Source organism: Balearica regulorum, chromosome 3 (genome assembly GCF_011004875.1).
Source record: "Balearica regulorum gibbericeps isolate bBalReg1 chromosome 3, bBalReg1.pri, whole genome shotgun sequence".
Classification (NCBI taxonomy): domain Eukaryota; kingdom Metazoa; phylum Chordata; class Aves; order Gruiformes; family Gruidae; genus Balearica; species Balearica regulorum.
The window spans coordinates 109,571,035-109,643,123 of record NC_046186.1 but is presented as its reverse complement, the minus strand read 5'-3'; the positions used below and the strand labels follow the sequence as shown (position 1 = coordinate 109,643,123).

Below are 72,089 nucleotides of genomic sequence, written 5' to 3'. Positions count from 1 at the left end.
AATTCTCTAAGCACACACAGACACACTCGAATAAACAGGAAACAAATCTTATTATGCTAGCAGGAAATCTAGGGGTTTCTGATTTTTAGAGCTCTAAGATGCTATTTAGGGACTGAAGCGATATGTGAAGAGAATTGCAAGTTGGAGTAGTAGTAAAAACTCCCAAAGGCATTTGAAGTCCCTTTTACGAGACAGGCTCTTTGAGCAAGGGCGGTGTATTGTTTCCCTTTTCGAGATTTGCTTGTTTGTTTTACTGTAAGGTATGCTGCACGTCTCGGTGGAGCAGGGTGCGACCTGAGCTCTTCCCCAGAGCTGCTCAGAGCCGTCGTTGTCTCCCTTCAGCGGGGCTGCCAGTAGCATTACCAGGATCACAGGCTACGAGAAAGTCCTTGGCCTCCCTGCCTGGTTCACACAATATCCTTCCAGCTTTCTGCCTTTTTCAGGGGTGAGTGGAAGGAACAGGAGACCAGAGGCCGTGTCACGGTTCAAGCTCTGGGGCAGAAATCACGGCATGAGTCAAGTTCTCCCACCACTCCCAGAATTACATCCCTGCTTGGAAAGACACAGCCAATAATATGCTTCCACATCTCCCACATACCAGAAAAATAAAACTCGAGGAATCCAAAGCTAAATAGAAATAAAATGCAGGCTTTGTGCACGCAATGAATTATTTATTAAAAACTCATTCTTTGAGGGTTGCTGCTGCATTCAGCTTGAAATTCAGATAACCCAAGAATTTTTAAGCACGCTTATTTATATTCTTAACAGCTATTCATTGCAGCCATGTTGATTTCCCACGATGTTTAATATTGGCTGCAACAAAGTTTTGTCTGCTCAGATTTGTGCAAAAGGCTTGTTCTTCATGCAAGCATCCATTTATCCCCACAAGAAAAATATTGAGCCTGCAAACCAGAGTATATGCGATTAATTATTTAGCAAATGCTATCTCCTAATCTCCCACTTAAGAATTTTAAATTACACAAGCAGAAGCCGTTTCAGGTAGCTGTTCTGTTACACAAAGGTAACAGGAAACAGTCAGGCTGAACTGTTTGACATCAACACAGAAAACTACAGTTAACTCGGACTGGTAAATATTTAGAATTGAAGAATAGTTTCAGTGAAACCCCCTCTCATTTCAGCAGTGTCATGGCTGCAAAAATCCAGGGATGCTAATGCCATGTCATTTCTTCCAACGATATGGGCACAACACACTTTTCAGCAAGTCTTGATGACAGAACAGGGTTGTCACCCAGACATTTCTCCACCATCTCTATCAAAGGCACCCTGTCTCGTGTTTTCATATGCATATCCCCTGGCACTGACTGTAGCTTGAAATGCATATGGAGACATTTGACAAGCCCATTTGGAGCAGAAGACACTTATTTACCCACCTCACAGGTGGGCTGGAACAACAGGAGAACCACCACATCTCTGGTCTCATCTCCATGAGCAACCAGCTGGGTACATTTCCAGACACCGCCTGCACTCCTAACACTGGGGGGGGCAGATTGTTTTAACAGGATGCACTACATCTGTACTAACAGCTGTACTACAGAATGAACCCACTTTACCACATCCTGCAGAAGGTGGATTTTGCTTCCCCAGTGCTGAAACTCAACGGGATTTTCTCAGTGATGGGCTGGCTCTCAAAATGCATCCCAAATTGAACCAGCTGGCAGAGCTGATCCTCATTAGTATTCGCCCCCTTTCCTTAATCTAATCAATCTTTCTGGACTGTAACTCACTAAGTCATTAAAGATGAAAATCCTCCACAGCACATCTATATTATTGCTGTGTAACTGCATGGAAGTGTCCAGTTATTGCCTTTGTGGTAGCAAACACCTTTAACCCTGAAAAATGAAAGAGAGGAATTAGGTGCAGAACCCTTTTGCAGTCACAGGCACACACAAGGCTGACATTCTCAGGGTCTCAAAAATTGAGTTTTGACATTTATTATTTCTCTTTTAGCCATAATTGCTTTTCGTAAGAAATACTGATTGGTTGTCATCCCAGTGTCTATCTCCCCTACCCTTTTAACTTATCAGACAATGATGTGTCCTTTTAGAAGCTGTCCCTGTTCACAAGTTCTGTCCAAATTGTTGTTGAGAACTATTAAAATTAAATGTTTCTTGGGAGACCATCCATGCTTTACAGGGGCTTTCCCAGAAGGCAGCTCACCAACCACTTGACTAATTTCTTTGTCACTAACAGAAACATCTGTTCCTTCCACTGGTTAGGATGAAAGTTTAGCAAAAGCCCATTCCTGGGAAAAAAAGTGCTTACCTCTTGAATAGATGATATCTGAGACAGAGGTTCTCATAATATCTTCAGAGCCACCAGTCAATTTCCTAAGGCACCTTAATCCCTCATCCATCTTATTCCTTTGGAGAAGGGATGGTCAAAGAATTTTGTGGGGTTTTTAAATCCCTTCAGCAAGCAGTCTTGCCATTCTGTGCAAAATATTGCTGTTGAGGTAGTTTCCCCCCCTTATTCCAAGAGGAGAGAGCTGAGAAAATGACCTCCCTGCACAGGAGCAAGAGGTACTGCCAGCCGATGTCTGAGACCCATCGGCCGTGGTAAAACTGATCTACTCCTCCGGTTCAATTCAGGACAACGGAGCACTCAGACATTTGAATATTATTTCTGCAGGTCTCAGAATAATTCAGCCTTTTGCCTTTCCTCCTCTAAGGCATATTTAACATATCCTCCACGTAAGACATGCAAAGCCTCCCAAACATTACTTGAGAGCTTGCGGGAGGCTCACTGGGCTGCAGAAACTGGCCTGAGGCCATCCCACGTGGTGCTGTGATTCTGCCTGATTCTGCAGTCCAAAACCCACGTTGGGTTGGTGGCTGGTGGGAATGTATATTGGTGTATATGAGCAACAGTTGTTGAGAAAACTCCTGTAAGCAGCAGAATCTAGAAAAAAATCTCTGATATGAACTTCATTTTCCTCACTTCTGTTCCATAATACAACATTCAAAGCCTTCTCTAAACTCTTGTGCAAACTTTTGTGAAACTTGCAAAAATGGAACTCTATGCTTTACAAGTTTTATTACACCAAGTCTTGACCAGCAAGTCTGATGAGGAGGTTTCTACCAGAGGGGTATCAACCCCAGGGAGAATTCAGTCTCTGGATTTTCTGCAACCAATAGCCCTGTAAAAACCATGTTAGCCTACAGCTTTCTTTACAGTTTCAGCAGTGTTCAGGCTGTTTATTTGGGAAAGGGTTTTGCAATGGTTTTGAGGGAGCTAGACATCAGGAGATAGATACTCACTGAGCACTGAACACAGTATGACAAGAAAACATTTAGCAAAGAGGCACTCTTGTCCTTCTGACATGCTGCTTCAAGAGAGCTGATCTATCAGCAAGCCATGCCTAATTATAGAAACTATTTGCACGGTCTCCAAGGTGACATGCAGGTAACTTGATCCATGGCATGCCAAATGCGGGCACTCCGTGGGCCTGGTACATCTCAGTTCTTCTCAAATATTCTTAGATTATCCCAGCCTTATCTGGAGCCGAGTTCCAAAGCTGAAATGAGAACTGAGTGGATATATACAACTGCAACATCAAGACACCAAAGTAACGGGGGTACCCACAGACAGTTAATCCCTCGTTCTCCTGCAGAAGGGACGGTGACTTATGAAGTTGTGAGATGACTGCCACCTATATATTTCAGCTATGGCTGCATGCGGATGCACAGCTTTTACACCCGCATCCCTCAGCTTAACCAACCCTGAGAGCCGCAGGCAGAGGAACCTCCCTGTGCTCGTAGCACAGCTGTACGGATGCGACAGGATTGCTGGCACAGACCCTCGTCACAGCCCAGTCCCTCGGAAGTGTTCAAAGCAATTTTGAACTCATGTCCTACTTGGAGAAATGTATTCAAAGCCACAAATCACATCCTACCATCTAAATAGGTGAGACATCCAATTATTAATTAACAGCTCTTTTTATACCCAGAGGGTGCAACCTTGATGCTTCTGTGCATCTGTGAGTCTTCAGGAAAATCACAACTAGTTGTATAGATTAATTGCGATGGTGTGAAGTGCTGCAAGGCAGTGAGCTGACTGTGTGCTATGGCAAGCAGTGCTGTCCCGTAGAAAAAAAGAGTTGGGCTACCTTTGGACTGTGCCAGAAATTGTGACTCGTGGCAGAAGTCACCGCCGGACAGCAGAAGCTCACGGCAGCTCAACACCCAATTTCCAGATCCAGCAGCACTAGAGTTTCCCTGCCCCTGAAAAGCTGTACTCCCTCCCCAGCTCTGCCAAACAGGACCTCAGTGGGGCTGGCATTGTGGACGCAGGAGTCGTGCTGGCAGAGAGCAATGTGCTGGATAGTCCCAGGTGTGCTGAAAATCAACCCCCCATGCCTCCATCTGGGTATGCAGATGGGGATATTTTTAATCTCTGTCCCTGTGTCATAGTTCCTGGTCAGTAAAATTGAGTTAATACATGTCCAGACGAATGGTATAAAAATAAGTGCATTAATATTTGTGAAGCATTTAGGTACTGCAGCAAAGAACATCAAAGGAGAGCCCAGGAGGAAATTAATAATAGTTTTCTGAGTAAGGTCTGAATGGTGTGTGCAAATAATTCATTGGGCTGCACAGGGAACGAGGAAAATGGGTCTTCCGAATGTCTGCTCATTCTTTGAGAATCCCTCTTCTGTGCGCTGAAGACGTGGAGAACCTGTTGGAAAAATACTATGCAGGCATGTACATATTGCACAGAAAGGCAGTTCACTAGGTTTGGACAGGCAATCTAACTCGCTAACTTTTCCTTTTGCAGGAAGGGGACTTAAAAACATTAAGATAAGGAGGTGAAAAGGAAGACATTATATCAGGTACACAATTCTATCACACCTAAAGCTGTTTGTGCCCATTCAAACCACAAATAGGGCACTGCGGTCCCCAGTAGTATAGAACTAAGTTTGTTTCAGGTCCAGTTTTCTGGTACAATTGAGTATTATTTAATCCTCAAACCAGCAGAAATGAGGAAGAAAACAGACTTGATTCTAAAAAGACATGTGCCTGGTCCTCTACTGCTGAAAGAGGCTGGCCAGGGTCCAAAGACTTTTGGTAGAGTAATTTACACACCACAGAAGAAATGGTTCAACATACATCAAGATTTTTTTCTTTGCCTTTCTAACTAGGTACAGCACCTATTCGTACAAAATGTTTGGTGCTTCGAAGTGCCAACTTTTTGTATTTGCTGATGAAATAATATAATTCTGTTAATCTATGCATCCTTAAGTAATTCCATTGAAAAATGTTGGATTTGCTCAAATATCTTACTATCATGCACTTAGCATATGCTGCGGAAGGAAATCCAAACTAGGTATTAGTGCAGGAGACAGACCTATAGGAACAGGTGCTCGTGGCCTGTTCTGATTCATTAAAATCAGTGGAAGTGCTGGGATTGATTTCAACAGGAGCAGACATGCACATTCATAGAGGAGGGATGGCTTTATGCAAAAAGGACTCATAGGCCTGTTGTCTATTTTTAGTCCTGACACAGAGTCTCGTTGCAATCCTGATTTAAGTCACTTAATCTGTGAAGTGGTCATATTAATCTTGTGCTTTAAAAGCTCACCCGGCTCCTGCACAAATTGCTATAAATGCTTTTACAAGACTTAACATGTTTCTGGCTATCGGTGATCACATTCAAATCCACAGGCCAGGAAAAAAAAAAAATAGAGAAAGCTGAAATTCCAACTGGCACGAGGCAAAAAACCCCATGTTGCAGGAAGAAATGCCAACAGCAAATGCCTGTCAAGAGATGCGCTGATCTCCTCCCTTTGGGACCACTCTGCCTCCAGACTTTGCCACCTCCGTCACGCAGCACATCCTTTCCCGTGCCGTTCCTGCGGGCGCAGGTCAGACGCAGCACTCACCCAGACTGATCTCTTACCCACTGCATTTTTGCAGAGCAAGGCAGTAGCGCGGCCCCAGGAGTGTGATGTGAGAAAAAGCACTCTGTGTGTGTATGGCAGCCCTAGACCAGCTTCGCTGCCTTCAAAGTTAGTATTGATATCACTGAGGGGAACAGGTAATACCAGAATTCTCATTCAACATGCAAAGCCACTGCACCTCGCCATTTTTTTTTCCTGTAGGTTTTTAATACCACTTGATTTTCCCGCATTTATTCACCGTTCCTCTTGCATACAGGGTCCTGGCCATGTAACACTCTCACATGTGGCTCAACCCACCACAAGTCAAAGTATTTCCACAAAAGTCAGTGCTGAAAAATGATCCCACCCTTTAGTCCTTAACATCAGAAGCAGTGGAGCTCTACTAGCAGGACCCTTGGTGTGGATTTTGCTTTATAGACATAACGTGAAATTATTCCCTCCAAGAAGCTCCAAATTCTCCTGTACTCCTGTACTCTCCTACTTTCCAGCTCTGAATTACTGAAAAACAACTTTATTAGGACCACAAACCGGTTTGCTGGTTGCTACCCATTGCACAACGTGCGACTTGGATTTTACTGGCAGGTTCTCAGCCATGGTACTCGCCATTCTGCATGATCATTCAGATGATCTTCTCTGGTGAAGTTGATGAGGCTCCTCCAATTTCCACCAGAAGAGATAGTTCCGAAACTGTATTTATTTGTTGTTCTGTTTACGAACAGTTTGAATGTAAATATTTTGCTAGCTAGGCAGTAGATATAAAATCTATTATTTTGTGCGCAGTAGAATTATAAAGACCTTATTTTAAAGTTATAATGATGGTGGTTGTGCTAAAGAGAAGTAGATTGTTAAATGAAGGCAGCAATAAATCTGTTAGAATAGACTGCAGAAACCAGGGCAATAGGATGGTAAAATGGCTGTACACTGACTGTTGTCTTACTATAACAGCTACCATGAAAATGCAGTTTTATCACCACCACTATTGATTTATTTTGCTGAACTTCCAGCATACAGCCCTGTTAAAAATCTTAATTCAAAGTGTATTTCTTTTTTTTTTTTTGCTAGCGCTGAAAGAAGGATATTAGGACTTTCCCTTTAGATCAGAGGCAACTGCGTCAATCACGCGGGACTGCAAAGTGCCCACTAAAGTAATGTTTGAGCTGTCAACTGGAGCTGTGACTCCAAAGGAGCTCGGTCACGGTAGATCCCCTGGCTGAGTAGCCCAGCCTGGACACCTCCTGGCCAGGCTGACCTAAAACCTGAAAACACCTTCCAGAGTGATCCCCATCCAGGACACCCGGACTTGTCCGCAAAATGCAATGAGAAATACCCAGTCACCCTTCCAGCAAAGCCAGAACCACCTTCTAACAGACTTGACACCTTGGGGGAGGAAGTCTTGAAGGTTTCCTAGATTTGACTAGTCAGGTTGGAAATGGATGTTGAGTTCCCAAGGTCAACAGATGCTTAACCTCTACAGAAACTCAGAGCTTCGTGAAAGAGGTTAGGTTTGGCTCTGGATGTCTAAGGCCTATCACAACTAAGCCTTGCATATCTGTAGGCCAAGCAATTAAATCAAAGCAGAGAAAGCAGAAAACTACCCAAATCTATCATAAATCTATTTTTATATAAACATTGAGGGGGGTGGGAGGACTCTTGCTCTATTCATTCATGAGCATCTTAGAAAAATCTGTCTCATTTAAATGACTAAATTTTCTATTAATAATGGCAAGGCCAAGAGTGTACCTACAGAAACAGAAAAATTACTGACAAAAAAAGCTGGTGTCAGGGTCATCTGATGATAGATCTCTGCTGCTGCTGTAAAAGCAAAAAAGGTAGCTAGCTAGGTAGGAAGGAAGACTGCTTTGTCTTTGCTACTCTTTCCATTGCAACGCCCTTTATATATGCAGGCTGAGTGGAATGCATCATAAAAGGTGACATTTTATAACAGCAGTTTGTAAATTTTACAGAAGCTTACTGCCTGTAAATCACACAGCTTATTCCCTCACTGACTTTATTACTGCAAACCCAACCATGGATAAACTCCATGCCAGTTTACCTGAAATTTATCTTTTTTATTCAGACCAAACTGAGGTCTTTTAATATTCCTTTTCTTCTAATGATAAAGCCATCCTGATAATCTTATTTCCTTTATAGACATTTTGAAGGACTCTAATGTATCTTGAAAAAGCAATTGCTGGTTTTGGTAGTTCCCATCTTAACACGTACTTCTGCTGTCAAAAGATATGCTTTTCCCCTTTATTTCAATTATGTGTATTTATTTTTATTCCAAATCCTCCCCAGGCACCTAACCCTTTTTAGATCTAAACTATCTCCCTTTGACTTGCCTTGCTGTGCTTTGACTTGCTTCCAGTCAGACATCACAGACTGGTTTTTTACAGGATCTATGCACAAACCTGTTCTTTATTTGGTAACACCCACATTTATTTCATAGCAGAACTACATCATTTATTCTCCCATCTGTGCAGAGGATATTTTCATGGTTAGTCTTTACAGGCATTAATGGAAACCAATGGCACAAATTCCTCTGCATCGGTGAGAGTTTTGTGAACAAAGTGGTTAGTAAATTAACTTATTTTTTCCAAAGACCTTTGTGGAGCAGAGTGCCCCAGCTAATGAGTTTCCCTCTGTTTTCAGCAGTTCTTATGCTCTGCTTATGGCCCTGCTCACACTTCATTTTTAACTCCAATAGAAAGCAAGCTAATTCTGCTCAAAACCCTGTTTCAAGGGTAGAGAAGACCAAACTCTTTGGAAACCAGTGTGGAAAGCTATTTCTTCAGGATGGTTCTCAATGCAATTGTTGGAAAGTTCAGCCTTATATTCCTTGGCAAGCCAAGCAGGATTTGTAGTCAGGTTAGACTTAGTTCAAAGCGCTCGCATCTGGAGCTCAGGAAGGTGTTAGCTGCGTGAAGGTGTTGATTGCAGTGGAAATCTGCCAACGTGGAGCAGGATACGACAGGGCCTTTCTTCAAACTCCACTTCTGGCTCCGTGCCTGTTTGGAGTTCACATCATTTTTAACAAGGATGGTATGAAGTTTCACCAGTATGCTTTGATTTTCATCTACTGCTTGGCACCAGAAGCTGGCCAGTGTCGGAAGTCCCTCAAGACTCTAAAGAGCAGCTCATGGCCCAGGCCTCTTTTGGGCTCATGAAATACTTTACTCCTTAGCGACAGAACATCTGCAGTGTTGGGGAAGATGTGGTTTTACTTCATGGATGACACAATCTCCCCTTGTGGCTGTTCTAACCAGTAACATCAGACTAAAAATTGAATTCTGCAGTGCCTGATTGTCTTCTCACTTATTTCCCATGAACTAGGGGATAACTTGACCAAAAGAAACTTGGAGTCACATTTTCTCCAAGAGAGCAAGCAGCTTCAGCATGTTGTGCTTTGTAGCTCCATGGCTCAGTAGAAATGGGACTGCGAGACAGCCCAGACAATAATAATTTTTGCTTAGATGCTAGACAGATCTGCTAAAACTTTGGAGTATAATGTATTAAAGATACCTTGATGTGAGGTTTAGGTATTTTTAAAGGACCTTTTGATCTTACAGATGGAGGGAAATGCTTACTGGGATATTGTAAATTCCTAGGAGCTGGGTTTTTCGTACACTAATAGGTTGGGACATGCAGATGGTTTGCTAGGTTAGCGTGGGAGCGATCTTTTGCTCTGTCATCACACCCATTGACCAATAACCTCAATATTTTGAGAAGATGTCTAGCAAACACAACAGGCTCCTTTTATTCAGTCATCATCCACAAGGATGAACAGTCCCTATGAACACACCACAGAGGACTTTGTAGATATACCCACAGGTGTCCCCACTGCAGCCTTAAGCTGCCATGGCAATCATGAAGGTGTTCAGCTAATATTTACTGCTGATGTAGAAATGGAGATTTCATTTCCCAGAAGACTTCCTCAAAGTGTCCACAAGCAAAATCCATTCACTCCATCTTTGGTCCTCAGAGATGCATCAACATATAAAGGCATTTAATTGCTGCATTTTAAATGCTCTGCTCAGAGATTAAATATTGCATAGAAAAATGGATTCAATAAAATGGAGCACAAATCACTACAATTCCAAAGCATAAATCTCTTTGTTACTTTGCATTACTGTTCTTGCTGCTGCTGCTAATTGTTGGCATGTTTTATTGTGGCTCTTTTTTGTCTGGTTTTCTTTTAAAGTATGTACATAGAAATGAGGTTGGAAAATGCAGGTGGAGGGTGAGGGCATTTTTTCAGCTGGCCACAGTGAGATGAGAAAATATACTTGCTTTATAAAATCAGATTTTTGCAAGGTCCTAGTTCCATATGGGAAATAGTAGGGGTTGGATCATTTGGAAAGGAGTTCCTAGAGATATTCCAAAAGAATGAACTTTTGAGATTACCCATTCCATGTGCCCAGGACATCTTTTTTGTATGAAATTTAATCAGCATTGTGTAATGACATTACATTTTATATTGCAAATTACATATTGTAATTACCTAATTACACATTGTAAATATATGATTACATGAATTTGCACCAAAATTCATAATTACACTTAATTACACTAATTGCATCAGTCTAAACTAATCAGCTACAAAATACAAGGAAAAGTCATGCAAACAAAACCTACAGAAAAGAGCGTTTTGAGAGTGAGCCCGCATTCCCAGAGTACCCAGAGACACAACACTGCCTTATACCTGGAAAACAATTCATAAGTAGAGCTGTGTGGGAAACAATTTCTCTGACGTCAGGGTGCTTTTATGCTCTCAAAAAATCTGCTTCTGCTCTGCAGTGGGGCAAAACACCCCTCTATACCTTAAAAAGTTTTTGGAAGGTTGGTTTGGGTTTTTTTTTTTTTCCTTTCTGCATCAAAATACAGGAGGCTTCTCGTTCACGGTAGCATAGTGGTTAGTTGTACACCACCACACGGCAGGGAAGAGGGACTGAGGGAAACAAACCTCACATCAGCCCTGCAGGTCAAATGTTCCCCTGAGATACTAGGAGACCAAAATTTTGGGCCGAACTACATCAGAGCAGCCACTTGAAACAGAGCCGATTATATCAGTGAGGGAGGCTAGCCAGCCTGTGATGCTGACTCCAAGTGTCGTCCTTGCTGAAGGTCCTCCATCTGCTCCCAGGGAAAGATTTGGCTTCAGTGAATTGCCAGTTTCCACCTGCTTCACTGGGAACAGCAGGTGTTTCACATTTCTTAAAAACCTAGCCCTAAATCTCCCACTTTAGCAATAGGGCAGGATTTACTTCTGCTCTGCTGAGGGCAATGGTTGGAGGAGCTTATTTAGTTCTGGAGTTCAGCCTTGGTCATGGGCTCAGGGCTTTTGGTCCAGCACCCTCACCTTTTGGGGTCTGTCTTGCAGCCCTAGTCCTTAAGTGCTCTTTCTTGCAAAATGAATACCAGCACACAGAGTGGATGTTGCCATGCATGATTATAATTTACATTCTTTACTAATGAGTGGCCCATTTTTCTGTCGGATGCTTATCATGACTCCAGGGAAGGTTTCAATCATGGAAACATATACTGCTTTTGATGCACTTTCAGTAATTAAATCTCATCTTACATATATACATTTCCTTCCTTTGGGGAGCAATTCTGAGGAAACTGATGGAAGTCCTGCTGATCAGAGAGAAAGACAGACAATTATGGAGTATCCCCTTCTTTCCTTCCCTTTTATCACTGCAGTATATGTAATTAAAACTGTTGTACTGTAAATATGGCTTTACACATCTCAAATGAAAAGGAGCTCTTGCTAATAAAGCACGCAGTGTGCACAGACAGTGTCATCGTGAGGGAAACGAACAGAGAGATGCAGCGTATTTCCCCGTGGATGGATTCTTGTAAGTCCCATTAATACTCATAATTTAATGATGGGGTGGGTGAGAGCAGGCTATTCCAAAGCATTTAGAAGTGACATGACTCAACTAGGGTGTAGCAGATGTGCTTTAAAACGTTGCATCCCTTCTCCAGCGCTCTGTTTCCCAGGAAAATAATCTCTCTGACGGTTTGTCTTATTTGCCTAAATAGATTTTAAAAAGAAAAGAGCCTTTTCTCTGCAAGCAGCCCCTTGTTGTAAGCATCCTTTTTTGAAATGTCCCCTTCTTCTGAACCAGGACAGTGTTTCCCGATGAATGTGCTGTGACCCTGGGAGTGTCCCAGATGGCGAGTGGGGGACTGGGAGGTGTTGGAATATGGTGTTCCCATACCCCCTACGTACTCCTATCTTTAAAGGCCTTTGTCAGACTCTTAAAACTCAGCAAGTAGTACAGTGTTATCCTTGTTCTTAGTGGTATAGTTATACTCTCATATGTAATGAAAACATGAGGGAATGGCATGATGTTTGCTGTTCAACCAGAAGATCCTACCCTGAAAACACTCATACAAAGTCATTACAATAAATACTGCTTATGCTCAAAACCAGCAAAGTTTGTTTATCTACTGCCTTTCTAAAATGGCATCAATCACAGAAAATGTTTTCAATATAGCAAAAATTTATGTTAATGTTCCTATTCAAGCACGTCAAAGCTAGGCAGTCCTGCAGTCAAATTTACCCATGTAATCTCAGTTCTTGTTGCGTGTAATGTAGTCTTTAAGCACCCAGTTACACATTATATTTTCCACCGGATTAAGCTCCTTGGCAGCCTTCAGCAGGGCATCACTGATTACATCTCAGGTCTTATCTGCAAAAGGACTTAGTCTCGCAGAACATAAAACTATGATGTCTTCAAAATCCCCTCCCTGATTCCACCTCTCTTGGGAGATGTCTCAGGTTCCCAGGACTTAATTACTCCATGTCTGTCAGTAAACATCCTTAAGTACTCAAGGCACCCTCCAAGGGATATGTGTCCTCATAATGCTGAGCGGCTTTGCATCTTGTTCATTCCCAGATCCCTCTGGGATGAGCAAACTCATTGCTCCCCCAGCTGCTTTCCCTGAACATTGCTAGAGTACATATATGGGGTCAATCTCTTCACGAAAGAGAAGCAGAAGGGGAGAATGTTATTCACCCATGTAGGCGAGAGCTCAGTGCTCAGAGGTCTCACCCAAGGTCCACAAGATCCATATGCAGCTCCCTTTCTGCCCAAAAACACCTGACCCTCTCTCTCCCCTCATACAAACATTCAAAGCAGATGACGCAAGGGAACCAGTTGCAGCTGGGTTTGCCTAGTCTGCTTTACTGAAGCTCTCCCACTTCACACAGCCTAATCCAACATACATCAAAGCAGACACAAAGCAACACCAAGTTTTAGCCTGTCTTACAGTGTCACTTCTTTTCAGCCAGTGACTTCTTTTCAGCCTGGAGAAGGGAAGGCTCTGGGGAGACCTTATTGCAGCCTTCCAGTACCTTTCAGGAAAGATGGAGAGGGACTGTTTATCAGGGAGTGTAGTGACAGGACAAGGGGTAATGGCTTTAAGCTGAAAGAGTAGATTTAGATCAGATAATAGGAAGAAATTCTTTACTGTGAGGGTGGTGAGGCACTGGAACAGGTTGCCCAGAGAGGCTGTGGATGCCCCATCCCTGGAAGTGTTCAAGACCAGGTTGGATGAGGCTTTGGGCAACCTGGTCTAGTGGAGGGTGTCCCTGCCCACAGCAGGGGGGTTGGAACTAGATGATCTTTGAGGTCGCTTCCAATCCAAACCGTTCTGTGATTCTATGACACCTCCAAACGGCTACGCAGGACCAGGCACTGCAACCTGCAAGCTGATCCCTGGCTCTTGCACTTCCAGCCAGCCGAATTTTCTGACCGCTTGAATGGGGTGAAAGGATATTGTTTCACTTTGCAAAGAATGGCAGCAAGGCACAGAGATTAAATTATCCGAAGTGTCAATCAAATTCAGGTGCCCAGTTTGCTCCTCTGAGTGTTGCCCTGTTAAGCCTAACCTGGGTTAATTATTTTACGTCTCTCAAACCAGCCCAAGCTGGAATTATCCACAAGTTACCAGAGGAAAAGAAGGAAACATTTCTAAAGGTGATTTACCACACTTACCCTAGGATGCTCTTTGCCTGTTCCACACAAAACGCACCAGAGTGGACTGTGAAACATTGCTGGCAGTGGCTTTGCACAGAAGTGAAACCGTGATCTTTGCCTTCCCTTCACCTGACACTTTGTACGATGCCAGCTTAAAGTCATCCCAAGTTCTATCCCACAGATCAAACTATTTTGTGAGGTCAGGAGTGAAGCTGATGACTATATTACTGAAGAAATGGTTTCTGCAGTATTCTGCTCTCACAGCATCACATTTAAAGCTGGGTAAATACAAATCGATTTTCATTTTAATGTCTGATCCTGAAGGAAACATATTTATATACTCAGTCAAATAAAACCTCTCATTGTTATTTTAAGCTAGCATAAACACTTTTAACAAAAAATTAAAGGTATTTTCCTAAACAAATAGCTATTTTATATTGAGAAATGGATTCACTTCCACTGTTTTCTTGGGCTGTCTTAATAAAAAATGAACAAAATGTAAAACTATTTCTCAAAAAAAAAAAAAAATCCATACAGAAATGTCTTTAACCATGCTGCTAATTGTGGTGAACCTTTGGACAGGTTTACAGTGCCTGTCACCTTCAGGTGCCTTTGCTCATTCGCTTTGTGCTCTGGCCAGTCCGCACGCTTCATTCTTCCTGAGAAAACCACTGATAGAAAATTAAGTGCTCAGAAAAATCTCAGCAGCCATTTCTGTGTACAATCCTGTAGCAGGCTGATAATATTGTCATGAGATACATGAAGTTACGTACATAGAGAAAACAACTCCAGGCATGCACGTAAAACGGCAGGATAGTATCTAATTCTACTTCAGGCTGTTCTTCTTTGTTCTCTAAAAACATCAACTCATTTGTCAGCAGGAATCAAAAAGGCAGGTATAATATTTGGAAAGAAAATGAGAAGAAGAAACCTCCACCATTATGCCAAATCATATTGCTTCATACCATGCCTGTACCTTGGATATTACACAGCTCTGCTATCCCCTTTCCTCCCCAAGGAGGACGCATCAGGAACAGAAAAGCTCATGGCTGTGACCACGTAGGGAATGGTTCCACAACGGAGACGTGAAGTAAGTCAGACTTCTGCGTGGATAAAGGATGACAGAGGGAACATGTACAGGAGGTAAAGCTTGGCAATCATTTTGGCCACAGGAAAGCCAATACGGAAAGATTAACAACTATTGTTCATAATCCAGGAACTAGAGAGCACCTAATAAAATTATTAGATGGTGGGCTTAAAACACAGAGAAGAAAGTATTGTCTTCACACAGTGTATAATTAAAGCACAGACCTTATTGCCAGAGGATGATGAAAAAGCTAAAGGTATAAATGGATCTGACCAGAAAAATCCATGGTAGAAAGTTTATTTGAGAGTATTAAATCTGAGGATTGAGAGGCAGCCTATATCTCTGGCTTGCTGATTGCTGAAATTTGGGTAGGTAAAGATTTTTTTTTTTCTCAGAACGTTTTCTTAAATATCTGCTGTAGTCACTGGTGCTGGAAGGGAAGGGCTGGGCAGTGGACTGAACCAGTGTGACCGTGTCCAAAAGGGGACACGTGGGGTGGGAGGCAGTGACAGAGCCAGGGCGCACCCAGCACAGCGAGGGGCACGTTAATGCCAGTGCTCCATCTCCGCCAATGTCAAGGGCATACCACAGCGGTGCTGAGCCATGGCGTGGGCAGACAGCCCGAGAGCCTTTTGGCTCCACGAGAAGGCAGCGTGCCTTCGCACGCTCACATCCCCAGCCGGTCGTTCCAACCTCGGGGAGCTTTTATTCCTGCGGTGAAGTACACTCTCATTTTCTTTGTCACAACAAAGGCAGGCGGCTTAATTTGCATCCAGGTGTAATAAACAATCTGCCTTTCGGGAGAGCCAGGAGAGGAAGCACCTTAATTCTTCCCAGTGAGCGCTGAAAACCCTGGCACCGAGGATGAAAGCTGCAGGAACCAAAAAGCCCTCTCAGAACTTCATCCGATTAAACAGAGACATCCGTGCACGCTGCTCTCCGTAACAAGCAGGAAAAAATGATTAGCCTACCAGTTAATGGGAGCGCACACGGCTCGCTTCTCTGGCTCAGCCGCAAAGGAGGCAACAGCAATTGCCGTGTTTGAATGGTTTCCTTACAATCACAGCTGGGCAATTAGACTCCCGCCTTCGTCTGATGGCTAAGTTAGGAAGGAGGCAAAAGGATTTTTTTGGGGCGGGGGGGGAGCGTTTACTGCGGTGTATTTGGGTTAAGCCAATGTTTGCTTTATTATTTTTAAATTGCATCAAGCCACGTTTCTAAATGAAATGCTTAAACAAATGTTCAAAATTATTTTTCTAACAAATTTGTTTAAACAAATGCCCTCACACTATTTCCTCTGCCAGCCTATTTTTCAAATTCACCACATACTCATGAATAGTTTCAGTCACACTAAAACTGTGGGTTTGGATGAAAAAAATATTTTTCCAGATTTTATCTGAATTTTCTCTAAACCTCTTCACTCTCATTATTTCAGCATAGCTGAGTCGGGAATAGCATATCCATGCTCTTATTCTTTAGATTTAAAAAGTAAAAATATAAAAAAATTGAAAGTCAGTATATTCTTTTTAACCTACTGACAAATTGTGCCTTTCCACAGCGGCTTTGATCCAAAGCCGAGCAAAACAACGTGAATCCTTCCCTTGACTTCAATGGGTTGGGGACTTGGCCCCTACGCTTTCGCTGAAGAATAAGCAAAAGCTATTATTTTGGCAGTGTGAGATAATTGTTCCTTTCTTCCGTCGCGGTGCCCCAGCACACCAAGCCAACAAAGCCGAGCACACATCTCGCTCGGCGCAGCCTGAGAGATGCGTTTCAGAGAGGCCTTTACCAGGGCTTTCTCCAATCGAAGCGACACACGCGAGACAAATGTCATTACTGTATTCAGCAACACCAAACTCCGCGTTATTGATACGTATTTGGGGGGGGGGAAATCCAGGGGTTTGCAAGTCGCTGTCAGTTTGAATATACAACACAGCGCAGAAATGGTGGAGCCGCTGCCAGCCGCACAATAGAAACAGAAATGCTTTTTGGGGCTGCCGGGGAGCAAGCGATGCAAGGGAGCACAGGAGGTTCATCATGGCTTGGGACCAGGAGGATGATGCTGCAGCAGCCAAATGGTAGCAATGCGTAGGAACGCAATAAAAATTTGCATTGGAGCAGACAGCAGGTGCTGATACAGCGGCTGGCACTTGCAAGCCAGACATGGACTCCATTTTACAACTTCAATTTGTTTTACTTACTCGTGCAGCTCATCGTTTTAAAGAGACTATCTGTTTAGAGGAAGGCAGGGAGACAAGTCTGTATTTGCAGCAAAGTATTCCCATAGGAGGGGTAAGGGAAATAATAACGTATCAGTGAAACAGTTACTTCTGGGGGGGGAAGAGGAATTAAATCCTCATTTTAGAAAAAAAAATGTTTTTGCAACTAACCCCTCATTATGAATATGAAGGCAACATAATGCTGTGTGATTGTGTGTTTCTGCTGTTTGCTGCTCACGTCAGGGTCTAGGGAGGTTGATCTCTGCCATTGCAAAACATTGGTTGTAGGTACTGTAGAGAAACCAGAGGGTGTAAATCTGGAGTAAAATGTCAGTGAATCATACCCGTCTGTAAGTCTTCCACTAGACTGGGGCATAATATTATTTGCCAACAGAAAGGCTGTAAATCAGTGTAAAAGTTAACTTTAGAGAAATGAATTTAAAAAGAACCTTGGAAATGGGATGGTGAAAGGTAAATATAAAGGGTCTGATCTGGCTCCAGTGATGATTTCACTTCCGTCAGGATATTTCCAGAAATTGCTACTGCACTTCAGAGGAAAGACAGGGAAACTGGGCATCCAGGACATGCTCTTCAATAAAGGGATCAAACAGAAATTAAACCATGTTTAGGCTTTTCAGTTTAGTTTTTTTATGAGTTGACTCAAAAATTCTCCACATAAATTTCTCAAAGTACATTCGGCTATCTAGAAAACACTGAAGAAAGCAGACCTCTAAGAAATTAGTGCTTTGGTATGTTAGAGGCCCTTCCTTATAATTTTTTAGATAAGAGTGTAGCTAAAAATCTCCATGTATGTACACAAAAGATATTATACATACATTTTTCTTACAATATCTTCATGTACACATGCTTGTTATTGTAAGATCTTAAATATTATGTGATTTTCCATCAGACTTAGTGACCTAGAGGATTTGTTGAGGTGACAAGCACCGCTTTTCCAGAAGATTTCCACATCTTTTGGGTTAAAGGGTATTTTACAGTTCCAGAAGGTCCTGTTCTCTTTCCCCCTTCCTCCTTCAGACAGATTCTGCCTTGAAGTAAAATAATTGCAACAGCTTGGGGTCATGTATTACGAAGAAATTTCTAACTGCAGAGTTTATGCACACAGACAGATTTCTTGCATCACTTGAAATATCAATGACAGATCAGCATCTGAGACATTGTTTTGGACTACAACCAGCTGATGACATCATGTTTTGTCATTCATTAAGTGGGATATAAGGGTAGCCAGTAAACCCAGGAAAGTTCTTCCCTCATCGTTTAAAACAAGCAAAACCCAAACCAATACACCTTTTTTCCCAGCGTGGCCCATTTCCTCCTGCAGTGAGGTCTGGAGCCTCACTAGGACAGATGATGTGCAGGACGTGGGGCTACTTGCAAAGATTGAAGTCTGAGATTGCAGAAGGAAACACAAGACAGAGGCAGCCCAGTGTTCACAGGACAGGTGAAGTGATATCTACACTTCTGCACTGGTCCTCTAAGGCAGAAAGAAGACACTAGCACAAAGGAAAATGAAGAAGAGCATCTGTTAGGGCTGTTACAACAAGTATTTGTACTTGATATTTCTGTAAAACTATCTATTCAAGTTTCAATACTACGCAAGTCTCAAACTCCCATTGGAGCTCTTTGAAGGGGACAACAAGCACACAGGCAAGGGTGGTCCATTGATATAATCTACTTTCCTAATGACTTTTAACAAAGTCTCACTTTTACAGAAACTAAGCTGCAATTGCATAAGAATGCAGCCCCCTGCTGGAATTAATAATTAAGGGACAGGAAACAAAGGTCATGGTAAACCATCAGTTCATGCATGGGTGAGAAGTCACCCAGGGCGCTGGGCTAGGGTCTGTGCTGTCCCACACATACGCATGGGGGTGGAAGGCAAAAAAACGCAATGGACTGGCAAAGTTTGCTGAAGAAACACAGTGATAAGTTATAAAAGAACTAAAGTATTTGGGGTAGTGTAGTGGGTTGACCCTGGCTGAGGGCCAGGTGCCCACCAGAGCCGCTCTATCACTCCCCTCCTTCACTAGACAGGGGAGAAAAGGTATAACAGAAAGCTTGTGGGTCGAGATAAGGACAGGGAGAGATCATTCTCTAATTATCATCACGAGCAAAACAGACCGAACTTAGAGAGGGAATTCATCTTATTTATTACTAAGCAAAACAGAGTAGAGGAATGAGAAATAAAACCAAATCTTAAAACACCTCCCCCCACCCCTCCCATCTTCCCAGGCTCAACTTCACTCCCGGCTTCAACCTCCGCCCCCCCTCAGCGGCACAGGGGGACGGGGAGTGGGGGTTACAGTCAGTTCATCACACGGTGTTTCTGCCGCTTCTTCATCCTCAGGGGGAGGACTCCTCTCATCGTTCCCCTGCTCCAGCGTGGGGTCCCTCTCACGGGAGACAGTCCTTCACAAACTTCTCCAACGTGAGTCTCCTCCACGGGGTGCAGACCTTCAGGAGCAAACTGCTCCAGCGTGGGTCCCCCACGGGGTTACAAGTCCTGTCAGCAAACCTGCTCTGGCCTGGGCTCCTCTCTCCACGGGGCCACAGGTCCTGCCAGGAGCTTGCTCCAGCGCGGGCTTCCCACGGGGTCATAGCCTCCTTCAGGTGCCTCCACCTGCTCCGGTGTGGGGTCCTCCACAGGCTGCAGGTGGAATCTCTACACCCCCTCATCCTCCCTCCATGGGCTGCAGGGGGACAGCCTGCTTCACCATGGTCTTCACCACGGGCTGCAGGGGGATCTCTGCTCCGGCACCTGGAGCACCTCCTCCCCCTCCTTCTGCACTGACCTTGGTGTCTGCAGATGTTCTTACATCTTCTCACTCCTCTCTCTGGCTGCAAAAGCACTCTCTAACTGTTTTTTCTCTTTCTTAAATACGTTATCACAGAGGCGCTGATTGGCTTGGCCTTGGCCAGCAGCGGGTCCGTCTTGGAGCTGGCTGGCATTGGCTCTGTCAGACACAGGGGAAGCTTCTAGCAGCTTCTCACAGAAGCCACCCCTGTAGCCCCCCCCGCTACCAAAACCTTGCCACGCAAAACCAACACAGGTAGTAAGGGTGAATCGTCTATGAAGAGCCTTTTCTGAAGACCTTACCAGACTGAGTGACTGAGGGATAAAATGACAGATGAAATGCAGTGTAGGTACATGGGGAGCGAAATACATGGCTTAAAAAAACCTCCACAATTGTAGCTTCACTTATAAAATGATAGTCTCTGAGCTGAGCTTTCCCCCCATTACTACAGGGAGTAATATCTTGGGTTCTTGGTAGATAACTGATGAAAATGTAGCTCAATGTTCACTAGAGGTAGATAAATAACTCAGAATATACCAATCATTAGGAAAAAATAGAACCAGAAACCTCATGCCACTTTAGAAATATTTGGTCCCCCTCTATCTTGAACACTACATGCATTTCTAGGCCATCTGTTAGAAACAGTCCACGGCAAACCCTCAGAGAAGGGCAGCAAGCTGACCACAGCCACAGAACGGCTCCCCGTTGCAACGGCAACGCAGCAGCATGTTAGTCTGGAAAAGAGGAGACTGAGAAGGGATGCAGCAATTCATGAAATCATAAATAGCATAGGAGATGGTAGAGGGGGAATGATGGCCAAATGGACATCGGTCTGACCCAGTACGACCTCCTTTCGTGCTTCATCTTGAAGGGGCAAATGAGGCATTACCAGCTCTTGCTTGTCCTAAGAGAGGAGCCAGAGGGAAGGGCAGCAAAAAAGGAAGACTTCTGGCAAAGCTACTGAAAATGAATACTGTGTTAACACCGAGATATTGCTATAACATATTCCATCCACATCTCAATTTGCTCAGCCTGAGGTACCTCCATGACAGGTGTTGTAGTCGCCACTTTGCAGAAGGAAAAACTGATACACAGAGATTTAGTAATTGGCCCAAGGTTACATGGGAAGTCTGAGGCACAAGCAGGACTGTGCTCAGATCTTCAGCTTCTATCTACAAAACCCAACGTGAAATGCTGAGACAAGGAAAATGTTCCCGGAGTGGTACAAATTAGGGGATGGCACATACAGTGTGCCTCATTGTAAGCCTGTAAATGAATGTTAAACATGGATTTTGAATGCAATTATTCTGCCCTAGTCACAGAATATATTTGAAAAGGCTAACTGGCCCATGTCAGCTTTCGTCACTGAGGACCTCTGTAATCAGCTCACAAATCCAGGGCTCTACTTCGGTGCTTAAAGCTGACCTGGGGGGAAAAAAAAAAAAAAAAAGAAAGGAAAACTTAAAAATTCTACTCTTGGTCTCTCACAGGGCTCACCTAGGCTACATTAAACAGACCACTTTCACAGTTTGAGGAATGTGGGCCAGAAAGAACAAGCAGGAAAAGACTGCGGATTGCAGGACAAATCCTGCACTGTCACACGCAAGAGGGACTGCATTGAAATGGATGGGATTGTAATGGTGAAGCCACAGGGGTGGAAAAACAACCTGACATCTCTACAAAATACTCTTTTCCTTGCAAAAGAACAAGATATCCATGTAGTTTGGGGATGAGGAATAAACACACAAACAAAATATTGCAACCGGTTTTTTACTGTTAAACCAGAAGTGCTTAATCTATCTGTCCCTAGTATTCAATGTCTTCTTGTGTAGCAGTTTCAAAGTGGGAAGTGGGCACTCAAGTTGAAAAAAAAAATGCAGGTATCATCATTGTTCATTTCAATTAGGCTGAAAGATCAGCTGTAAAAGGCTGCTGTGGAATATCCTGATCCTTAACTCCACCTAGCAAAAGCCCTGCAGAGATTGCTCTGAAGTGCTTCCTATGGAGATTGTGAGGTTTTGCAGAGGATAAACACAGTTTGGCAAATAGATTTGAAATGACTGATTTACTCAGATTTCCATGTTTACTGGTTTGCCACTGCTATAATTTGTACTTGTTGTCATATCTCATCTGGCCACATTCTGCACATTTTGTAAGAGTGGGTCTGGGAGGATTCATCTTTTGTAACTTTAGCACCACCACATGGTTTGCTGTGTTTAAAACTCCTGTTAAGAAACAGCGAATTTTTTTTCTTTTTTTTCCCTTTTTTTTTTCCCCCAGTATTTTTCAGAGACATTAAATAAATATTTGAAACCATTTCCCACTCGGAGCAGGTGCAATCAAAATCTGAATTCTCTCTTAGGGCTGTAGAGTTCCATTATTCCCTTCAAAGCCCCTAAAAGCAAATGCCAGTCTGTGCTTAAATGTACTGGCCAAAAATATTCGTAATCCGACAGCAAGCACACTTGGTTCCTACTGCTTCACGTATTTCTCACAAAGCATTTTCCAAAAAAAAAAAAAAAAAAAAAAGGGCTAATATTCTAATAAATAACAACTCTTCTCTTCTAAAGAAAAGGAGAAAGAAGGTGCCCGCACTGATGGCAGCAGTAGATGCTAAAGTGAAGAGATACAGAGTTCATGTCTCTAAACACACTGAAGAATTACCTTTCCTCTCGTTTCCCTTGCCAGGTACGTGCGTATCCATTTTTTCCTGACATGAACAAATATCAGGGAGCTTTTTCAAGGTTCATGTTGATGAGGCTATTTAACTGCCATGTTATTTTTCTAGATACATGCCTGTAGCACTGGAAAGTGTGTATGTTCCTCTCCTTGTTCATGACACGAATAGACTGATCAATCTGCTCAGAGTTAGCTGATGAGAGAACATCCCAATTTAGCTGAATTCTGTTGCGTCTCAAACATCTAAAAAAAAATTCAAAAGAAAGAAAAAAAAAGGGGGGTGAAAATCAGAGAACCTATACCAGGGAAATATTGGTATAGTGGTCACACAGGAAAATTTACAGAGCAGATTTCCTTTAGGGAGAGAAACAAAGATAGATGTGACTTACATTCTGCCTCTTTTGAATAATTAAAAGTCATCTCAAGCTGCAGAGTAAATGCAAATGGCAAAGTCAATGTACCATTTATCTTCAAAGTTTATTCCTTGCTGGAGTTATCGTTCCCAAGGACTTTTTATCAGTCTCTAAAGGCAAGATGGATGTCTGCGCTACAGAACCAACCCTACATTGCAAAGGGTTGTTTGCAGGTGCTAAGTGACGTTGGATGCTCTAAATGTGGCCAAGTTGCCATCCTCTACAGACACGAAATGAGGTGCCCTCATGGATCAAGTGGAGCTATACCCTCAAAAGAAGAGGTGCTGACCGGAGTCTCCAGTCTGAAACTACTTGTGAAGTTTAATTTACCACCCTGTTGTATTTATTTCTGTTTCATGATCCAAAAATAAAATGTCAGTGTCTGCAATCCTACAAGAAAGACCAGAAAGACTGGGACCAAGAACTACAGAAAGAAAAGTGAAATATGGAAAAAAAAAATAATAATTTGAGGTTAAGGGTTTGGGGTTTTTTATCAAAATGTATGAAAAGCTACTATGCCAGTGTGTAGCTGGAATCTAAACCCCCAGCTGGACTGGTGCATCCAGAACAACAAAGTGCTATTGAAGTCAAAGGGGTTCGGGCTGCAGAAAGCTCTGCCCAGAGGGATTTGAATTAAAGATCAAGACCTTGTGTTTTAAGCTGGCATTTCTCAGGAGAAAACTCCTTTTACTGAGGACCGTAATGACTAACAGTGGTGTTTAGATCACAGTTTAGCATACCACATTAGCACAGGAGGACACATCCACTGTTTCACAACCTGTACTTTTTCTACTGGAGTATTTTTCCCTCTATTCCTGGGGGAGTAAAGATGAGAGGCAACTTACATTTTATTCCACACTGTAATATTAAAAGACTTAGTCAAAATCCTGTTGTCTTTACTCTTTCTGCCTGCACAATTTGGACAAGTAAGGCAGCTTTGATTGACCTCCTACTTGTCGCACAACATTCCTTCAGATTTCATTTTCTTTCTTTCTCCTTCACGTTTAATTTAGCATGGATCCATGCATCTCCACTGAGGCAGCTGGAGAGAGGCACCGTGGTCCAGTGGACACAGGACCAGCTCCCACAAGAAACCATGCCCCCGGATGAGACAATGGGTCTGCAGAAGAGCCAGCACCCACAACGCACCAACTTGCCGGTAGCTTGGAGCCCCTGTTTCTAGTCTTTCTGATTTCAGACTCTTTGAGACACTACGGACCCAGCTCTCTTATCCAGGGGAAGGCACTTTAGTGTTTCCACATCCAGTTCACGGTATGACGCTACATCGATTTATGAAAAGACTACAACAAAGACATCATCCCAAGCATTTACTGTGCTAGAGCATGGGGCATATCTGGTATCTGTCTTGTAGCCCATACTGAATCAGTACCGTGCTGGAGTAGACATACCCTTCCTTCTCATTTTCTGACTTGAACGGAAAAAAAAAGTCCATATTAAATGTGCCATAATTTTCTGTTAAAAGCAGAAATGAGAGTCTCTGGACAATTACGTCCAATATTTATTCCAAAACTTTTGCTACTATCTAATGAAGAGTGCAGGAGAGTACATGTTTCAAGGAGGAAGGTGTTACCTCTAAGAAAATGAGCATGCCCACAAGTCCAGGTTTTCTTTGGCTAAGACGTTCAAAACTAAGAACTTTTCACATTTGATTTCTTGAATGCTCGGTTGGAGACAGGTTAAAGGGCTTTGCTCCTTAAGACAGGGTGATAAAACACAGGCTAAAAATACTGCTCCTCTAACACATTTCTTCACTTGCACTCGAAAATGAGCTCCTCCTCTTCCAAAAGCCTGGGCTCTGTGTCTCATGTAAACGCTGGCCACTTTGGTGCTCTGCAGAAGGGGTGCCCTCGGTTCCCCGTCCTCCCAACACACACACAGAGAAGCTGCCCATTCCAGCCTGCATCTGCCTAATCCATCCTGGGCCACAAATGAGCTGGTGAGAAACACTTATTCTAACTTCCCTGTGATTTGCCACCAGGCCTCCCAGAAGCTGCAATTCACCTTATAAACCCACCGTAACAGAGGAGATCTCCAGCTACAGGTAGCAAGTTGAGGCACCTAAATACCGCTCCTAGAACACACATAGTAAATGAGTCCATCAGGAAACAGGCTGTGGGAAGTCAGAAGCTATCACCCATACAAAACCAGAGACAACAGCAGCAAACTGATGGACCAACTACAACACATGAGGAAAGAATAACTTCCCAGCACTTCAAAGTGTGCTTCAGTTCATTCCAAGGAGAGAAATCTGGGGGAAAAAAAAAAAAAAAAAGAAGAAGAAAAAAAAACCCTACCCAAAAAACCCCTAACAGGTTTAGCCCTTTCCACTAAAAAGTATAGTGATTTAAATAAAACTCTATAACCCATTACTGAAACTATTATTTCTCTGCAAAGCTGCATCATGAGATGGGCCTAAAAGCCATCTGCTTGATTTTCCTTTCAGATCATTTATCAAAAGACATTTTTAATGTTTTAGCCTAACTAGTAAAGACTTTTGAGTTTCAGCCAATCGACGAACCCGGCTGAGAAATAAGGTGTCAGTGCCATGCATAATCCTTCCTCATGCAAAAAGCGCTTTTAAAGTTAATAGCAGCTGAAAATAGAGCGAGGAAATGAAAGTTTGGGAATTAAACCCTCGGGGCATCCCAGCAGTAGCACAGCTGATCCAGACGTACCTCCCTACCTGGATAGGAGGCATTGGCTGGATAACGATCATCTTATTGCCATCAACATATGTACACTGAGGTCCGTCCTCGGCAGGCTATGCAAATAAGGCAAAACCGATTCTTTCTATTTAAGACTTGCACAGAAGTACACAAGCACGCTTTATAGCCCTTCTGTTCAAATCAGAGAAGAAATAATTAAATTCAAGTAGCACATGGAATATCTGGCAAATATTTTCTTGTTACGTATTACTACAGAAAAGCTAATGGAGGGATAGCTTTGGGGAACTGCAATACTGTATTTTGCATCCCACAGAGACCAAGATGGCTGGACATCAGAGTTGTGTGCACCGGCATTGTCTTTCAATTAAATGGAACGGGCTTTGAGCCCTCAAATGATTAATCTAATCATACCAGGGCACGATACTGTGAATCGACAGAAGGATTAACATGAAGCTCTTCTGCATTGCTTTCCATACGAGTCTCTCACAGCATATACATAAATATTTAATTAAGCCTCGCAGTGCCTACACAAAGTAAATAGATATAATTAAACCAACGCAAAGCTTCATACTTGAACCCAGACGCAAAGGGCACAGATAAATGTTTTCTCCTGCAGATTGAATGGGGAGCATCAAAGATGATGCCGCCCCTCCCAGTTCCCACTCCTCCACTGACGACCATCCAAAGCGTGCAGCTGGCATTGCGAGCATGAGAAGTGACACCTCCAACCGCTCACGCTGTCCAGAGACCATGCCTCAGCCACATCCACGTTCAGTATAAAACAGCAGCCACATGGTCAATAGACAGCGGAAAGAGCGAATGATTTTATATCGGCATCAAAAGTCCCACCAGTTGCATTTCTTGGATCACAAGTGAAATGCCTGTGACCAGGCTAACACTGCACGTTTATCAACTAAATTGAAAGAAAGGTGTATCAGCCAGATAAAAAGTCACTTCACTGTAACTAATCACATTTTACACTCAAATAGGGCCTTAAATCCCAAGCAGTTCTGAAGAATTTAGCAAACCTCACAAATTGTTCGACAGGCCAAAGCACCAGCTTTTGTAACTTGGCAAAGCAAGAGTGAAACCAGGAGACCCCAGAACAGTTTATGCCAACTTCACATACATTTATACGTGTATAGGTGCATGCACACGTAGGGATATGTATAGTTTATAGGTGCACGCACACGTATGGACTTTGTTCAGCTACTGTTTAGCCACACACTGCAACATCCGACCATGGTTTAAGGCAAAAAGCATAGAACGAGCCCACGCAAAACCCCCATCCTCACCCAGGGATTAGGGACACAGCTCAAGAAGGGATCTGGCCACCATGCCTGGCTCCCTTCTGCTCCTCTGAGCAGACACACTCAAAACCTCAGCTTCTCCCACCACCGGCACTCTTGAAGGAACAGTCGCATGCAAATATTCAGTTCTCACCTTGGAAAAAAACATTTTATCTGAAAGATTTTCCTAAAGAACACATTTTCTTCAGTGCCTGGGAATGACTAGCTAAAATGGCCCATGATGTTTTTTTAGCATGTGATTACCAGGTTTCCCACTGAGAGGAGGCTGGCTAAGGTCTCTAACCTCTGAGTCAGTTTAGCCATCCAAGGACTTTGGCACCATGGGGTTTTTTTTTTTTCAGTCTGGCTGATTACCACTTAACATCAATGCTAGTGGTGGAGACCGTGTCATGTTTGGTCAAAAAGTAGATAGCTGGTTGTTTGAAGCTGTAATTTCAACCTTCAAGGATACCCTTTTGTATCTTTGCAGGGATCCTAGTGTCCGAGGAAGATATTCCACTCCCTCTGACCTGACAGTTAATTAATCTTTGAAGAAAGGTACAGCCTTACACGCTGAGAAAAAGCCAAGAGTTGATGAGAGGAAAGCTTTGAAAGCAGGGGACTCCTGGTGGGTGAGGAAATGCAAATTATTCCCAGTTGATGGGTATAGGAACGAGGCACGCTTTTTTACATGGTGCTTGAGTCAAGGTAATGCATTTTATTATTGTACAAAACACAAACCATTTATCTCATTCATCATTTACCTTTAGAGAGGGAAGATTTGTGCCTGTTCAATTAAAAAAAAAAAACCACCATAGTTTGATAAGAGTATGTGCAGCCCCACCACAGTGCGTCTTGCAGTCATTTTGTACATCGAATAAAATATCAGCCTTTTATTAAGTCTATTACATTTCTTAATTTGTTTTAGACTGTGTTCACTTCCTTGTTATTGTTTTAAATTCACAAGGGATAACTTTAAACTAATCTTCTCATCTTTTGCAGCAAACCCTCATCAATAAGCACTGAAAGGACGATTAAAATATCACTCCATGTAGAACAAACTAAGTCAAAATTACTGTGGGGAGTAAATTACCCTAACAGAGATGTAATGTCAACACCTTAATTTTATGAAAGATTTATTATTGGAAAAAAAAAAAAAAGATGTACTCCTAGCACCGTAAGCATGTCTTTGTCAAAATAGCTTCTTTAACCAGTAAATGACATACTTTGGTCTAATATTTCTTCATTCACTGTGAAGGAATAACTCAGTGGAGAAATAGGATAGTAGCCTTATCAGCATGCTAGGGATATACGTCCAAGTGCCCGTGACACCTGTATGTGTCTCTCCTGGCCAGTTGCTTGCTCACCTGGAGGACCTTCTGTTTCCTGCTTCACCTTTGACTTCCACCTTAAGACATGAAGCTGCAGCGCTGCCCACCAAGGACAAAGCTCTGGTGGCCAAAACACGGGTGGGTTCCCCCCATGGCCCAAGCGGCAGTGGGGTGCAGGTTCATGCAAGGCAACCTGAGCACCTGGTGAGGCTGCAGCTCGCTTTCTCAGCAGGGTGAACCAGAGGAGCACTACCAGGACCAGGCGAGTGTTTCGCCCCAATGGCGGCTGCCTCGCGTGGCCCCGCAGCCAGAGCTGCTGTCCGTGTCGGCCACAGAACTGGGCTGCAGGTCCGGAGCTTTATGCGGGGCTTGGGTCCACCCGGTTTTGGAAGGCACAGTTCAAATGGGCAGAGGGACAGAGCTTGACATGACTGACTGAATCAGAGTCCCACATTACAAACACACGTAACTGCCCCTCTCTGTACTTCTTAATTACATCTTAGTAAGCCAGATAAAACGTTACCCTAAATTGACAAGCGCTTTAATTACAACATAAACTTTTAGAGTTGAATTGCCCTATTTTCTTTTCCTCTTTTACTATTTGCCGTGGGTTTTTTCAGGGTGGGGTGGACTGTAAGCACTGGGATGACAGCAGCTGAATTAAATGCAAAGCAAATAACAAACTGCAAGAGGCAGCTGCCTTTTTTCTCAGGTTCATTTCTACCCAAAGTTGGATTACTGACAGTGCCATTAATAACTACATAAGATTAAAACACAAAAATTAGGCTAAAATCAGCACTGGCATATAGAATTGCCGCCCTTAGGAAGGCACAAAGCTTTTAACGCGGCAGTAAAAGGTGATCAAACCGGGCTTGTATTTATGTACTGTAATCCAGCCTGCAGTGATGTGGTCATACTGGCTCCTTTCATCCTTTTATCTCACATCGAGTGCTTTGACATGTCCAGAGCTGATGTCTCTGTCCAGGAGTGTCCCCGCGCCCACAGCCAGCCGAGCCCCCCTGGGGGGCTCAGTCCCACCCGGGGGGCTCCATCCCACCCTGTCTAACGGGAGTTGCAGCATCTTGGGTGCATTACACTCGGCGTGAGCCAGAATTGCTCCCCGTTCAGCTGCTGTGAGACGGGGTTGGTTTGTAAGTCAAACTTCTCACATTATTTTAATGCAGGCAAAAAAAAAAAAAAAAAAAAAAAGAGGGTAATGTGATCCTAAAATATTCTGGCAACGATGCTTTAAAGTTGAATGGTTCCTGGGCTCATCTTCCATTAACATCCTTGCACTATGTTTTCCCTCCAGCTACAAGCAGGAGCCTGTAAGGCTTGGACTTTTTTTTCCTTTTCTGTTTGATTTTTTTTTCTTTTTCCTCTTTCTTTTCATTCCCTCCCAACAAATGTTCATTTATTCTTTTGAAACACTTCCAGGATTGCCTGCCTAGTTATTTACCTTTGATTTATATGAAATCAGAGATAGTCAGTTTGTACACTTGTCAAATTAATTTTTGGAACTTGCTATATTAGCCTGTAAGCTTTAAGGATATTTTTAATTTAGTAATCTAGATATGAATATTTGAATTCTGCAGCTATTACATCATATTGTTCTTAGCTAAATTCCTTAAAGATGCCTCATGTTTTCACATTTCTTCGTGGTTCTAACCAGAAGACAAAAAGGAAAAGGACCACATTTGGCAATCCTTGACTGATACAAATAGCACACCTTGAAGTTTAGGATTACAGCCTCTTTGAATTAAATTGGTTTACCCATTCAGATCCAATGCATCCTTCTTTATTCTGCTGCACTTAATGTGTATTCATAACAAGAGAATGCAAAAGACCAATATGTTTCCGAATCCTGACAGCCACTGTGTTCATAAACTGACCAAGTGCTAATTTAGCCCATTAAAGCAATTCTCAGCAGACCCTTCTATTGCTATTATACAATCAAACAGATGCCTGTGATGGACAGTTGATAGACATCTAGGGCTGGACTGACTCAGACACTGTCGAATATCTATTCTGGCAAATAATTATTCTACAGGATAAAAGCAAAAGATACGGCTGCCAATTTTTTTTTATTTTTTGTCCAAATTTCCTGCCTTTTCAGCAGTCCTGCAGAAGCAGAACAGGTCCTCAGGCAGGTCCTGCCTCCCACCAAACCTCTGCACAAAAAGGACAAACCTTGTCCTAGGAGACCACCACCCCCCTGGCTAAAGCGCAGAGACATAAACAGACCAGTTACATATCACAGAGCAAACCCCAGGAGAACCAGAAAGGGACCCACGGTGTCCAGCACTCGTGCCTCGGTGGTGGGCTTAATCCTGGTCGCCCCCTCCTTGCTCCGCATGGATGTCCCTCGACCTGCCCCAGCAACATCCTTGTTTCTGATATATTGAATTTCTCCCATTCTCCTCTGTGAAAACAGACACATAATTCATTTATTTATTCAGCACTGTCTGCCGCTTCTGTTACAAAATTACCCTTTCCATTTTGCAGAATCCCCGTTGCCTCATTCACTTCTTATTCTTTATCCACTTGAAGTCTCTCTTATTTATTTTTACCTCTTGTCCAATTTTCATTTTACCTTCTATCTTTGCTACTCTTATGCCTCCTTTAACATTTTCCAGTTTATTCTGTAATCTTTTCAGATCCCCTTTGAGTTTGATCTTTCATAATTCTCGTGTCCTTTGCTGCCCCTCTTCCCACTTGAAAGTCCCTGTTAGCTGCATCTGCCTTATTTTACTTTTACAGCAAAGTCCTGCTCTCATCCCAGTACAATGGCAAAACTCCTATTGATTTCAGTGGAAATGGGGCTCTTGGAGTATTTATGGCTTTGCACAATACACAGAAGCCCTGAGTGGGGGGAGACAACATAATTAAGCAATACGGCATGACAGACTGTGTCGCGCTGCCGATTAATGGGTGCGCGGTGTGTGTAATAAACGTGAGCCTTCGGCACGCCTGAGGTGCACATTAATCAACCCTATTGTACAGCCTGAAAACTCATTATGAAACGGGTATTTAAAACATTAAAATGCCCTTTTTTTTAGTGATAGAAATCATTAATCAGAGTGGAGATCTACTCTTGTAACCATGACTCCATCAGGCTGCAGTGACTTTCCATCACTGTTCCTCTTTATGTTGCAGAAATAAAGACAGGATCCAGTATTTAGTTTAAATGGACAATCTGCCTACTTACCTCTATTCCTTTGTCACCATGTGGGGGGGGTAACATGTCACTGTGGGGATCAGGTAACACGTGTACCGATGGGGCACATCCCTGTGCCATCATTCTCTTCAGCGATGAGCATCACAAGTGAGGGAAGACATTCAAAGGATCCTCCACAGCCAGTGTGCTCTAAGTTTGGGGAAACACCACGCAGCGACAGTCCCCACACCACCTGCGTGGAAATATAACAGGACCTTGCTCTTATGGCAGTGCAGTCAAGGGGGAGCTTTCATCAGGAGACAGTAACCTTCCCGTTGAGGCCCATTTGCTCTCATATTTTGCTTCCCCTGACAACCTTAGTCATAGCTCCTCCACTTCTGGTGGTCACAAGGAACAGATAAAGTACAAGACGCTTGCCCACTTCACCTGAGAAGGGGTCTGCCTGAACCCGGGGTGGGCTGATGCATCCAATTAGCATCCCCCTGAGAGCCACAGGAGCTCCTGCCTTGGACCACCATTCAAAGCAAACGCGGTCATGTCGTACCTGTAAGGTACTCTGGTCACAGTGGGATGCATTCATGAAGGTGCTCCGAGCGTGACCACGTTGCAACTCAGGCACTGCCTGCATTGGTTTTTTGCACAGGAGAAAATTGATAGCTACTTTCAGAGTTAATCACTGTGGGTCTTAAATCCATTAGGCTGGGAATCACAACCCTGTTGAAACAGCATCGAGCGTGTTTTGCGCTAAGGATGACACAGGGTACCTCACCCTGTTTGCAAACCCCAGCGCCGCATGCTCCTGCTGACACCCCGCTCTTTCCCCACCTAGCTCTAGGCTCGCACGTAGCCTCTACTGCTTTTCTGAACAGATTCCTTCAGATTCACAATTTAACATCATTTTCCTGTAACCTTAGCCTCCCAGACGCCTTTTGATGGCCAGACCTCCTACCGCCCGCGTGCTTTCCTGCGGCGATCTGCGGAACGGGTGAGGAGGAGGGAATCCAATACCGGGTAGGGGTGAGACTGCAGGCGTAGCACCTGCCACAACAGCCCCTCGCAATACTTTATGACAAACCCTCTCCCACCTTTCTTCCATCTCCCACCAGACAGGCTGCACTGGAATTACGAGAGGCCGAAACCCGCACCCCCTCACTGCGGCCTGCGCTGCACTTGCTGACATCCCAGATAATTCTGCCTGAAATGATCAGCCCTCCTCCTGTGAATCAGCCTTTGAGTACCGAACGAGAGAAATGAGAAACAAGCGATAACGGTAACATCGGAAACGAGTCGAGAAGCAGATCTCACTCAACACAGACTGAAGTTTTCTGTTGTCCGGTGCTTTTCCCCAACACAGAGCGCAATGCGAAAGACCCAGTCCTCCAAATTCCCCACTTCACTAAATAGGTTCTTTCTCTCCATTCGCATTAAGAAGGGCAGTTCAATGCTATGTTTGTTTTCCAATTTAGGGCCCACGCCAACATGTTCCTAAAGCGTTGGCATTTTCATTTTGTTCAGCTTAATGGAGGGTGACTCAAACCTTAAGCTGTTTGATTTTGGAAAGCAAATCAAATATACAGTGCAGCAGAGAGTGAGGCATGCTGCAGCTCTATACCGGATACATATTTAAAAGCAAATTTCTATGTTTCCTTTCCAGAACAACCTGATCCCTGTTCAGTTGTGTTGTATCTGCCCATGGCCTTTCTGAAGAGACCTGCCACAAACCCCAGACATCCAATAGCTTTGCATGCCTTCTATTTATTTTTTTTTTCTTTTCTTAATCACTGCCACTTTCTTCAAGCTCCCTCAAAGCCAAAGCCACCTGAGTGTCTATACACTTTCTACGAGCGACACGTAAGCACAGTCAGAATGGCCACAGAGCGCAGCGAGAGGTCCAAGGCTCTGACACATCCAGAGGTGTTCCTCCTTGATGCTGCGAAAGGAGCACAAAACCTCCCTTGGGCCCTCAGACCTTTTGCACACACAGCAGGTTGCCTGCAAGTTAGGCATTGCCGTATCCTGCTCCATCAGTCCCTTTGCTGTCACACCGTAGGGTGTAGGCCCGTGGGTTACGTGCAGGTGGTGGTGAGTTTTTGTTTCGGTATTAATTGGCTCTGCAAATCTGTAGCACATTTAACCATGCTGGATCCCAGAAAAGATTTTTGGGTTTATCTTTTTTGCCCCATGTGCAGACTGTAATGTTCTGGGGAAGCAGTGGAACACCAGAGACAGGCACCAGACATTTCGTAGCTAATTCAAACCTCTCCTTTTTCATCAAGAGGAGGAACACTCTAGAAGAAGAGCATGTGCCGCAATCAGAAGTGGGAATCTAAACATTTGCTTGTTAGAGCCAAATTTAGCAATATAGAAGAAAATAAAATAGTGTATTTCATACAAAATACAACCTGAGATAGCAGGTTTCTAGAACTCAGCAGAACTTTGTAATTTCCAAATCACGTAACCAGCTGGTAGCTCTGTGGCTGCGCAGTGCAAGAGGGACATTTGCTGCAGTGCACGTGGGCAGCGTGACATTGAAACCTTCTTTGGAGGCTGTGCTCTGGGCACAGAGGGACCTACACACCCTGGGCATGGCCACGGGCGCTGCTGCAAATCAGAGCTAACCCTAGTGAAACCGCTGTGACAGACGCTTGATGAATGTAAATCATCGGAAGTCCGTAATTTAAATGGCAGCACAGGTGCAAATAAAGGCTGAGGCAAGCGACTTCAGCTAGAATTAGATCTGGGGGGATTAAAGGAGAAGCCTCACTGAAGAAGACAATTTTGGAGTGTCTCTTTGTTGAGCCTTTACCCGTCCAATCTGAAATAATCAAACCTTTTTTTCAAAGTATTCAATTTTGGTTTTATTTTTTTAAAACATAAGTGAATCACTCTTTTGGCTGTGACTCTCTGCTCTCCAGCTAGTAACAAAATTTCAGAAGTTTTTATAGTAAATAGCTTCCAGCAGAGAATGATTAGCATGAAGATTGATTGTGTGATTTGCCATAGTATATGGTAAATGTTTTCTGCAACTAAATAAGAAGAGCATGATCCTGCTCTGTGGGAGGGCTGGTTTAACTGTTCAGAACATCCCAGGGAAAAAAAGATGCTGTTAAGAAACTATAAAAGAAGTACTAAATGGCGTTTTCTCTTTCAAATGCAAAAGGTCAGAACGACCTAGCACTGTTGCGGTAACATTTTTAAGTTAGATGACGATAATTACAGGTACAATACATTTCCACCTTTAATACTGGGAGAAAATACCACGCTCAGCATTCATCGCAGTTTCAGTACCACACAGCCACACGTAGCCGTCGGTGCCCTTCAGCCGTCCATGGGACGAGTGTCTCCACCTGACCCGCGGCAGCAGTGAAGACAGCTCTTTTCCTGAAGCTCTCAGCCCCGTGCAGCCGCATTGTGCTTCCAGGTTCACCAGAGCTACAAGAGGTTTATTTTGTAAAAATGTAGATATCCTCAAATGCAAAATAAACTGTTAATTACATTTCTGACTGTACTCCTCGCACTCGCATCCCTTCACCAAAATGATAAAAAGCCTGCCTTCTGCTTACCAAATGCACAGCCAGAAACCCTCATCGTATGTCTGCTCAGCCTGTTTGCTTTAACAGAGAGAAGACATTTTAGAGCAACGGCTCCCATATTGTCATGCAGAACAAATACACAATGTTTACAGCATATTCCAAGATCTTTGCAGACACGATTCTATTTTCTGTGATGGAAAGAGCCTATTTCATAGCAAAGCAAGCAGGGTGCTTGTCCAGGACGCCAGGACACGCAAACTCTCCGGACTGTCCCTGAGAGAAGAAAAGGACCCATCCATCTCAGGTCTCCAGTTCTCACAGTGCACAAATAACATGATTTCAGCCACCACTGCCTTGAATGATCTGAGCTGCCTTTCTGCTTCACCAACACTGCAGCACCGCTGAGGAGAGCAGCGGGGCAAGGCAGAGCCCTCCGTAACTGAGCACCTTCAGAGCAGGGGAAAAAAGTTGGGACAAAGAGCCCTTGAATTTCTCCTCCGTCTCCCTCCTACACAAAAGGGAAGGAAAAGGGGGTCCTCGGACCTGGGAGAGGAGATGGGATGTGAGCAGATGCTGGAATTTAAGACTTATTTGGCAGTAGGCAGCTTTTCATAAAATACTCAATGATTCAGTCTCATCTGGGGCTTTGCAAGCAGAGCTCCAGCCACAATGAGCTGATGCCATAATTTCCTTGCACATGGTACAGGCATTGAGGAGGGGGAGAGAAGCCTTCAAGGGTGAGAGTGCAGAGAAAATATAGCACGTGTGCAGACATCCCCATGCATGAAAGGAGGGGAGAAGTAGGAGATCTCATAACACATTCTTTTTTAAAGTTGGGATGGATGATAGCAGCAGCACATCTTTTTTGGTTGGCCATGCAAACTTCAGCCCGTTTTGGTGTGTTGTAAGACATGCAGCAGGAAGAAGATTTTTGGCATGCAGATGAGAAGACAGCAGTGCTTGCTGACAGACCTTTAGCACGCACACAAGTCATCACACACATCTATATACCTTTAAACACACTACTACGTTGCCATCACAGGAGGCTAACTTTGCAGTAAGCTTGACACACTTTGCTGTATTGGGATATTTGCTCAGAATGGGGTTATCTGAGCTAAATTCCCTGTCTCAAGGTCCATACACCAAAGACAAGTGCCATTTACTTACTGCATAGGCAATCATTTACCTGGAAAGGTCATGAAAAGCTCCAATTTAATTAGCAAAAGCCAAACTGGAAAGAGTAGGCTCAAGAGCACTTCAATCATTACTTCAGTCCCACTGACTTTCGGTCAGATTTTCCATATGTGTTAAAAAAAGAAAGAAGACAAAAAAAAAATCATAATCAATGCTGCAGAGTCCCTATGGGAAATCCTGGGTATGATTTCCCTGCCTGGTTTTTCATTTCACTTACCCTTCCATAGCTAGTGGTACCTATGCACTAACATTATTCTCCCTTCTGCTTTAATTTGGGCTCAGAGCCTTCTTAAACTGATTTTATGCTTACTTAAGAAACTGTGTTACTTCCAGCAAGAGATGGCTTTTACTGAGAGCATTTCCCCAATGACTTTTTAATCTCCCTACCCTTGACCTTTCAGTTCAAAATATTAAACAAATTACAAGCTATTACTTGTATTTATTAGACCATTAAAAGCCAAACCCACCTTGTCCCAAAAGTTATGTAGGAAAAGGGGAGCCCAAAGCGAGGAGGACTAGATAATTATAGTATGAAAGACCGAACATAAGTGAATTATTCTTGTGACATTTTCCATTCTTGTTACCATCTTCATAATGAAAATGAGGTGTCAGAAGCTTCATTCCTCATACCCAAGCTTTATGTGATTTCAGTTACGTGCTACATTACTTGGAGGTTTTTCAAGATTTGGAAGTTGGGTCAGCTAGCTATTCCCCTAAATTTCTCATTACAGACTCAACAACCCGTGGGAGAGGAATAGAAAGCCCAGCTAATTGATGCGTGTTTCTTACGCAGACCTGATGCGATACATGGCTGCTAAGGAATGCATTTTAAGACCCAGGTCTGAGTCCTCAGCCTTAATAAACACATAGACACAGGAAATCTCATGCCACAGCTCTTCTGTGCACCATCCCCATTAAAAGGTAGTGCACAGAAAGAAGCAACAGGTTGGGTGTCTAGAAAGAATTTTTAGTGAAACAGAAATTCTCAGTTAAAAAAAAATTATATATAGACACACACACACATTTCCAGGAGCAAGAGGTTTAACAACAGCACCACAACTGCAAGATTTGGAAGTGCTGATGGTATTTTAAATGAAAAAGCTATTAGGAGAACCCAAAAGTTTAAGGCAATAGATATCACAGTAGTTTCCTTGTGTTTCAGAAAAAAAAAAACAAAAAACCCCTAACCCAAAAAACACCCCACACCAAAAACCAAAACCCACCACATTAATTAATTTACCTTGCCATCTCCTCTTTTTAATTTCAAGTAGGCGGTGGAGAATTTGACAGGGCCTATCAGTATACTATCAGAAATAGCTCCACGTTCAACACTGCCAAATAGCAGCATTTATTCATGTGCTTGTGTTCCACCCCATTCCTATGCAAGGAGCTGTAGCAAATTAACTTGAAGGGCTAAATTCTGAGCTGCTGTCCAAAAGGGCAAAATGCATGTAGCGGTGAGGAAGCAGAAGATGATGCTCCGGTGCAAGCCAAGTATATTTAAGTGTTTGACTTATGAGTATGGAGTCAAAAGAAGGCGATAATAAAAAGTATATTTGAGTCAGGTCTTTACTAGTTATTTTTCTTTGTGCTGGAAGAACCATGAACTTTCTCAGAGCTCCTCCAACAGCCCGAGGTGACAAAGAGCAGATGCGCAGGCAGCAGCTGGGTGTTTCACCCTGCCCCGGCAGACAACGGCCAGCTAGCATCCCGGTACAGCTTATGGACAGCAGGAAAGTGAAAACTCTTCTTTTGGCATGGTTCTCAGCTCAGATAAAGTTTTATGAGGTTTGCTGTTGTTGTTCGTGTTATTCCTGCTGGTATCTGGGCAAAGACATTAAACGACTTAGTGAAAGGACTTGCACACTCACAGGCAGGGACCTTCCAAGCAACGCTTTCACCCGACCCTTGGCAGTGTACAACCCGTTCCCTTCTTAGGACACCTATAGGCATTTTGAGGCTACCAAGTTTTACAGCCAACCCCCTGTTATAAGGCAAGGGCGACAAACATTTTGCTTCTAAAGCAGCAAACTCGCTATTACTTGCGCACCACCCCGTTAAGCACACGTTACAGCACTGTCTCGGTCTCTGTTAACAATCGTAAAGAGATATCAGACATTTCCCAAGAATCAGGTTACAAAAAATGTAGCTGAGACACATGCAAGGACATAAAAATTCCAATGAGATAAAAGCATCCCTGTTTACATAGCAATTCTGCTTCATTAGACTCAATGTTGTTTCATTATATTCAATGCCATTTAGTTTTGATGTTCGTTTCAAGGCTGCTTATTTATACTGAGGCAGAGCAGGAGCAGCACAGTAAAAGCTCTGCATTGAATTCAACATTGAAATGGGTTTTCATATGCAGTAAAATGTATATATCGTGTTCTAGTTAAGAAAGAGTCGCTGTTTGCTTACATATGTTACTATACCCTAAAATCAAATTGGAATTCAGATATCAGACACTAAATCCTGCAAGCAGAGAGACTCTTGATTGAGACTGCTCAGAGACTATTCAGAAGAGGGAGATTTTTTTACCCTATTTATGCAGACTTTCTGCTAGGTGAGATTCACTCCTATTTGGAGCTTTAAAGGAGGCTTTTTTTTTTTCTCATGGATGAATTGCACTTATTAGTATTAATGCATACATCCATCTGAGGTCTTTTGCTGGTGGCAAGAATCCAGGGGACATGGGCTGGTACCTTTGAGGCAGAACAGACTACTTGTTCCACTGTAAAATTGCCTACTTTCTTGAAATGCTTTTTATCAAATTTCTTATATGCAGCAGCTCAAACCCACTAAGGGCTTAGTTTTTCTTTTTATTGTATGCTATTTTGCACATCTTGCTACAGGGTTTCCCTGAAAGTGCATAAACTTATTTTAATTGTTCCCAGTGCTGACACCCATTTAATTAAACGGTAGTACTATAGCAAGATTTATTATACAGAAACAGAGACTTTTTTTAAAGCAGTAATGGAACATATAATAGATATGTCACATTTTAAAAGCCTAATTAAATCTATTGTTTCTCTATGTCCTCAGCATGTCTCTCTCAAGTGTAAGATATAATTTTAAATGGCTGAGATGTTTATTTCAATGATCATACGAGTCGGATCCACATTTAGGATGGTTGCTCTTGGCAAAGTCAAAGGACTATCCGTCGAGAGCGTGTGTGGTATGGGGCGCCGAATGTGACTCAGATGCGTGAACCCAAGAGGATGTGTTTTGCTCTCTGTAGTTCTCATCTGGTGTCCTTGGATGGGAAAGGGAGCGGAGTCAGGCTCAGGGAGGCAGGTGGAAATCCAGTGCCTTCCCCTCCCCACAGACACAGCTTTTTGGGGGTTGGGGGGGGGGGTGGTGCGTGTGTGTGTGTGTCCCCAAACTGAGCCTGACCCCTGCAGATACAAACAGCAGGGAACCTTCCCACCTCGCCGAAGATCCTTTACAAGACCGCAAAACACATCACTCGGGTGGCGCGGGGACTGAGCTGTACCTGCCTCCGGGCAGGGGGCAGGGGTGGCTCTTAAATCGGCGAGGAGGACAGCAAGGGGTGCAACAACGCCAGCGTTAGCAGGGGAGGAATAGCAGGCACACCACCGCTTTCCTGCAGGGATGCCTCCTAGGACAGGCTGTTCTGCGCTGCCCCTTCCTCCGGGATGTGCCTCGTAAATATGAGTCATTTATCTGGAGCTGGCTGGGATAGCAGCTCTGCGTGAGCTTCCCTCCCAGCCCGGGGGGTTTCGGTGGTTTGGGTTTTTTTTTTTTTAACCACCTCACGTGCAGCTTTCAGATGCTAAGAGGAAAAAAAATTACAGTGATTATTAGGACAGAGCCGGGTAGGATTTTCCAAAATGCCTAGCATTAAGCCAATTTTGCTCCCAAAATGGAAGCTTCCAGCACTTACAGGGGTCATTAGGCTACAGCCTGCCATTCTTAGAGAAATTCCCCCTTTGTCCGTAATCTCAAAATAGAAGAGATGGGAAACATTTCAGGGACAAGCCGAACTCCAGCCCAGAGGAAGGATTTCTCCCCGTGAGGCCAAACTCCTTTGCCCCCACAGCATTTCAGCGAGGGAGCAGACCGCAGGGCTTCGCTCAGAGTTGTTACTGCCGTGAGCAGAATCATCGCGCCTCATCCCTTCTGCACAGTTAATATAATCACGGCTGGTTTTAAGGGCAATCAAATACTGCAAGTCCCTAAAAATGAGAATAATAAGAGGCACTGAGGGAGGTAAATTCCCTTAGAGATCATTGGAGATTATCTTAAAGAAAAAAATACAGTACAAGCTAGATATCAAATGTAAGAACTCATGCAAAATACCCTTTTATGGAGAATCAGAAGCATAGTGGTTATTTAGTCTCTGGCATCTATAACCTTTTATAGTGAAGAATACATTGTAATTATTTAGTCTTAAATAAGTAATCATTTTTTTCCTGCTTTAATATTCTGAAAATAATTATATTACTTAAGGTTCATTAACTGTTTCCAGCAGAATAACCAGCTTTATTTGATTAGGTAGATGAAGCTTTTTAGTTACTTTCTTTCTTTCCATCACTGATTAAACATTAGTTTCAGAAGATTAGCAGCTATTTTCTCCTAGTCAATATGCTCTCTAGTTTATAATCTTTTCAGGAAAAAAAAAAAATACGGTAAATCAAACTGAAATGCTATGATTACTTAGAAAAGACATCAGTGAGAAATAGGGCTTGCTGAACTCTTTCATCCACTATCCTGCCCTTAGCAGCAGTGATGGTAAAATGCTCAAAAACAAAGTGAATACCACTTGTAAGGGACCAAGTTCTCTTGCTACTGCCTTTGTTACTGAGCAAGAACTGTGCTCTGGATATCCTCAAAGGGACACTGGCATGAAATAAGCATAAACCTGATGTAATACATCAGCCGTGTATTCCACTCGCCTAGCTTTGCTGCCAAAGCACATCACTTTACAGGTTGAAATACGAACTGTTACTCTCCCAATCCAATTCCAGCACGTGGAAATGAACATCATGTTACGGGCATCGAGTATTCAGGATTTATTCTTTCTCTTAAATCTGACTTCAGACAATTCCTGCAGCGGTGAATTCTACATGTTTTCTGTACAGCAAATGGTAAGTAAACCTCATCCCTGCATGCTTCAGCCGCCCAAAAAGGACAAAGTATGTAAGTCCTGTACATGTGAGACCATTTTTGCAAAGCACAGCTCCTTGTGTGCTACCCTGGAAGAAAAGGGTGGTGAATGGGAAGGAAATGGTGAAAGCAAAGCAGAAAGCAGCTTGGAAACAGATGCTCTCCATGTCTTTACCAAAACCTCTTGGAAACAGATGCTCTCCATGTCTTTACCAAAACCTCCATCCAGGAGGAAAAAAGCCCCGCCACCCTTCATCCTACCAAGCGGAGGGGGAGGCGGGGTACGGGCTGCAGTCCTTGCGCGGGAGCTGGGGGCACTGTGAAGCCAACACAGGCAGGCACCCTGCTCACCCAGCAGGCAAGGAATATTTTTATCGAGAATTTACAGTCCTATCTGAACAGTCACTGCAGTCATTCGCCACCTTCCCTTGCTGAAAACCATCTAACTTCCACAACACCAAAGACCTGGACTACCAAAAATGAACGACTGTGGGATGACAGCATAACTTTTACTGCATTAAGAAAAATCAACAACTTTGTAGATGCAAGATCCAACCACATCAGCTCTCAACTACTCTTTCTTAAATTTTAGCAAAAAAAACCTCCACATCCACAAAGCATACAGGCACACGCATGAAATTTTACAGTCTCCCCTTCAACAGGGGAAGAAATAGCATCTGAGCTTGCTCTGCCACTTAATTTGTGCGCCCTTTGCAAATCAGATTTGCCTGCAGCAGTAAAACCAGAACTTTCTCATCCATCCCTGAAGCACATTCCCCTGGAAGCAAGCACAGCCAAGCAAATGCACGTGCCTACTGCAAACTTCAAAATGATGCGCTGTTTTGATGTGCCATGGGATTCAGGCAGTGGATATTAGCAGGGGGTTCGTGATTGGTATATGGATCTTTAGCGAAGCCATAAATCTATCTATTTCATTATGAATAATAAACATGCAAAGTGAAAATCCAATTGATTTTAACTGAAAATTACAAACTTTCATAGATTGCAACTTTTAAGTATTATTTATTGTTACCTATTCTGTGCTCAAGGTCTTTTTTTGCACATATCATACAACACAGATATCAACTGTCAGTCACATCAAAGATCTCTCTACCTTTGGCAATATAAAATGACTTTACCGTGAACTACAGCTACACTTCTTAGGAGGTCTCTTATGTCTCGGGTGTAAGGAGTCAAGTTTTAAGGCAGACCTCTGCCTGTCCCCGTTCTGACGATAATACACCTGACTCGCAAGAAAGCTATAGATGCACCAAATAATAGCCAAAAGCAAACCAAGGAGTAAAATTATAGCTACTAACACTTCTGCTTCCCCATTGTTACTGTGCTATTTTTTTTTTGTTTGTTTTCTGAGCGCAGGTATGCTACCAGCTGACGTAAAGGCCACCCCGATCTGTTTTGGTGCACAGATGGATGAAGGCAAATCCCGCTCATAGCATCCAAGTAAAACAACTCACTCCTAACACAGACTCAGTTACATACCTTCATATAAATGAGGCAAACAAATGCGATAGGAATATCTAGTCTGAATTCCTACACGGCCCGTGCAATGGATGTGTACATAACGACCCCTGCAGCAGAGGGAACTGTGCTCTATAGGCGACTGCCGGGCAGGTTTTGGAAGGATCCTTCTGGTTATTTACACAAAGCCAATACCCAACTAGCCAACAATAGGAATTCAGGCACAATTTAACACAGCTGTCAGTATAGTTGTTTACATGATCTCTTTGAGCATTATATACATTTTCACAGTAGGTAAAATCTGTCCGGAATTCAACAAAACATGCCTAGCTATTGTCTGGGTATTGCAAGAAGAAGGATGAAAGAGACACCAAACCACTTTTATTTCTTTTTAAGCAAGTGATGGGGTCACGAAGCAAGAAAATATTTCATTTCCTCCCTGTGTAAGTGGTAACTAAGTTACAGACAAGCCTTTACAAAGGAAGGACTTGATGTGGGCTTATATAAAGGATGAGGGAAAACTGATAGCAGGTGGCACTTCAGTTCCTACATTCCCAGAGCAAAATCAAAGCTGGAAGGCAACTGTTAAATTCTGCCTGTGAAGCAAAGTTTCTCCTTTAAACATAATACATCTAGGCAGGCTATTGCAATTCCCTGCAAGAACAAAGCTATTGGGGTGGCTTCAGTGCTTAATAGGCAAAATAGTAAACCCACAAATTCTTCAGGACTAAAGTCAAAGAGGTTTTTATTTTTTTTTAACCTTATTATGTTAAGCATGTTGCTCCATTTTGCTGTCCCTCAAAATCTGGCTTGCAACAAAACCGGAGGATGAAGCCAACAGCTCTGAGTCAGATATGGCACTGATTTTAGACACCAACTTCATTGACTCCAGTGAGTTACTCCTGGCTACCACAATAAACTTTCACCAAGAGCAAGTTAACTGCTGCAGTTTAGCCAGTCTGTAAGAAGAGCTCCTCATTAAGTAAAGGGACTCCTAATTAAGGTGTACAACTAAGATCTTGAGCCAGCACTAAGTGGCAAAGCTTTACTGACTGTAACTCTCTCCAGACTTCCAAAAATTTCTTTCTAAAGCTTGTGGGTTTGACAGCCATTTCACAGCTGCTCCTTCCCTCCAGCTCCAAGCCTCTCTGCTGGCTCTGCCCTGCTTTTCTCTACTTTGTTGGCATATCAGAGCTCTGAAAACTATCACTTGCTCTAAATTTCCTAGTCCATGTTCATTGCCAAGGACTTTCGTTGTTGTTGTTCCTTTTCAATTTAGCGTTGTCACCTTGATTGACTAAATGGCAAGTCTTTCAATAGCTGACGCTGTTTTCAATTTGCTGTTTACAAAATAAGCCTCTAGTCCTCATGGTCACAGAGGGGAGTTGGGAGGGCAGGCAGAAAGCAAACCCTAAAAGCTAAAGAACAGAAGACAAATTTAAAAAAATCCTGACATTTATTCCTTGTCACAGTGGGGTGATTCGCAGGAACGCTTCACACGATTTTTAACTGTTTGGGACTATCAGAACACATGCTTCTCAATCTGCAAATCTGTGTCGGGTTTTGGTAACAAACATCATCATTAGAGTCAGTCCCCATTCACTGTCCACCCAAATGTAACCACACCAGCTTCCTAAACTGGCCCCCTGGGGACACACAGTCTGGGAAGCTCTTTAAAATAGCTGGTCACCAAACCCAGTTTTCAACTATTCTTTTAAAGAATCAATTACATTTTTTCTCCCAGACATTTGTGTGGCACCCTGCAAGAGGATTTCATTGCATCTTGATAATTTAGGATTTTCTTTCTCTGCTGTCTGTAGTTACGGACTTTTTTTTTTTTTTTTTTAATCTGCTCCATCTGTGAAGTGCAATGAATTTCTGTTAGACTTTATAGTGACTGTCCTCCCAGTTTAAATCTTCCCAGAGAACCTGTTTACCTGTGCTTACTATCCAGGCTGTGGTGTAGTAAATCATTTAAATGGACTTACAATTTGGTTGTAAAACATCAAGAGATGCTGACCAAGGATACTATTACATTACAAGCAGGAAACTCTCATGTTATAAACATTGTTCTCTTGCATTAAACACAGCATAACATTAGATCTTTTAGGCAGTAACGGAGGCAACAGATGGGGCTCTTTGCAATAACATTATCAGTATATAGAGTTATCCTGAATATGACAATATCTTGAACCTGGCAGTGGGCTTGATTCTGCCCTGAATTAAACAGATTTCATTATGGTTCCTCTTGATTTTTACTGAAAAAGTTAAACTTGAATATCCCTTGGGAGCAAAATACACATGTCTGCATGTGGATTGTATATCATGATTGCATTTGGATGATATTATGAATATGATGTCCTTCCACAGAGCAGGGTTACCCCATGGGGTACCCCTCCAGGGCTCACAGGTGCCTGCCTGGCACCCCTTTCCCCCTAGCCTTCCCCATAGCCCTTGGCAAAGCCCCTGGACATAGAGAAGCTGATGGGACTTGTGACATGATGTATGAAAGCCACGTTATTTTATTACAGCAACATCTAGAATATCCAAGCAGAGGCCTCGGCAGCATTGCAGTAGCTACTTTAAAAAAAAAAAAAAAACCCCACACGCATAAAAATCCTGAAATGGATGGTATGAAGGAAAAGGTATTACTATCATTTGACAAAGAGGTAGAATTCAGATGGCAGATTCAAAGATGACCACGCTGAAGCGTCTGGCAGAGCCATGCGACACACTCGCACCATCTGGGTCATCTGCCTTCACACCAGGATGCGGCTCCTTCTTGTTCAGCTACAAGTCACTCTTCACTTACATAAAAACCCGCAGCAAATAGAAATATCCGTTCCTGAAACATCCCATGAATGCATTCACATTATCTGGGAAGATATCACTGTCACCTCTGAAGAATGATATACGGAGCCAGAAGTGTATCTATATGATATGGAAGGGACCAGAGTGCCTGGTAAGTTACAGAGATGACAGAGTAATGCATAACATTACTGTTGAGTCTAGAAAACCCACATTTATGCTCTTTACTTACTGGCAGCCATGGAACCCAGTGAATTATGGGGAAATAGGGATGGTATCCTATAGGGAAGGGCTCCCGAGATATCAGAAGGAGTGGCAGTGCACAGCAGTATTGTGCAAGAATGGTTGCTCAGAGATTAGTTAAATTTAGGCTTTTTCTTGTGGCTATCAAGAGGCTTCACCAGCCATAACAGAGATAGGATTATAACCCACAGGCATTGCAAAACTTCATGTTAAGGAGTCAAAGGAGAGAATTAGGTCAAAATGATCTGAACTAAAATCTAGTGATATGAAGGGAGGAAAAAAACCACCAAAACCAAACACACAAAAAACCCAACATCCACACCACACCTGTCTCAGACAATGGAAAGGCAAAAGTTATGGAGGGATGAGACCCAGCCACTAAAGCTTAAGGAGACACAGTGAGGAGATGTAATATATCAGAAATAGTGTGTCCAGCAGGACCAGGGAAGTGGTCATCCCCCTGTACTTGGCTCTGGTGAGGCTGCACCTTGAGTACTGTGTTCAGTTTTGGGCCCTTCACTACAAGAAAGACATTGAGGTGCTGGAGCATGTCCAAGGAAGGGCAATGAAGCTGGTGAAGGGTCCAGAACACAAGTCTTACGAGGAGCAGCTGAGGAAACTGGGGTTGTTTAGCCTGGAGAAAAGGAGGCTGAGGGGAGACCTCACTGCTCCCTACAACTGCCTGAAAGGAGGTTGTAGCCAGGTGGGTGTTGGTCTCTTCTCCCAAGTAAGAAGTGATAGGATGAGAGGAAATGGCCTCAAGTTGTGCCGGGGAGGCTTAGATTGGATATTCGAAAAAATTTCTTCATCAAAAGCATTGTCAATCATTGGGGAAGTGGTTAAGTCACCATCCCTGGAGGTATTTAAAATACATGTAGATGTTGGTGCTTAGGGACATGGTTTAGTGGTGGACTTGGCAGTGTTAGGTTTACAGTTAGACTTGATGATCTTAAAGGTCTTTTCCAACCAAAACAATTCTATGAAGCAAGAGTGCAAACGACTACCACGTCCACATCACCACATGATTTTTGTTACCCTTCTGCTGCAGGTTTCCACCTCACCTTCTGAAGCAAAAAAGGTCATATGACCATTGGTTTTTCTTTAGCCACATAGGTAAAGCTTACTAGAGTTCACTGTGAACTGGATGAGGAAAGTTCACGCGATCTTTTACACTGTCTGACCAGTGCGAGTGGTAGACTTCAGCACATTGGCCGCAATGGTCAGCTAGCCAAAGCTAGCATCTTTATCAGACCCAGAAGAGGACATCTGCCTTCCCCCAACATCGTCTTTTGTGTTGATAAGCTCTGTGGACACTCCATCCTAAGAAACAGTCTGTGAAAACTCACACAGAAAAGCAACTCCTACTTGCAAGGCTTCAGACAACACAATCCCAGGCCTCCTCTTAATGGATAAAAAGTTGATTTGATTTATGCTTCTTTTCCTAATTCATAGACAAAACATAACAGCGTGCCAATGTGGAGTCAACTGATGATTCTCTGGGTCAAATTCTGCTCACAGCTATATAAAAACAAATTTGTACGTTCATTTAATTGGTATTTACATTAGTGTAACTGAGTGAATAAATTGTCTAGTCAACTTTGATCTGACTCTCACACTATGAAAATTCAAAGCACAAAACCACCCCTGTTTAAACAGGCAATTTTAAGCAATGAAGAGCACTATAAAGTAAGAACCTTAGATCACATATACAGTCAGGATTTTACCCTTTTTACATGCCATGAAACCTGTTTATTTCAAGATTAAAAAAATCAGATTTACAGGTTGAGGTTAAACTCAAGACACTCAGGGGGGTACATGTGGCCCAGGGAGTCTGGGTAGCTGTGCCCCACCACCCCCAGCACCATCCAGCAGGACGCGCTGGCTGAGCTGTCACAGAGCTGCAGCAACTCCAAACTTCAGAGAAACCCCACAAAAAACTGTTCTAAACTGGTATAAACCCTAGAAAATGGTATCATGCAGATGATCCCTTAGCTGTCCTCAGTTACTCTAGAGACTGATTGAGCCTCCAGACAAGAAGATAAGAGCAGGTACTTTATTAGATACCCCTCTATCCTATCAAAGACTAACTACTTGTCTTTGCTTTCTAGGCCCCTTGTTTCCTACACCAAGGTATTTATCTACTCCCTCTCTTAGTTTACTGACCAGCAAGCTCTGCATCTTTCAAGTGAGTGATACCAGCTCTTAGCAGCACAACCACTTCATTTTTAAGCACACACTTTCATGCTTTCTCCAATAGAGCCCCTGTCTTAAATGGGGAGTTCCCTATACATCTCCAAAAGTCACTATATGGTCCTCCTTAAAACACCATCCCAAAACCCCACTACAAGGCTTGTAGAACTAAAGTTCTACAACAAAAAGTCGCAGCTGTGGTCAAGCTGCTGGTGAACCAAGGTCTCTGCTGTCCGTGCACACAGGTGCAGACCCACAAACAATCTCCTCTTCCCTGCCCGATGATGCTTCTACCCATCAGTTCCCATCCACACCGCCATGAGCTCACCGAGATCTGTTTGTACAGCACTCGGGTACTTCGGTTTGGTGGCACACACTGACTGTTCCCAGGCACAAGCGTAACACTGATCACAAAGAAATCATTAACAAACCAAAGGGAAGTTAAAAAGCAGCAGCTTTTCACCTTCTTTGAGCAGACAAGAGGGACCTTGTGCTTTCGCCATGCTGCTTAACTTCTACTTGTGCAATTAACGCTCCTTGATTTCACTTTATCATCATGGGGCATTCTCCTATTTGAAATTGTTTATGAAGCTGAACCAGTTTTTTCACTACATATTTACATTTAATCATCTAGCAAGCCTGATTATCTTCAGTACTAATAATAATCAACACATTACTAACATCACTTTAGTTTTAAGCCATATGACTAAACATTGCAAATTAATTCTAAGTTAATCAGTTTCATTAGCTATGCAAATATTTCTTTGGCTTAAAGCATTAAATCAGATTTAATTTGCTAAAACAATATGCATCGGGCATTTATGCAATCCATTCTTGCTTCCCATTAATTAAGGTATGTTACACTGTGGGTCTCTACGCAAAAAAAAAAATCTAAAAAGACAAAACTGTTAAACTTTTGCCTTCATTTGCAACTTTTGTATTATGACAAGATCTGAAGGCAAAAGAAAAAAATCAAGTAAGTCGAGACATAAGAAATCACAACTTCCTCCTTAGCAAAATTCAGAATGGATTTAGTTGTATCTAAATTTAGATACATCATAAATGTTGTCTTGAGTTTTTCTTACTGCAAGAGTAGTAACACTACAGCATAGCATATAAGCGTGTTCTCACTTGTGCCGTAACTCCAAAGTATTTCAGTTGAAAGTGTGATGGAGACTCACTTAGGAGAACTGAGGATGCTAAGATGCAGAATTATTCCTTATAGTTATGCATTTTGCTACTACAGAATATGCAGATGTACGGACAGAAGGTAGTTTGCAGGAATTTACTACTGCAGACAAATATTGGGAGTTGGCTGCTCCTTCAAGCTTATTTGGGTACATGTTTCCTTTGCATCAGTGGATGTTTTGCCTGTGCAAAACCACAAATACCAATGTCATTGAGTAGGGATTTAAGAACCTGGCCTACTGGACAGGAAATTATTAGAGATTATCTAAACACCAGGTTCTCAATCCGAAAAGCAAACTGGGAAGTTGAGTATGTGAGAACCGGATGAATCAAGTCTGAAGACTTGAATGATCTGCAGCAGATACAGCTGTTGATGTGTTCCTTGTCATATCATATCTGGACCAACAGTTGGACAGCCAAGCACCTAAAGCAGCCAGCTCAACCAGAAATCGCTATTTACTCCCGTAAAAGAAGGAAGGACCAGTGATTAAATAATCATAACTTGAACTCCCTGTGCACCTTTGATGACTGACTCAGCTTCTAGATCCCTCAGCTCTTCATTTTCAGTAAGACCGTGCTACTAAGATGCATGCTTTAAGGAATGAAGAGTACTAAATGTAGAAGCACTATGTAAAAAAGTTTGCTATTGTTTTTCCACCTGTTTAGGCATTGGTGGTGCTGGATTTATCCCAACAGCATTGTGGAAACAGTTGAACCAGTTCTGGAAGATCTCTGTTTTCAGGAACACGTTGCTGTTCTAGCTCTGGACATGGGATACTTACTGTCAGTCCTGTGACTGCTGATTTGTATGGCAACAAGATCACAAATATAATTCAGAGACAGTGAATAGTGGAAGTTATTAGAAGTTAGTTATTTGCATTTTATGTAATGTCTCCACATTTATGCCCTATGCATTTCTCACTCTCTGAAAAGCTAAACATAGCTAAAGACCAGCCCCAAGCCACAGAGTTTATCCCTTATTGTACAGCTTTAGTGTTGATGAGCTGAGAAAGGGCAGAGGAAATCAGGTATTGAATTCAGACCCAGTTTTCATTTGGATGCACTATAACTGTCATGGGACTTCAAAAATGTCTTCCATTTCAGATAAACCTGTATCAACTGCTGTTGATTTCAGCGAGAACCAACTCTGCTTGGCATTTTTGCAGGTGCCTCTCAGCACTCACCACAGTCAGACCAGGAATGGACATACGAGGAGTTACATCCTCCAGTCAGCTCACAAATTTGACCATAACTGCCATCTGTGATGACCTGTCATCTACACTAACAATGCTCTCACATGAAATGGTCCTTAGGGAAATGGATCAGGTTAGGTTCACATTACCTGAATTTGAGAGATGACTGAGGGGTCTTTCCTTTGCACTTTTGGCATGTGAAACAAGTGAAAAAATACCACATTTGGGTCCCTGTGTTGAGGTACAGCTCTCCCATGGCAGCCCAGGGCATTACGCAGAGTGGATGGGAGAGACTCAGGTCTATCTTCCTCTCCCAAACCAGCTTGTGCTTCTCTTCTGAAACACAATTTCTGAATCAAGACTGAGCCTTTCCAAACCAGTGAAAACTTCCTGCTGTTCTTTTCCATTCCTGCAAGCCGTTTCTCACAAGCCATCTGCCTTGACTTTGGCTTGTCTTTGGCATGAGGACAATCTGGTTAGATGTGGGTTGGCACCAAGCTTGTTGATTAAACCAGTAGTCTCTGAAAAAGTGACTGCTCAAAAGGAAATTTCCTTGATCACCCATAGTTCAAACAGGTTTCTTTTCCACATCTGAATTGCATCAGTTATTATGCAGAAGTAAAATCACATCTGGAGTATGATGTGTGTGACTGCATCCTGGGACAAGTTCCACCCTACCACAGCAACATGAACTTCTTAGAGAAATGGACTGGGTTATAAAAGTTGGATTTGACTGCTTCATCCGGGGAGATGGAAGACAGGAGATACCCCATCTCATGCAGCAGCTTCAGCAAGTATTTACTTGTTTAGCAGACCTTTGCAAGACAGGAGCTATTGCTCCATGGATCCACAGACACACAAGTAGCTATACTTAAACAATTCATCCCTTTAAAACCCGTGGGATTAATACATACAACTAGCTTCAGTCTTATGAGTGCGCTGAACTTGTTTTTCATGAGATTGCTCACATCCATGCAATTTCAGTAACTGAAAGACATCTCAGACATCAGGGATGATTAAAAAAGGCAATCACTTCTTGTTGTTACAGTACCCCTCTCTTAGCAAATACTCATAAAATTTAAATAGTTTAGAATTGAAATCACTCCTCTCCTTTAGTTTTTATTCATCACAAATTAAAATATTCACATTTATTTTCATTCTGAGCCCCTTAATCACTTTAGCAGAATAGGAATCTGAACAAAGGGCTCATGGAGTATCAAATGTTTTCTCCTCCTTTTAGGATTTGGTCAATCTATAAATTAATTAATTATTAAATAAAGATCAAAGCCTGGAAGCTTTTTTTAAGAGACTATTCACTTTTTTTTTTCTTCAGTTTCTCGGTTACTCATCTAAACAACAGGCAACTCAAAAATAATGAGGAAAGGTGTGGAAAGGGACTATCTTGACCTTGATATATTTCACAGAAAAGAGATGTATTGAATGAATTTCGTCTGCAGGGCTGTGGCCATTATGGACGAACACATAAGCAGTGCACCCTGTTCCTGTTTATTTTAACCCAAAGCATAGACTTAAAGCAACCAGCATCCGACACTGATATCACCTGGCCCTGTATTCAGCAGCCACACCAAGAATCGCCCTCGTGACAGCAAAGATCAGGATCCTGTGGCCAGCCTGCCCTTTGGAGGGGGCACAACGCACCTGAGAAAGCAAGGAGAAAAAGGAAAGAAGGAGAAGCTCTGAAGTGTCTTTCTGATACGTGTCTCACCCGTATTCTTCACTTCATTCTTTATCTGGAGAACGCTCTCCTATCCGGCAGCCACGTGTACAGTCCAACACTTGTTCTGAGCCAAAAAGAACAAGTTGGAGACAGGAGACTTGAGCTAAAGAGCACTTTCTGTGTGATCTGGGCATGCAGCAACTGCTGGCTGGCTAAGCCGGAGCTCTTTCCAGTTCCCCTTCACACCCACACGCACTTCATCTGTGCAAGGGTGAGCCAGCAAAAGGCACAGCAGGACTGCATCAGACCTACAGCTGGTGCTGCCTTTGGTTTCTTGGGCGCACACGTGAAGGTAGAGGAAGGTACAGGAAGGTACGTGAGCATGGGCAGAGGAAATTAGCACTGAAAGGAGGAAAAAAAGGAGGCTGTGAAGTAGTGAGAGAAAACACACCTATTGATGCCAGGGAGGCAGGGTAGCAGTGCCTGCTTGCAGTTGGGTGGGCAATGAGCATACTGGGAGAGCCCCACTGGTCTCAGAGCCCTGTTCTTCTGGGCATCTTGGGCTGGCAGGACCAGGAGAGGAACAACGGGACTGGACCAAGCTGAAGTGTGCCACAGCAAGTTTGCTGGCACAAGTGCAAGGATTGCTTTGACAGCAGGGGAACAGTAACTTCTTACACTCGGAGGAGGGCAAGGGATAGGATCTAGGGCACATCAGATAAGGAGGACCTGGGTGGGGTTGTATATGGGAGAAGAGAGATCAAGAAGGGCAGTGGGACATCCCAAATTAATATATAGAAGTAGACAGTGAGGTCCTATCTAAGCAAATAAATAATCAGAAATGCTGCACCAAGATGTCATCTGTGGCCCTTCCCCACTTCATTGGGCTTTGGTGATGTGAGCCATTACCCAAGGACTCGCTTTTAGCCTCTTTTGGCTGGTAGTCAAAGACTGATGAGCCTGAAAAAAACCTTGATTTCATCCACAGTAGGCTAAACTTAGTGGAAGAACAAGAGCATAGCCTGATGAAGAGTTAAGTAATCAAGTGCCCTGTGATGGTGTGGCACCTGCTGTGCCCGGGGGTGCGGTGGTGACTCCCACGGCCCGAGCACCCTCTAGTGGCACCCACCACCCTTCCAGCCCAGCACTCACCACCACCCCCTCCAAACACCAACATCAAACACCATGCCCTAGCTTTTCTGACAGGTACCTAGTAAACCCAAATATTTTGGGAATAGTACCAATACCACTAAAGAGCTAATTAAGGAGCTGTAAACATACTACTCTACAGCTACAAGCTTGTACCAGGGAAGTTTTGCCATTGCCTTCCACGGGGTTGAGAATCAAACCCCTGTGGACGTGCAGGCAGCACCTACCAGGCACATCTCCCTACTAATTAGGGGAAGCAATTATGTGAGGGCCATTCACAGAACGTAGCCCTAGAGCAAGTGACCAAGGTCTCATCTGGTGCTAACCAGGAGGAAGGAAAGAAGGTCCATACTAGAAGTCCTGACTTCCAAGTGTGCACACACTGAGAAACTAAAGGAAACAGTGAAGTCAGCTGGAGAAGATAGAGCAGGAGTTTAAGTGGAAGCTTTTTTTCATCCTTAAATCAACGAATACCTGGAATTCCCATTTCAGACACACAAAAAATCTTGCAGAGAAGCGTTCCAGACACAACTGGGTGAATACGTCTTAGAAGGATGTTAGCAGCAATAAATACAGGGAATGTCAATAGCACCACATCAGCAAAGACTCCTCAGATAATCTAAGTAAGAAATTACAGAGAAAAATAAGAGCAGCCAAAAGTTATAGCAACCTAAACCACAGAAGAAAAATTACTTCCTACCTTCCTTTCTGCAAGGAGCAGCTTACAGTTGCTCAAGCCCCAGACAGGAGCCACACCATTCATCTGGAAGGTGGGAAGCACAAATCCACATCCCCTTAAAGCTCAAAAGGGGCCAAACCCAGGCTCCCTTCCCCTTATAGGCAGCAGCACTTCTTCCCCCCTGTGGAAACTCTTCAAAAAACAAGAACAAGTTTGTGAGGGTTTCTTCTTCCCAAATGATAGATGTAGGGATTTGCAACTCTGGATCCTGAATGGATGCAGCTGTTTGCCTCCAGCAACCCTGCTCTAGCATGAGCTGGGCCTCATATTTGTACATCCCTGGCTTGCTCTGGACCACTCTTTATACCATGCTCTTTATTATATGCATAATTTGGGATCACTTTTTTGGAGATGTCTAATTCATTCCATGAACTTTACAAGCTTACAGACCAAACTTTGGAGATGGATGCTGCTGCAGTGGTCAGATACGTGCAAGCTAGGCAGAGAATTTGGTGTCAGCTCCAGCTCTTCAGCCTCAGGTGATACTACTGGCTTTTCAAAAACACATCACAGCTGAACCCAGGTAAGACATGGAAGAATTAGGGTCAGTCACCTCCTGGGCCTGTCCCCAAGCATTACACTAACTTTTTATCCACACCAGTAAAGCACTACTGGGGGGGGGGGGGCTGGACCAGAAGAAAAAGAAAAAAAGAGTATGAGGTTAATCACAAATAAACTGACAGTGCCTGTCATTTAGAACTTTATTCTGATCTCACTTCATGCTGGTGTAAATCTAAATGTCTTTCATTTTTCTTGTATTTCTGCCAGTAATCATTAAAAGCTTTTATAAAATAATCTTTCTTTAAGGCTACTAGGCACTGTATACTGAGGGAGATAGTTTGGCTGTCAAGATGGTTGAAAACATTCATCTTTCTGGATTTTGGCCCTACAATGCAACACACATGCATCTCCTCCAAAAACATAACGTCTGCTCTAGTTCATTACCTAAACAGCTGACAAACTCCATTAATTTGATGTTGAGTTGAAGGGGAAAAAAGCTGTATACTTTGTAAGTCATATAAGGACAAACAGAAAACATTCCTACATGCTTTATCAGTATTAAAGCAATTTCTGACTGATGGCCAATTACACAACGTCCTGCACCCTTGGAGAGAATCACCCTTGGAAATACTGACCTTGAAATAATGTAACCCTCCTGCATGTCAGTGGAAGAGGTAAGAAAGTGAACAAGCTGAGGATGGCTAACACTATTCCTTTTTGAAATGAACACTAAGATTTGTAATTATTTTGCCTTATAAGTCTACATGTATTTGTCTGTCTCGAGAACTTCTACTTTAATGAACTCCCAGAAAAAAATGTATGAATTGCTTCCCAACCCATTTCATAATGTTTATCAAAAAATAGCATTTTTTTAATCAATATAGTATGGGCAGTTCTGATGTTTTTATCAACAGATTGTGTGCTGTCTTTTATATAATGTTTTTGTATAAACTATTAAACCAATATTTAATTATTGAAATTACTGCAGTCTTTTTAGACTCTCTCCTATCCATATGTGCATTGTCAGAATCACACAACCTCACCTGCAGTATGTAGCAAGTGACACTAGATGTAATTGCAGCCCTTTTGAACCTGAAAGTCCATGAAATTTTTGAACCAAAATCTCAGGATCTAGGCAGTATGCCATTATTTTTCATGCAGTATTCAAACGTCATGGGAATGGCAAAGTGTAGAAACCTCAGTGGAATTTTACCAATCTAGCCACATCTAGCATTAGAATCAAAAATACTCATTCTGACTAGGACCATTAAAAAGAGATGAAATGTGCCATAAATATTTTTTTCCAGGGTGACGTGCCAAAGCACAAAGTCGATAAGAGCATACACATAGAAAAAAATGAACAAGGCTGGGTGCAAAACTGCTTCTTACCTTAAGAACTTCTGAAGTCACATTTTGATCTCATTTGCAGCAATGTTAATCCAGAGTTCAATCAAATTCAAATTTATGCTGTTATAAACGAGAGCAGAATTTGGCTCTTAAATTACAGCAGCTAAGCACAACAGATTTTGTTTCCCTTGGAGTGTTTTTAAGCTCCTGATAAAGAGACAGCTTTTATGTCTTTAATAATCCCTTCTTCCTGAATTCAACGAGGTAAGCATCAAACACGCACTCAGAAGTGCAGGGCTTCCTTAATTTCTCCTGATGGCTTTAATGTATTTTAAAATAGTTTCTAAACCAGTGCATAATACATGCTAAAAGTGACAGAGGAATCAGGCTCAGACCTGATTGCGAATGGCTGTACCACCCTCTTTTGACATTTTGAGACAACAGACAAAAGATAAATAAGAATGTGAAAGAAAGTCTTTGGAAGGGGGACTGGAAAATGACATTGTACTTAATTACTGGATTTATGATCCAACTGACATATGGATTACTGGATCAAAGACCACGGGGTTTGCCATCTAGTGAATAAAGCTTTCAACTCGTACTACTTCAAACCTTCTCCAGCCTTCAGGCTTCTGCTGTATAACATGTACCTGTGTAAATTCACGGGCTGCCTTTTCAGCTCAGCGCCCCTTCCAGGCACTCAGACGTTCTTGCGAACAAGGAGCCCCACCTGCCCCATTTAACACCTGTAAGTGTATGCTCAATAAATAAATTAAACCTAATTAACTGATGCATCAGCCAGAGAACTCACACTACGGCCCAAGTGAGGAAAATCCCCACTGCCTGGACTCCCCTGATTTACTTTTACCCTCCGTGGCAGCTCTGGTCCCACTGCTCAGACCGCAGGGTTAACTCCCCATTGCACTCACAGCCTCCACGAAGGGACACGTAACGCTCACAAATGGTCACCGTTCGCTAATTCATGAAGACATGTGCACTAACTGTATGACATCATATTCATGAAGAAATGATGGCTCTAGCACGACGTTGAAAGCACGCGCAGTAAAGCGCCAGGGCAGAATTACACTCGTACAAACACCCCACCAGAGCCAGACTCTTTTCCAACTGTTTATCAAGGAGCCACGGGCTTCTTTCTCTCTCAGCATCGTTCCTCCTGGCTTTACTGGAGGTAAATCACAGGTTTATATGTCCTGGCCAAAGCCCTGCTCAAAAATTTTTTTTTTTTTTTTTTTTTTTTTTTTGGTCAGGAGCTGTGACAGATCATGGCGCAAGACTGCCAAACAAACTGGGAAGAGCGAATCGATAATTAAGTAATTGGCTAAATAACAGAGACCCAGTTTCTATAAACAAACCCTCCTATTAATCAGTACTTAGGAGGATGGATGTGGTCCAAACTTAGTTACTACTTGCTGCTTTGCGACTATAGTGAGATATTTTTTAATGATGTATTTACAAATGCATCTCTTTTTGGAGTTCTGGGCCTGGTTAAGGCAAAAGAAAGAGAAACATTAAAAATACAGCAAAAAATAGAGTAATAGAAAGGAGCAGAAGGTTTGTATTAAATCTGAAGCAGTATTTGACTAAGCTGGCTCTATCATTGTCAGCTCTAATTCAACTGTAATTACCGTAGTTCAGCACGTTGAGTAGTGTATTAGCAGGGCTACAACGACTATTCTGGGATGTTTTGGACAGAGCAAAGTTAATCTATAGGATACAAAATAATGAGCCATTTTAGGTTTAGCTCACTCAATAGTACACAGAAGAGCACTCCAGTTTTCCAATACCACAGCGAAGAAAAAAACCAAGCACTGAAAGCAGCAGTTCATCTGTTTTGTATGGTAATTCAGTGAACAACGAGAAGCACCTCAGAGCTGAGCACAAACGCAGGCGATGCCATCCTGCCTGTTACCTCTACACCGTTCTTGGTACAACATCTACCCTCAGGATGAAGTATGCACTCAGGAACGATGGGATATGAATTACATTGCATCACTATAAGTCTGTCTGCATGAAGGAGTCCGAAGCCAAGAAAGCATAATTCATCATGACAGATGTATGCAGCATCATACGTTTCTAACGGAGTTGGGGTGGAAGAAATACTGGAGCATCTGCGGGCTGCTCTGCTCTTCAGGCAGAAAGCACAATCCATGGCAGCGTACATGCCCACTGTTATCTTCTGGAAACTAGAAAAGCATATGGTATAGCAGATGCCGCACTATGATTTCCCCCCTCGGACTCTGTTAAGGGCGTTCAGCTAATTGTAATGCCGTAATTAGCTGTGTTCTGTATCTCAAAAGCAATTTTTTCTACGCATGAGTATTCCATTGGCACTACTTCTCCGAGGATCTGGAAAAAGGCATGTTAAGGTTAACAAATGGAGAAAGACAGGGAAAGATAGTAAATCAGAATAACTGCCCTGAACTGGGTCTACAATGACTGCAAGTTACGGGTTGCTCCCGAGCGAAGTGGGGTGGCAGGTTGCAGCCCTGCTGTTAGATGTCAGAGTCAGAAACCTTGTACCAGCTCCTCCAAGCCAGTTCTCTCAGTCCTTGCTCCATCAACCCCACATTTCAGGTCAGTGGGAGATCTGATGGAGTAAGGACCACGGGGTTTTCCTGTTTACATTTTTCGCCCATGCAGAGCAAACCTACAACCTACAGCTGCAGCCGTGGTGGCTGTTATCACTCCTGCAATTTCTGCGTGCAGAAGGGCTCACGTACACTTCTGCACGGCGGCCTTGAGGCAAGGATTCCGACGTGTGTGAAGCGATTCCTGCGTATGCCAGCGCTTGAGCAGAAGAATAGCATCGGGCAGATCTCTAATGCCCTGCGACTTCAGTGAAACTTCAGCACTTCAAAGTTAAGCTCCCGCTTAAGTACTGCCAGAATAAAGATAGTTCCCTGAACTGTAAAATACATGTAGTGCCATTCATTATGATTATATAGCTGTGTATGAATGTAGGTGTAAAACTATTTGTATGTGTAGTTACAGAGACGCGTAAGGCTCCTCTATACATGAACTGCTGCTTCTCCTGCATATGTGAATTTAGGTTAACATCATGTGCATATATGCCTATATGCATAATTACTACTTCATTTTGGATAGATATTAACCCAGGACCAGATGTGCAAGACTTCCTAATGATCATGTCTTTCCATCAGAAATATTTACATATTTACTTACAATTCTAATTTAGGTATGTTAAAAATAATAGGGCATCAAAACCTTTTTATACATATGGCTAACATCTCTCAATGATAGTTTCTGGGGAGGGGGTTTCAGGCACAGGTACACTTTTGGGGGAGGTGTTTGAATTTGATTCTCTCTACGTGTACAAGATTCCCTGTAACAGCTCAGGTGAATTAGTGGGCTGAATGCAGATCAGCGGGCTGAATGCAGTTAAGGACGTATGATTGTTACAGATTATTAAATGTTTTTTTGCAGTTGATCGCAAGATATATACTCTGTACACACATGAGCATAAAGGCGCATAAAGTAAAAACTGTTTTATAATTACATGGCTAATTGTGATGCTCTCCTGTCCTCTGACAAACTTGTTGAAAGGGGGAAGGGAAGGCTCAGAGATCTGACAGACCTTGTCATCGGCACAAACCTAGCCCTCAATGAGCCGTAAGTCACAAAACACCTCACGGCCACCGGCACTTCACTTTGAGGACAAAATGCCAAAGCTAAGGAAAGAGAGGCACCCCTACAGCCTGTGGTATATTGGCATTACTGCTAGCCAGTAGCCAGCTCTGGTAGCACAACTGCAGCACGCATCTCAGCCCCCAGGCATGACCAGCCACTTGCGTGTGACACAGGCACAGCAGTGCCAGCGCTCCCACGCTCCCGGCGGGCACTGCACTGGGAAGCATAGTCACGTCCTCAAACACCACACGCTGCTCTAACACCCTCGGTAATAATATCCTTGAAGACATGTGAGCATCAGCGAAATTCTGCAAACCACCAAATGCTGCAGATAACACGGGCAGCAGTCTTTGCCAGGCAAAGAATGACAGCAGGTGTCACTCGGCAGTGCTGCTCCCCATGCCCTTCAAAGCTGGTTTGTCAAATGAATTCTATTTTAAAGATGCGTTGTTTTGCCTGACTTTGGGAGTACAGGCAGCTTTGTGGACAGATGAGCTATCTGGCAGCAGGGAGTTTGCTTCCTGACATAAAGTCTGCACACAGCCAATTCAGGAACTGCTCCTCAAGAACCAGCAGCTTGGCAGGAGAAGTCTCGAGAAGGGACATTCTTGCTTGTCCTCTGTCTCCTTCCCGAATCAATGTATATAAGCACATGTACTATACCCAGATTTTTCCTGACTGGTTGCTCCTCCCATAGGAAACCAAGCTGCAGGACCCCAGACACCTGCTACTGCTCCTGACACCTGCAGCTGAGTGTCAGGAAGGGGTCAGCAGGACCATACGGACAGACCTCAAGGAAAGTGCACTTCACATGAGCAGGTCCTCACAAGGGCACAGTGTTATCCTACATTTGTCAGCTGGCTCGGTTCAGTCGGTCCCTTGCTTTCATAACCCCATCACTTTCCTTGATTTCAAAGGTGATGGGGAGGAGGAGGACAGATCAATATAAAGGCATATGCTAGCTGGAATTAGGTAGACCATCCATCAGAATAAACCTGCTGCAGTGGTGGAGAAAAAGAGTATGCCAAGCATAGCGGAATAAAGTGATGGAGTGCACCTCCTAACCATTGCAAGGTCAGAATAAAAACTAACTTCACTATCACTTAAAGTAGAGCAGATGATGCTGAAGGAAGCAGGTTGAGCAGATGGTAGTGCTCTCAAGAGGGACAACAAAGCAGGGCTTTGCCACCCTACCCTCCTGTGCAAGATTTGGTTCCAGTTCCCAATCCGGATGGACACAGGTCATGCTGTTGAGGCTAGACCAGGGAAGTTGCTTAGTACTTGATAACTGTCTCCACCTCCAATCCCCAATGAGAGTACAGTGATGCTCCTGCATCCCGCATGTCCCACACACCTCATTCCTGTCTCATATTTTAGTCCTAAACACTGAAACCTGTAAAAGGCTTTGATTCCATGATTTCAAAGGAACAACTAAAAGAATCATCTCAGGCAAAACCTGTGTTGTGCTGGGTCATTCCCTCCTTTACTCTTTGACTTTTTCCTGGATACGCTTGAAGACTGAGGTAGCTTTTGATGATGTACCCATACCCATATACTTTGTTCGCAAATCCTGCTCTGGGGAGCAATTGTCTTTCTTGGTGGGTTGCTCTATCACTCACCATAAATAGGGTCCTGATTTCTAACTATAGCTTCTAGAAGCTATATTTGTAGTAATAAATAATAATAACAACAGCAGCAATAATGATAGTTACGTGGAAAACAGTCCCTTACAAAACGAATGGACCTTTGCGAAGATAAGTAGTACTGAGAACATGATTACTTCTTCCACGCAAAGAGTATAATTGATCATAAAGTAACAAGTCACGCACCCTGAAATGCCGCTCTTTGATCACTCAGCAGGCAAATTACAATCCTTCATCAGCGATACAGCAACGGTGCGTGGAGCCCTAAGAAAGCATTTGACAGGGACATTTGTATCCCAACCATTCCCATCCACTAAGGAGACTGCTATATCTGCACAATAAGCATTTACATCGTTACGGGAAATGTGACGTATTTTCCCCCAGGCACAAACCCTCAAGGCAGCTAACGGCCAGACAAATGGGGCTTCCAGGGCCCGCACCTCCACCATCTCAGCTGTCGCACAACACGGTCTCACGCGGAGTTGAGTGCGTGGTTTGCACCGACACCACTGGCCAAGTCACACCTCTAGGAACGGAGAGCATCGCTTCTGCTCCCGATCCTCCTAAGAGGGGACCGCGGGGGCTGAGCTGGTTACAGAACTCGTGAAAATCCAAGGAAAGTTTCCGCTTCCCACCTGTAGGCTTTGCATCCAACTTTACCGGTAGCAGTGTAACGCTGAGGAAGGTTGATCCTCCGGAAAGCCCCGGGGCCCGGAGCGCGGCTCCCCCACTGCGGAGGGCGGATGGGCGGCGAGCCCGCCCCGGGGCGGGGGCGGGAGGAGCCGGGGGGCGCCGGCCGCGTCCCACGGGCTGCGGGCGGGCAGAGGCGGGAGGCGAGAGGCTCCGCCGGCCATGGTGCCCGCGCTGCTGCCCCTCCTGCTGCTGCCGCCGCTCCTGCCCGCCGCGACGGGGGGCCGCTGCCCGCTCCGCTGCGCCTGCAGCCAGGGCGTCCTGCGCTGCCCGACGCCGCCGCACGGGGCGCTCCCTGCGCCCGCCCGCGCGTAAGTACCGCGGGGCGCCCGGGGTGGCGGTGGGGGGGTGCTGCCACCGCCTCGCCCCGCGGGAGGGGAAGGGGGGGGGACCGGGGCGAGGGGGGGACCTCCTCGGCGGGGGGTGCGCGGAGTACCGCGCAGCGCGCAACAGCGGCGTCTTTCCCATCGGCCCTGAGCGTTGAGGAACGCCGGCCGTGCGCTCCTCCGGCGCGGTGGTGGTTTTGGAGCAGCACCTACCCCGCGGAGGCGAGGCGATTTGGTGGCGTACTCGGGGCTGAGGTTGTACTTGGGTTTTGAAGGCTGGGGTGCGGTGCCGGAGCACTGGAAGCTTGGCGAGAGCCCGGGGGCAGCGGTTTTCCCCGCAGGGAGAAGATGCACATCCTCTCGGGACGTTTTCTCGACGGGCAAAACGTCGCACGCTCAGAACCGCACGCCGTGTGCCAGCAGCTCAGGGTCGGAGAGAAGCGGTACAGTTGTCTAAACTTTCTGTCTTCTCCCGCCTTGGCAGGAGTCAAAAGCAGCCTGTCCTGTGCCAAAAACAGCGCCTTGTAGTGGCGCGGTTAACTTTAAAGGAACTCAGTTAAAAAGTTGATATTTGGTCTGAAACTTTCTGTCAGTTTCTGGGGTTAATTTGGTTTTTCTTTCACAAATCTGCCTGACTTCTTGCAACTTCTCCCAAAGCTTGTGCAGTTTAAGGCCCCCTGCGTCAAAGCATCAAAATCCTCCTAGCAGCGCTCGTTGCCTCTTTTCGAGGTTCCGCTCATTGACTAGTTAGTGGATAATCTCATTTCCCTCGCTGGTAGTCAAAAAAAGCTGCCGTGAGTTTTGACAGCTGTTTGGATCTGTGTAGGGAGGTCCATCATATGTTTCTGCCTAATGCTGCTCTGGGAATTAGGATTAAATTAAAACAACAGGGAATCACAGGCATTCCCTTACCCCACTCCCACACCATACTCCAAGCTGATGCCCTAGTAGACCAGACCAAACAGTTGATATACATAGGTATTCAAGTGGTGGTGTGCTGTTTACAGGCTTAGTTACAGCACTGATCTAGACAATCACGGCGTCAAAATACAGGATTAGATGACCAGCAGATAGCATAGTTGCCATTTCTAGGATACCTTGGTTATCTGTGCATGAATTAAGCTGATGTTTTCTTATTATGCCCCTTTTGGTAACAAAGCCTGTGTTTTCCATTTTCATCTGATTTGTTTGTAAATTTAATATGGTCTTGAAATTCCCCAAGGATGCTACTATCCCTGATCTCCTCTGTCCTTTCTCCCTAGCTACAGAATTGATGGGAGCAAGAAATACTAATTTGTATTAATCTAGAGCCATGTGAATCCTTCCTCCAAAGTCAGTTTTTAAAAACATCTCTGTCCTGAATTTGTTTCCTCCCCGTTTCCCTGTGTCAGAGAAAGCAGAGTCCATGGAGGCGGGAGAGATCTCCATCGTTATTGCAACAAGGACGTTTCTTCCCCGGTGTTCTACCACATGCAGAGCAGGCAGTGGATCCATCAATTTGAGGATCCCTGCAGCAGCAGAAACAAATAGGGAGGTTAGTTTTTGCAGGGATCTAGCATTTTTATTATGATGATGCACATCACATCCCAGAGAGGTTATCAGAAGCTCTAAACTTATGTGATTTTTTTTCTTTCTTTTTTGGTTTACTCTTTTATTTTTCCTTTTTCCATCTGTCACGCCAAGAGGAAACCACATCCCAACCTCAGTGATCAGGTGAAGACACATAATGGGCTTATGGCTGCTGCCAGATGTGCTTCACTCAGATCAACGAGACTAGATGATCACAAAAATAAGGGAAGAATTAGTTCTTTTCTCCCCTCACAAAGCTCTCTGTATGAGACAAAGCAAGAGAAAGTTACTTTTGTCCCTTCATAGTCACATCCGTACCTGTGTGCACCAGGGGAGTGGCGGTGTAGTACTTGCAAGTGCACTAATAATTTGGGAAAGAAAATGCCGCTCCAGGTTGTTCCAACACAGTTCCTGGGTTGCCCACGTCCCTACATTGGTGCCACTATAACATAGCAGCTGGACCTCGGAGGAGTTCTTCTTACTAGTATGACTGTCAAGAAAATAAACACCGATATGTAACTCCAGCCATAGCTGAGTAATTCAAGGCCTAATGCTGTAATGAGCTATGCTTCCAAATATACTTTTGATAATTTGGTGCAGCCCAAGCATATACCCTGTAGGGAAATTTCAGCCATTTTTCTTTACCCGAGTTATTCTTGCCATGTCACGTTATTGCTGGAAGAGTTTTCAAAATGATTAGACTTGCGACAGCTTGCAGAATTATGTGTTTTATACAGTCCTGAATTGATCATATTTTTCTCGGGCTCCTGTTTTTAATTTGGACATCACACAAACACTATAGAAACTCCATTATCTGACACCTTTGTATGCCATTTCGGCTATAGCCGCTATGTGTCTTCTCAGTCTCAGCAGAAAAATAATCTTTAATACACCATTGCATTTTGAAACAAAACATGATTTTCCTTCTTTTGAATTTTCGTACATAGTTTTGTTTTTTCTACCAAAGTCTAAATGGTTAGGGACCCAACGCCAGCTGTACATTAATGGGCTTTGGGTTCCTAATACCCTTCTGCCCCTTCGAAAACCTCATTTCATAGTGGGGTTCACTTCACTGTGCCTGAGCGTGTGCCCCTGTATGCAGGGCTTCTGCTGTAGGTTGCGTGGCTCGTGATTAGTATCAGGCACCAAATCCAAAGCCTTGTGGCAAAAGCCTGAACAAGTAGACAGTTCTACCATATCTTCCCTGTGGGCATATTTGGATCTTTGGGATTGACAGAGAAATGCCAAAGGGCGAAAGTGTCTTTCATAGGAGATAATGTACCACCCATCATCACCTAGCAGAAAGTACTCTTTGGCTACTTGTGTGATACATCCAGCATCATAGTTCGCATTTCAGGTAGATAATGCCCAATATACAAGGCTTTAAAAATCAGTGCCAACACCTTACGTTGCCCCCAGAAGCTGATAAATATCCTAGGAAAATGGTGGGGTTCCAGTCTTTGTTTCAATCAGTATTCCCAGTCCTTTTGAGTTAAGGCCGAGGACCCCACAGAATAAAATGTTTGCCGCTCCCAGCAGGAGCCTTCCTTATGCATTCAACTTTTGGGCATTAGAAATATGAGTAATTGTATAAAATAGAGACACTAAAATATAACAGCCAACCCAGCTAGAGTAACACAATCGTACCTATTGCTAGAGGCCCTTGTTCTTTTTTTATTTATTACCACTTCAACTAATCACTTTTTTGCAAAAGGCCAGTTCTGTAATACAGAGATTTTATCCAGGGGTGTGAGTGGGCTTGGGCTTTGATTCCTTATCAACAGGACTGCAAGTGGTCCTGTGGTCTTTTGGTACCTAGACCAAGGTACCAAAGGACCAAAGCTTCTCGTGGAGTTTGAGCCTATGTGGTAGCGCAGGAGCAGAAGCTTATCTTTGAGCGATAAAAATTGTTGTCAAGTTGCCTCTGCTATATCCCAGAAGCAAAAAAAGGATGATAGTGGTTTTATGCCACTGTATCCTTGGGATAGACCGCCCCATGCACATGTTCTAAAGAGTGCTTACTGGCCTCGGTATTCCTAATAACAGGAAGATAACCATCCCATTTGTGAAAAATGCATTCTGAATTTATGATTTCAAAACAAAAATATAAAAAACAACTGCTAGCTGAAGAGAGAAGGACAGTATTTTAGCTACCAAGCCAAGGACAGGATTTGGTCAATCTAGGCGCTGCTCCTGTCTCTCCCTTGTCCTTTCTCCGATGAAAAGACCCACAGTTATCTGGAGCCGCGGTATTGTCAGCTGCCGAATGGCAGGACTGAGTACAAACTTACCAGTTGTGATGTATAAACTATGAAAGAAACATTACAGTTTTTCTTAAAAGTGCAAAAGTTCATCGTTTAACTAATAACACTCTTTCAAACTGGTGTCGGTAACTTGTATTAAAGATGGGTGCGTCCCTCCTTTCACGAGCTAGAGAAGTCAGGCTAGTAGTACAGACAAGTTAGATGTATAAAAGCTTTGTAGCTTTGTTAAACCCAGTTTGTTCTTTCTTGTTTTGTCAAAAGCTTCCTCAGCTCCGAGAGACGAATAACTGGTCACGTCTGAGTGTCACAATCTGAGTGCTATCAGAAAGAAATCATCGCTTAATTCCTGCCAGTACCTGCTTGAGTTTCATTGTGTGCTATCAAAGACATCAGTCATGTTCAATAGCAGAGACTTCAACACATGAGATAAGGCCTCACTTTACTCAGCGCTTTGGAAAAAATTAAGCCTGCAACAAGCAGTGCAAAACTATTAACCTAAATACTTATTCATATACACAGGCTGGCTTGTGCTCAGCAAGCTAAAGGATCTTCTTCAAAATGTTTTGAGTGTAGAAAGAGACATCTAAATGAACATGTTTCCCTTTAACACAGGCAGGGTTTGAGATACAAACCACAAAGGTAAAGTGGACAAGAATAGGGATGGGAACATTCACCTTTTTGGTGAATTTAAGATGTCTTTATGCTACGCCAGTAGTTCGAGGATTAAGAGAGAAGGCTGATTATGAATTGCCTTCTTCCTTTGTTCTCGCGGTTTCGTGAGATGCTTAATAGGATGAAGTAATGTCAATGCAGATGAGTTCACAGTTCCAGCTATAAAGGTGAACTCATGAGAATTAAAAACCAAAACCCAATGAAGTTGAAATACAGAATGGATTAAGTGCCGTCATGCAGTTTAACTACAGTACATATTAAAAGTGCCGGGTCATCCCACTTAAATTTAATCGCGTAGCTGAGGTGGCTAAGCTTGGAGCACCATTGCCGAAGGCTGTCTGCAGGCAGGGGGGAGTGGGTCGCTCTGAGCCACGCATTAGAGGAATTTACAACCACCGCACTGCTCACCAGCACATCGCAGTGAGGTAGGAGGCTCTTGGGTTGAAGATTTTGATATAATTAAAAGCCAAGACCTGGTTTTATTTTTTGCACTTTCAGGGATATTTCTATTTCTTTTGTAAACGGTAATATTTTTTGCAAACGGTTTCACAAAAGGTATGTTTTATTTTGCAAGCAGCCCCAGCTGATGGTGCAGTTATGAAGAGGTTCCTGCTGCCAGGGTTATAGAGCAGGAATTTCACAGCTTCTACTCTCTATTTTTTCCTGAAGTTGTTTTCCTTTTGGCTCAGAGTATTGAGCCCTACTACAGGATTATCTCTACCCTTCTGTCCCCTCAGGGGCAAATACTTCTTTCAAGACACATGACTTTTAGCTTCATTTTGATTTAACCAACACAGCATGCCAGCATCCATCTAGAGAGAGGTACGACCCAATCACAGTGGCATCAAAAACATATATATCCTTACAACATCCCTATTAGGAAGCATTGTTGTTCCCAGGAGGGAGTCAAGGTGCAAGGAAACTAAATGATTTGCCCCAAATCATACAGACTATGTGGAACATAGCTAGGAATTGAGTGCCAGACTCTTTAGTCCATCTGGATTTGTAACCCCAAGACATACACATGTGTGACAACCTGCCATTATATCGTGTGGGCAGGACGTATGTGTATATGTAAGAAATATACATCTATGTATTAAAAAACAGTTGATAAACATTTTTAATTGTCTTGATATAAAGGATTATGACAACAACAAAAAAAAACAGGTTATATGAATAGCATGGAAACATTTCAGTCAAAAAACCTTGAGAGGGTGTTTTAAGGATGGGAAAGAAATGTCTCTGACTAGATATTTGTAATTATAAAGCAAAATGGAGCAATTATCCGTTTGCACAGAGATAACGTCTTGAAATCTGTTAAATATTTTTCTATGGCCATTATCAGGGAGAGTGTGGTCATGGCTAGGTAAATGGGCTTGTGAAAGTAACTGTGCTTCAGACGCAGAGTAGAATGGTAAAATGCAGATCTGTCCTCCACATCGTTATTAACATCTCAGTCAAAGTAACTGAAAAATTAAAAAGGAAAACACACACTTGCTTTAAATCAACTTACCATGCTGAGGCAATGTATTACAAAAAAAAATCCATCACATCAGGCCTGATTTGGATCTCTTCTACACTTGCACGCATCCAGGGCATTGCCAGTGAATTCAGGGTGCCACCCTGCAACATTACAGGGGTACTGATGGGAGGAGAACATGGTCCAGCGAATGCAAAGATACTGTTATAGAGAAGAAGCTTTACATGAAAGCCACTTTTTCTCAGGAACTAACTGTAAATAGCCTACAGCTTCCTTTGTGAATGTAACAGACTACTTCCATCAGGCTATTAATTTAATAGGTTATGATTATTATTGATTTGACGGTGATTAGTCTCAAATGAATGCTGTTGAGGAACTGACCCAATATCCTTTGAATTCCATTTAATTGAGATCAATGGTTGATGGATCAGGTGCCAGAGGTACAGAGAACTGCAAGTGAAATAATGTGGCTTTATGCTTTTTTGGTTTTCTGCCCACTGTAATGGTACAATCTGTAAACAAGGAATCCCTGTGCCTTACAGTCCTTTCCTCCCTCTCTTCTTTTTTCAGATCATTTACTCACCTGCCTGTAAAAGTAATCCCATCACATGCATTTGAAGGACTTAGAGATGCCTTCATCATGTAAGTTGACAACATTTTCCACAGGGTCTTCCTTAATTTCTTGCTATAAATTCTATCATAAATCTCTATCCCAAAGAACATCTTTATACAATAATGTGAAAATGTGTTGCTAAAATATACTATTGGTGAAAAAAACTCACTGGGGAAAGATAAACATAGCATTTCTTTTCTTACAAGCAGTATATAAAAGATTCTTTTGAAAAGGTATGATTTTCAACAGTTAACAGATCACATAATGAAATATTAATCATGTTCATAATGAAATATTAATCATGTTGGAGGGAACTGGATGCAGCTTAATAACTGATGGTAGGTGCTTTTGATTGGCAGAGGAGATGATAGAAATCTATCATAAAACGTTATCACTGCCATGATAGCTGTGGCATTCTGTGATTATACATTTATGTAGTACTCATAAAAGTTATTTCTGTGGCGTTTTGCACCAAGAGATAAGCTTGGCAGGGGATCAGTAGGACTGAACCCTTTCTTAGATTTTTTTGGTTTACACGTGCTGAGATTTTGCACACCAGGTCTGTGTTGCTTCCCTTCCCTTGGCTTTGAACCTATTCTGTATAAAGGACTCAGACCATACGGCTTGTCTGACCACTCTTGCTCTTATTTCTGTTGTTATTCCAGCTGAAAGATGGCAGGTTTGAGTGTCCATTATTTATTATTTTTTATTTTGTCTGCATTGAGTGGCCTCTAAAGGACAAAGTTGATCAACACCAAAGTTGATGATACAGAACAGGGGAATGACCTCCCCCAGAACCTAAGCAACAGCAGCACAAATGATGCCAGTTTCTTTTCAAGCTGCATTTTTTATACTTCTCTTCACCTGTGAAAAGCACATAGTGCATCAGATATTAAAATATATATTAGATGTTACATAATTTATTTTCAAGGAAACAAAAAGAGAAGGTAGGAAACCCTTTCGTGGTACATTCTTGAAGGCAAAGGCTTGAAGGATGAAGGTAATGCAAATGCCTGAATAGACCCAACTGGACTGGTTTAGTTTTTAGTGGTCATTGGTTAAACGATTTTGGCCAGATTATAAACTTATGTGTTCCTGTACCTCTCGCAACTAGAAAATAAACTAAACTCTGCTGCATGTATTCCATTGCAATGAATTATGATAGTACAATCCAATGGCACTGTATTCTTGCATCCACTTGCATCTTAATGATTAATAGGAATTTATCATTTTCAGATGGGAGACCAATTTAAATCTACAAAGTTTCTCCTACGTGTATGACTTGAGACTAACCTTTCCCAAACTGTATGCGTATACTATTCTTCACAGAGAATGTTTTCTTCATTGACATTTTCCCTTCCATAGAGAGAATTTAATTGATTTCCTTGCATCTTTTTAATGTATCTCTCCAGATTAACAGCGTAGAAATTGATGTATTTGTCTGAAGTAAATCTATAGAACACTTCATAATTTTATTGAGATTTAGTGCTACTTTGAAAAATGCATATTTTTAAATTATAAGTCTCTAAATCATCTATTTGGCAACTCATCACCAGCTGCAAATCAGACGGTAAATTATTCTCACTGCCATAACTCAGTCAAACGTATGTAAATGGGGAGCCAGTGGCAGACAGGAGGGATCCCGTGGAAGTACCATGTTTCAGACCCCAGACCTGAAAGAGTCTAAGTTCTGTGAGCAGTCACTGATCCCTCCGGGCCCGTCAGTCTCTGAGGATCAGGCACTCAGCAGGCCACTTGTTCTACATCCATCTTTCATTTATGCAATACAAAAAATAACAATCTATCTCGCTGAATTCTGATTATGGAAGAAAATCATGAATATTTCTGTGAGAAATATATACATATTTAATATACAGTTTCTAGTGTGCATCCCCTTTTGCCACTACAAATTAAAAACCAATTCATTCTGTTCTAAGGGCTTTTATATCAACACCGATAGGAATTGTTTTCTCATAATTACAATTAAAATAAGGTAATTCTCAGTATTGTGACAATACTGGCTCTGATTTTGTAGGTACGTTCCAGTTGTTTAAAAATATTTTTTTTCTTGACAGTGTATAATCTTAGGTTTAGTTTGTGTGCCCTTCCAGTCAATTCTGTCAAGAGAAAACACTGTTTTGAAGACCTTTCCCCAAATATGCATCGATATATACTATTTACTCTCAGGAGTCAGTGTTGTGTAGCCTGTTAAGTCTTAATCTAGCAGGCATTTAACAAGCATAAAATAAGTGGAAAATTTTTTTTCCCCTCTATATTCAGCATTGGTTATTCTTAACTATATGTGCAGAATAGGAGCATCAGTACATCAAACTCCAACAGTGCCTGCAAAACCAGTCATGTTGGTCAGTATAATGATGAAAGAGAGCCACGTCCTTTTAGTTTGCATGTGTAATGAAAATGGCATTTAGATCCAAAAATTATTCATGAAGTGCACTGAATACGTATTTGTGTATTTCTGCATTTGTGGATTAGATGACCATCATCCTGACTTAATAAAAGTGTATGAAGCACTGTGAACATTATCTACATCCTTGCCCATGCAAATAAATTCACTAAGCAGGACCAACGAAGGGAGCGAAGGGCTCACAGGCCGGGGTTCACCCTGTTTACATGCGTTCTGGCCCCGAGTCGCTACCGTACCTACAATTTACTGAGGAAATGGAGATTGGCTGTTACAGAGATACTGATTCCAAAGGGTTGGCATACCCCTTTGCCAAGACAGCAAAAGACTGGTGTCTTTCAAACACTGCTGGCACCAGCTCTCGAGATGCCTGAGATGAGCCATGGACACTGCTGCCAAACAAGAATTGGTGGTGGGGGTTGAACAACTATGTATAAAAGAAGGAAATATGAAGTGGAAGCTGTTTTCTGGTGTCTTTTCCATTAATGTATTGCTTTGTGTCTGCCTTTTCGTTACAGTGAAATCTCTCAGAGCGACTCCCTAGAGAGAATAGAAGGGAGTGCGTTTGACAGCCTTCCTGCTTTGTCTGAAATGTAAGCATCAGTTAAAGAAAGGCATCCATGTCGTGGTTTAGGATCATCAAGGAGTAAATAGCCTGCAGAGAAGTATTCTTGGACCAAATCTTCCTCTCTTACTTTGATTGACTTTGGATTGGATCTATGATGAGAAACATCTCTCTCCCAAGTACCATATAAAATAGTGAGCACT

General features: G+C 43.1%; 1 long non-coding RNA gene across 1 annotated transcript; it reads right to left on the bottom strand.

The window, feature by feature from the left end:
* Nucleotides 1-30,767: 30,767 nt before the first annotated feature.
* LOC142601136 (uncharacterized) lies at nucleotides 30,768-54,213 on the bottom strand. Its single transcript, XR_012834750.1, has 3 exons — nucleotides 54,087-54,213; nucleotides 31,635-31,836; nucleotides 30,768-30,848 (listed from the first exon to the last, which is right to left on the bottom strand). It is a non-coding gene; the product is annotated as an uncharacterized LOC142601136 (long non-coding RNA).
* Between the last annotated feature and the right edge of the window lie 17,876 nt (nucleotides 54,214-72,089).